Here is a 66,365-nt window from a genome sequence, read left to right on the forward strand (position 1 = left end):
GCAGAACCTCTCCATTTCTAAACTGCCTTCAAATATGAATAATGAATAAACTTACAAGTGAAGATCTAAACAGTGTTAATGACTATATACACAGAAGTGATTGTGAGACACAATGCTGTATGTTCAGAGACATAATTCTCCAAATTATTCTGCAGAGTTTAACATGTGTGGTATGTGGACACGAGAGAAAAAAATAATCCTAGTATTTTAACTAACCCAGCTGTTAGACAGCTGACTCTTACTAACACCAAAAGCCTTGTAAAAACAGGAGGTGAATGTGAACCTGGTCAGAAAAATCCTTGCATGTTGTTGTGAGTTATTGTATAGCAGTGTTGTAATGTAACAGAGTACAAATACTTTGTTACTGTACTTAAGTAGAAATTTCATGGATCACTTTTACTCCACTACATTTCCTAGATAAAATGTACACTTTTACTCCGTTATATTCCCACTAAGCATCTTCGTTACTCGTTACTACAAAATAAAATCAGAAGAAATGTGTGCGACTGCAATAAGGGAGGTTTGGCGAATCACTGCTCCTAGATTACATTACGTACGTACGCACGCTCTACGCTGGAGCACAGGCACGCGCGGCGTGCACGCGCAGTCAGAGCTGTAGGCATTTATCTACAACATTAATCGGCTGAAAGCTGCAAATACGACAACCAAAAGCAGTGAAATTTCACTATTCTTATTACCAGAGTTGTAGCACAAGCAAAATATTAATGCAAACAATCCATACAATACTAAATAACAATAACATTTATTGATTGTCTTTGTCTTGTGAATATTTGTTTATTAATGACTGTATTCATTGGACACACAGTTTGTACAGAATGCACACATACATGAACTGATTTGATTTAAGACTGGCATCATTACATCATGCATAAAATTTTGGTGTCCAGTTTTGCCATTTTAAATAATGCCATAACTTTTGGCTTACTATGTAGTCATATAATATATAATATACAACTCTTCTTGTTTTAAATTCTCACTGAGGACTAAAGATGAAACCCTAGAACCGCCCCTGCTCTTATGCCCACCAAAAATCACAGAAATTTTACTTTTTACTTTTACTTCAAATACTTAAGTACATTTAATATCAGAAAATGACTTTTGATACTTAAGTACAGTAAATATCGGATACTTTAAGACTTTTACTTGAGTAATATTCTAAAAGGTGACTTTCACTTCTACTAAAGTGTTTTTCTAGTACGATACTTGTACTTTTACTCAAGTATTGCTTTCTAGTACTTTATACAACACTGTTGTATAGTGATCGTTTATAGTTTGTCTGAATCAGATGCATGTTAACGGTTTCTATCTTGCCTTCCTTGATGGTTAGAGTGAGTGAAGTTTCTTTCTAAATCAGACAACAGACAAACAGACAGATAAGGACTGAATTGCATCATTTGCACAGGTTAGTTAGACACAATTGTGATGCTCTTGCTCTACATATGCGTAATGGAAAGTTATCATTTCTGTGCAAAAGTAGGTCACATCGTGAATTGTGTCATTGAAATGAGTACCAATGTGCACAGAATTACTAAATTCCTCACTAAAAAAAAAGAATTGAGTGCACAAACATCTGCTGCTCTGTCCTTTACTGGTTATAACTAGTTGACTAGCCTCAAAAAACAACTCATTGCAGCACTGCTGTGACAACAAGTGTTATTTGTAGTCAGGACTGAATTTGTATTGAAGCGTCTCTGAATTGCGTTACTGTTTGGACTTTACAAAAGGCAGTGGTGTCATGAGAGTCAAGTGACCATGTGAATAGATTGAAGTTCACTGCAACCATCTTTTTTATACAGTACATATTTGTGTCTGCATTGTGCACTGATTTATTCTATTTCTGCATGGGAGAATCATCAGAATTACATGACCATGACAGGGTATGTGTGCTGTTTACAGTAACAGTGTTCTTGAATCATGTGATGACTCCAACAGTTGTGTAAAGATTTTTTCAGTGTTCCTAGCTTCACCCAAATGTAGATGCTAATATTCCTGGTAATTTGGTAAGCAGGATATGGAATTTTTAATGAGTATACTAGACTATACTGTTGACAATCAATGTGTCTCCATAGAGTATTGTGCCTGAGAACCTGTCAAGTAATAGACAAATATACTAAAATACAGTGTTTTTGTTGTTGTAGTTTTGGTGAAGGACAAGTTTAGTTTTTACTGAAATTGCTATGCTAGCCCACACCTTTTTTATTTTACACTAAAAGCATTGATTACTCATTCACATTTTTGAGTTTGGGACCTATACAAGTAAAATCGCTTAGCCAGCAGGAAAATGTTAGGAGCATTTTTATTCTGTGGTCTATGGGGACATTATGAAGCACATCGGCAAGCTTTTAAGTACTTTGCATCCATATGTGCTGAGCATCACAGCAGATAATCAACAGATGGACTGTAATGCCATCATTCTGAACTAACCAGTCAATACTATCTGAAAAAGCATTCTAAACAGCATGAAGAGGAGCAATCCTACTTTAAGTACATATATAGTTTCAGATGGTAGATTGAAAAAGTTCTTCATTCTGTTTTATAATTGTTCATTAGGGTTCAACTAAGCATCCACCTTTTCTGATACTGAGCTACTGTAGCACTCTGTGTGGTTGAATGGTCAGGAGATGTGAGTTCTTTTTCAAAGACTGAAAATCACTGTGGTATAAAGTGAAATAACATTGTATAGACCATGTTGTTATTCAAAAAGAAATCCTTCAGCAAAGCCTGAAACAACCCTTTCCTTTTTACTACGCCTTCTACCCCCATCCATTATTACATTAGGCTTACTGTAGCTTTCTGGTATTCTTTAGTTTAAAAAAAATACAGCAAAATTGGTAATTTTTTGGACAGATATTGGATAATTGATTACAATAAAGAAGCAGAACAGATCTCGATAGTGCTTTCAACTTTTTTCGTTCACTTGTGTAATGGAAACGTAGAGCATCAAAATATGCTCTAAAAAGCTTCCCAGAAAATTTTAACCTTGTTAAGATCACGAGAATGATGAGGCCATGGAAAGTGTTTGACAACTTTCAGTTTCAAAGCACAATTTATGGGTTTAACACCATCCAGGACACAGAGCTTTTTTTTTTTTAATGACTCCCATCAGATCTCTGCAAACAGACATTGTGGGCTGAAGACACATTTTTGCTTACTCAAAATATAAAAGCATCCGGATATAAAAGATGAAAGGTGACTCATCAGGTCATGTTTCCTTCTTCCTCCATTGTTCAGGAACCAGTTTCCTTCCCTCATTCCAACCTACAGTTTATGTTAGAGTTTATCTAATTTTCTTTCACATTTGTTGGGTAATGCATTGATTGTACCAGCTCCAGCTAAAGTTGTGTTCCATGTCAGGAAGTTTTTGTACCTTCATTGAGTCACCTAAAGATGTATTAGCTCCAGTTAGGACTCGGCTTCATGAAATATTATACATTCTAAGAGGCGATGCCAACTACAGTACATGTGGTCTTTGAGAACAACAACCTCCTCATCAATACACAATTGTCAGACTGCATATATATATAATCACACCCTCCAGTGTCACCCAAATGAGGATGGGTTTCCTTTTGAGTCTGGATGCTTTCAAGGTTTCTTCCTTTTCCTCTCAGTCGCCTCAGTCACCTCAGGCTTGCTCACTGGGGATAAATACAAACACATTTAAATATAAGACTAATATTAATCTTAAACTTCTGTATTGTATTAATCTTTGTATTATATAATTTTTTTTTTGTTTTATGTTCTGTAAAGCTGCTTTGAGACAATGTCCATTGTTATAAAATTGAATTGAATGTATTATTTTGTGCTGTTAAAAGTCTAAATTAGTTTGTTTTTTGCCGCTGTGGTTCAAAGCTAATGCCTAATACCTGCTAATTATATTTAAAAAAAAGTGAATGTGTAATAAAATATATAGAGTTAAGAAAGTGATATTTTTTCAGAAATACTTATGTCTGTGTCACAGGCCCCGGTCATAAAGGCCAGAAGATTACTAACCCTGTTAAAAGAGGAGAAAAGAAAGAGATTGGAGAAACATGCCTGCGCTTCACAAAGTTCCCCAGCAGGTACAGTATAAGTTCAGCAGGCGCAGCATCGTTCATTTGCCCAGGATCTCCCAAAATCCTTTGAGAAGCGATAGTCAACTTTCATTCATTCATTCATTCATTCATTCATTCATTCATTCATTCATTTTCTACCGCTTATCTGAACTACTGTACCTCGGGTCACGGGGAGCCTGTGCCTATCTCAGGCATCATCGGGCATCAAGGCAGGATACACCCTGGACGGAGTGCCAACCCATCGCAGGGCACACACACTCTCATTCTCTCACACATTCACACACTACGGACAATTTTCCAGAGATGCCAATCAACCTACCATGCATGTCTTTGGACTGGGGGAGGAAACCCCCGAGGCACAGGGAGAACATGCAAACTCCACACACACAAAGCGGAGGCGGGAATCGAACCCCCAACCCTGGAGGTGTGAGGCAAAAATCCCACACAGTGACGATACCAATTCTTTTTTTTTAAAAATAAATCACAGCAAAATTTGTTGAAATTAAATAAATATGAAATCACTATGAAAATGAACACAGAACACGACACACAAAGTTTTGTCATTGTAATTCTTTCATATCTTTGCAAAGCATGATAGCTGGTATAAATGGGTTACTAAATAGAATATCTGCAATGAGCAAGCGTTTCTTTTAAAATGTTTTTTTTGTTCCTTACTTTTTTTTTTATTTCTGTCATCCACATCCATCCAAAACATGGATATACCTAGCTAGTTATCTGAACAACAGAGTGATAATCTGTGGTAAGTGAATACATTTACAGAACGGTATGAATCAGAGACTGGCACTGGGGCTTAAACTCTTTCACCTCCTACTGTACCTCCTGTATTTCTGTTTGCCTTTGAGCTCATACTGTGTGTCTGAGTCACAGTTAACCTTGTGTATAAATGTGTATACAACAGACTTGACTGTGGAAGGCACATAAATGCTGCAGTTAGAAATAGAATTCTCGTCGTATATATAACACACATAAGATACTGTATACATAGTACTCATTCGTTGTTTTCTTACAGTTCAGTGATGTTTACAGTCACACTTGTATACTGAAACACTTGCACATTTAGTTTTAAAATGCATCTTATGCTATTCATTCTACATGAAATCTCAACTTGTTTCTCTTACTTATGTGAGCTCTCTTCTAATGCTGTTGTGTTGTATGTTGTCTCTGTTCATTTGTTGTTTGCTACTAGCTGTAAGGGCAGGCCACTGCAGGAAAAGAATTTTGATGTATCTCTTACACTCAGTATTCTGGAAACATATGACAGTAAAGTGAACTTGAACTTGCACTTGAACTACGGCTGAATTGATTAATGCTTAAGAATCAGTGCTGGCTTTTGGCTTTTTCAATGAAAGAATACATTAGATGATGGAAAACAGAATTTTTCTACATAATCTCGCGGCTCTGTTTTTATGTATGATCTGATCTCAACAGATGAAAGTAGCACTATATGCAGGTAATTGCATGAATTATGGTATAATACTGGCAGACCTTTATACTTAGTGCACTGCAAGAATAAGTGATAAAATATTATATTAAAAGATAAATATTCACTGCTAGTAAACAATTCAACATCATTATATTGTTATTCATGTTTTATTGTTATTTTTTAGATATAGGTACCACAAGGGTTGGGAATTAGGATACACAGAATAATGGAGTCAGACAGTAAGGTGGCAAATACTCACAGTTATGTTTCTGTATTCAGGAGACATGTCTGGTGTATAAAAGAATGGAGCCATGTTTTTGTTGTTAAATGTACTGTACACACACACACACACACACTCACACACACACACACACACACACACACACACACACACACACACACACACACACACACACACACACACACACACACACACACACACACACACACACTCTACTGAGATAAATACAGAACTTATTTACCATTTACTATATAGTATATTATATAGTATATAGACACACTTCATAAAATTCTCCCAGATTCCCATTAGCACATGACCTTCCCCTGAGTTTTTTTCATACAGTATGATGTTTCCAACATCAGCATGAGTTCTAATTTTGCAATACGATTCTGTCTGCTGTAACAATCTCCGCTATGAGGACTGAGATTTCTCTCGTGTTGATTTCAGTTTTATCTTCTGTTAGACATAAACATGAGGATAAGCGTCTACACCCGTTTTAGAAGGTTTTTTATTAATTAAATAACATATAACACTATACCAATTGTATTTGCTGTTTTATGTGGAGCACTGCATCTGACTTCCTATCAGACAGGAATTTATTTGTGTAGCTGAGACCCTAACACTCAAGGCACCATCAGCACTCAAGGCTACATAGCCTAGAGTGCTGATGGTGCATTGAGTGTAACCTCACCTCTATTGTCATCCAGTGATTGTTCCATCAAACTGATAAAATTTGCAGACATCACAACCCTATTAGGCCCCATTAGACACAATGCTGAGCCTGTCAACAGGAGAGAAGTGCCCTGTCTGTGATCAGGGTGTACTGATAACAACCTGGAGCTCATTAGACAAGAGACTTCCGTGAAGGTTAGTGATAAGAACCCACCTCTCTATCTCCTCCTGAAACTCATCCACTGTGCAGTGAGTAAAGTCTAAAGAGTTGTTCAAATTCCTAGGCACCAACATCTGCAAAGATCTCGAACAGGAAATAAACATCATAACCATAATCAGAAATATCTCTTCAGTGAGGGTTTTTTTTCTACACAAGAGAACTCAATATCTCTTAAGCAGTCCTGTCTCAGTTCTTCAGCTCCCCCATCGAGTAGTTCTTAAACTTGTCTGCTTCAGCTTTACAGGTTTCTGCAGAAAGAGTCAACCATACTGTACGCACTACAGAAAGGCTAACTTATCAGCAACAGCTCTCGATATGATTGGCATGACATCAGGGCTAACAAGCAAGCTGAGAAAATCACCATGGCCCCATACACCCAGGGAACAATCCAGTTCAGAATCTCCCCTCGGGTAAATATCAGTACTATGACAATTATTTCTTCACACTCTTTTCACTTGACACTTCACTTTTCTCTACAGGCCATTTATAAGAAATAAGCAGAACTGATAGCACTCAATGTGGACTTTTGTGAATATACAGTATTATGTTTTATTGTGCTCCATGCAGCTATGTACAGTTTATTTCTTGTTGTTTTTGTTATCACCTTGGATTATTGCATATTATATTTTCTTAAGATGATATGTCTAGCACCGTTCCCAAATAAAGTGATTCTGATTCTGCTCATTGGCACATAACATCACAAAAGACCGAGGCACTGGTCCCATCTGGACTTCATCATATTGTATACAGATTCAGAAATTGCAAATGCTGCTATCTCTAGTGTCACCAGTGTAGATTACACCAGCAAATTGAGAAGAGTGTGAGAGGCACAGTTCTGCTATATATCTGTAAAATTGGGGTTATGGACTACTGTTCCCAATCGGTATGAAAAAAAAAAGAGAAAACACACACACACACACACACACACACACACACACACACACACACACACACACACACACACACACACACACACACACACACTCAAACACATATCCTGTCGTGTCTTCGTACATTCTCGTATTGTTTTCACCTCCTCTTCCTAGTTTGTTAATAGTTTATTAAAACTATTTTGATATTTATTTGTGTGATGAAAGTCTCTTTAAAATTCACTTTAGATACAGATACATGATGCATTTGCTTAAGCATCTCCCTCAAATCCTTATAATTTATGTTACTTACTAAAAATATAAGTATTTGTTATGTGTGTATGTGTGCATTTGTATACATAAGCCAAAGCTTAACCACACGAGTGAGTAAAACATAAACTGGCAATTAAATCCTGAGTAAAGTTCTCCTCAGTGTCATCTTGATCAATCCATGAAGTCACTCTTATTTTCCTTAATGGTTGTAGGCTAATGGCTGCAGTTTTGCTATTTGCTTGAAATTTTGAAAAAAATAACTTTCTAATATCAAAAAACTACTGTCTTTTCTACTACTTTGTTTCGTAAGAGCCCAGCACCATCAAACAGAAACCTGAATAAACCACAATATTATACAGTCACAGTCAGATCTTATTATGTGGGTAAATAAGTGTCATTTTCTCACACAAAATAGTGCTTAAATAAAAACCAGTTGTTTGTCAGAATATGCAAAACTTTTAGAATATTTCTGAAATAAATTCTGGTGTTTTGGGTTAAGACATATAACCATACTACATTTGTAGTTTTTAAAGTAATAAATTATATTTAACACATGATGACAGACTCGTACATCTAAGGCCTGAAACATAATTGATGCATCTACTTATAATATAAAACAATTTTACTCTTCAGGAACTGTAACAGCTACCAGCCATGTGAGGAAATACATCCTTTATTTATTTGTTTGTTTGTTTATTTATTTATTTAATAAAACTTACACAGGAATACACGAACATAACATCAAGACACATAACAATTGACAATAGTCAAGTAATCATCTCCAACCAAGATTACACACACAAACTCTGCACCCTGCACTAACAATTTCTCCTTTCTTTTTGGTCTGCCATTAGCTTTCATCAATCCTGACCATTGTCAGTGCTCACACAACACATAGTGTCTGATCTTCTAGATCATAACCCATTCTCTCAGTGTCTCGGTGTCTGCTCTGATGCAGAATTTTACATCAAAACATTATCTTAATATAAGATTCCAATGAATGTTGTTGTTAAATATCTAAATTTACAACACATATTAAAGCGGTTTCTTCTCTCACACGACTAAACACATGAACGCAGAGAGAAACTTTTTCTTCTTATGTAGTATATATTGGAATATTTGAGAAAGCGTTGGTAAACAATTACAAATACAATCATTAACATTTTACATTGTCCACAATGGTCAGCGTAACCTGGTTAAGTTAAATCACATTATTAAAACAATTTAATCTTGTTTTTTCATCTTAATCATATTCTATTCTGTTAAACATTAACACCATCAATAAAATGCAGTTTCCCCCAAAATAACACAATATGTAATAAAAGAGATTTTACAACATTGTACAACATTGTACAACAAGTTGAGAGGCTAAAATGCATGGACTATGAAGGAACATGAAATAATTAAGTCTCTATTAATACTTGAGATCCTACAGCTACATAGCTACAGAGAAATACTGGTTTATTAGTCAATTTTGTTTCTTTTCACCAAAGCGGTAATGACTGAGTTTTTCATTGTTGCTACAGAACTACTAGCTAATTGGGATTATTTTATGTGAACTAATGTACTAAAATGGTACCACCTCCAAACCATCAGTGTCTAAAACATCAATGTCTATTTTAATAATAAACAGATCTCGTTTGTTTTTATTTTGTTATCATCTTATTTACCCGGTAAAACTCTGACAAGAGAAATTAACACAAAAACCTATAAAAATATGAGGTTGTAATGCAGCAATGATCAGAATATTCTTTATTAATTAAACTCATATTTAAGTTGATCATTGTCCTGTTAGATAACATGCTTTCTGGTTTCTTGTGATCAGTGGAACAGATGTTTGGCCACTGAGGTCTATAAATGAGTAAACAGAAATAAAATTGAATGGAAGTATCTGGAAACCTATATTCTAGAGGTTTGCAGAGGTTTCTGCCAACTTTTCCAATATTCACTAGCTTTGTTATGTACTTGCTTAATCACGGGAGAGCAAGAGGCCATCTTAAGACACATTTATCCTCGTACAAGCTGCTAAACCAATGTCTCACTACCGAGATCTTCTAAAAAACTGTGATGAATCAATATTTTAATAGGTTTAGTCACAAATTAAAGTTGTGAATGAGAGTGATGCAGATTCAGCATCTTTCAGACAGAAACATTTGAATATTTGAATTTCCAAACATAGTGTTTAGAAGAATTATAGAATTATAGGGCAGGTGCTCTTTGCATGTGGTTACATTTGATTAACAAATTGAAATGTAATTTTATCTATATTTTGATCAGAGACATGCTATTAAATGACAATGAAGTGGTTTCCATAAGAGCTGAAACAGAATTCTGAAAACCACAGTGTGAAATTTCATTTTTAAGTTTTCCACAACATCACAAGAACTATATTGTATTGTATTTCTACATGTTATACATGCATGAATCCACTCAGACTTCAGTGAACTACAATAAAATTTGAACATGTAGCTACAAGCACATTAATCACCACTTGCCTATCACTCACCGCTTTGTTACAAATTGTAGGATGACATCATGCTCAGCATTGGGTGAGTGTTGCTGTCAAACATCGGGTGAAGTCATTCCAGGTGTGACTGAGTATTTAAACATGTCTAAAAAAGAATACCCTTGATAAAGCTGAAGGCAGTTTGGAATGAAATGGAAATGTCAACATTTTGATCCTATTCTGGAAACTTTGTTTAAGCTGATCTTATTTTCCAGACCAGACTGAGATGATAGTGAGTAAGCTTTAAAAACAGAGGTCTTTTCTAATTTTATTAGCTATAATCAGAGACTGGGGCCTAGGAAACTTTTTCTGGATGTGTTGTTTCCACTGTTCAGTATAAAACAGACCCAGACAGCAGATGCTCATTGATTAGCGAATTGTTTCAAATGAAGGAAAATAAACAAAGCTAGAGGATGAGTGGAAAATTAAGGGTGGGTTAGTAAGAGAGGTGACTGTAAACAACACTAATCTGGTAGATTCTGATCCATTCTTTTTTTTTTTACTTTTATTAGAAACCATGGTATAAATTATAGTGAGAACCTGACTTCATTTATCAGTACATTGTCAGACACAGTCCTTGGAAAGACCTTGTATAAGTGCCTGGAGTGCTAAGTATGTGGGTGAGTGAGAAACATATTGACTAAAGGAATCTTTATATAATAGAGGACATGCTACATTGACTCATGGTCAACATCTCAGCAACTAGGAACAATGTCCTTTAATTAGTTTTGTTTTGGCATGCCTTTAAGAGCTTGGTTGGTTTGTGTGTTTGTGTGTGTGTTTGTGTGTGTGTGTGTGTGTGTGTGTGTGTGTGTGTGTGTGTGTGTGTGTGTGTGTGTGTGTGTGTGTGTGTGTGTGTGTGTGTGTGGTGTGTGTGTGTGTGTGTGTGTGTGTGTGTGTGTGTGTGTGTGTGTGTGTGTGTGTGTGTGTGTGTGTGTGTGGACAGCTTGCGAAAAATAACAAAAATAAAAAAATAATGCAAAGATACACACAAAACACACAAAAACAGCCATAAATCGTCCTGTGGGCTTTCAAGCATCATAAAGTCCACCTGACCCAGAAATTCATAGCACAAGGTCACTGGCAGCATAGAGGAATCTCCACCAGTAAGAGTGTGTGCATGAAGGAAAACCCCAACCAGTGAGTGCAATCAAAGAAAAGCAAGAAAATATAGTATGATCGTATTATTCTTTCCAAAATTAGTTGCAGTTGCAATTAAAGCTGTACTGTGGTGTTTTTGTTTCATTTTCTATTATTGTACAACTGACAACTAGTCACATAATTAACAAGTATGTATCTGTAATATTTCATAATCATATTTGTTTCCAACCTTTACATCAGAATTTGTTCCATAGATCTAAATGCAGATGTCACTTAATCCGTGTTGCTATTAAGACAATCTTTGTTACTAAATCTCCTGCCCTGTGAGCCCCAATAATGAAACCAATTTCAAAGTCATGTAGATCTTTTCCTCTTATTATCTTGATGCAAAATCAATTCCATCCATGTGGGTCTGCTCAGTATTTTTTATACATGTCTACTAGTATAAAGATGTCTTGTCTACATACTACATGGCAGGTTTATAATTGTAACTACCACACAGTACGCTGGTCTAGAAATATTTCCACTCTTCATATTTCTCCACTCAAGAAGAACGTATTTACTTTACTATGTTACACATCTGTATATTTGTTTTAAATCAAAATCAATTATTTATCCCACCTACTGCTAAAAGGAACAAAACATCTCCACAACACAATACAGTAGGTCCTTAAAAACAGCATTAGGTTACTGTAAGTATAATAAAATACAGGTAACAATAAGCATATTATACATATTCAATAGTATATTCAATCAAAAATTGCAAAACAACAATAAGTGATGGATTAGCATGCTGATATTATTGTTAATACTACAGAATTAACTTGTCACAGCAGCACATTCTCAAATACTGCAAAGCCAACCTTAGGTTTATTCCACTTAAGGCAAGACATTTACCATTTAGTCTTCAACCAGTCCAAGGCAATGATCATCCACTGAACCGTCTCCATCCCTGTCTCCGTCTATCTTAGGTAGAAGGGTAAGATCAAGCCACCTCCCTTATTTGCTGGAAATTAGCATGGCCCCATTGTGCTGATGGTGGTGTAGTTAAACTTCGAAACAGATGCCCCAGTGGCAGTGACATCATCATCTCCCTCACTGAAGCTCCGTGGCCGGCATGAGTGGCAGCAGCAGGAGAAAGTAGTTATCAGAGCCTTGCGGAACCGCTTGTTCATGAAGCAGTAGATCATGGGATTGACGCAGGCTGAAGTGTAGGACAGGAGGTGAATGAAAGAGATTGGGGCTCCAGAGAGAACCCTGTGGGCAGAAGGTGGATGGAATGCCTTCCAGGTATTAACAGAGTACAGGGGCATCCAGCAGATGAAGAACATGGTTACAATGACAATCAGCATGCGGATCACACGCCTTTTGGCCATAAGCTTGGTCTCAGAGGCGTTGCTGCGAGGACGGTCCACCTTGGCAGAGGCAGCCAGGGTCAGAGTGGACATCTCCATGGAGCAAGGGCGCTTCAATACCTGAATGTAGCAGCCATCACCATGATCAATGCCAGATGAGAAGGTGGCAGTTGCACCATTCCTCGTTCCTGGGGAAGGTAAAATAATGAGGAATTAAACAGTGTTTCTGCAAGACATACTGTATACTAACAAACTACAATATTTCAACAGTAAAACAACTATATATTGTACAATATCTAAAGACTAAAGTTTGTTTTAAGAAGTCAAGCTCATTCTTTCTGAAGCAGAAGCAATCTGTTTCAGTATTTCACTCTCTTAAATAACAGATTCAGAAAATACCCACTAATAATATTTTATATCCAAATGTACCATACACTCTCACTAAGTAATATTAGCAAACATGTCAAAAGAAAATGACATTCAGGGAATCCACTTAATTGGTAATTGGACATTAAAAAGTAAGCCAGTGGCTCAGGATATGGTTGAGTAATTTTAGAAGATGGATTAAATGAGTCAAAAGGAAATTGAGGTTTATTTATAACTTTAACTGAACTGCACTGATTTATCTACTTTATTACTGTAGGCACAATCTAGGCAAACCAGCAACTACTAATGCTGCAGCAGTTCAAAAACATCGGTGGAGAGAGTTTATGGAAATTCAGTTCAATTATGATTCTATTGTGATACCTGATACTTTGCAAACATTCACATTTCCATATGTACTGAATATAACTGAATTCATCTGTGCAGTACATTAGGCAATATGTACTGAAGAACTAAATAAATATGAATTGAAAAACAGTCCAAAGTTTCCATGCCATTAGCTTCTGCTCATTAAAACATAAAAACATATGTGAAGGTTGAAATTGAAGAAGCGGGTCTCACCACTATGGCTTTTCTTCTGCGCCATCTCAAACTGTATTCCGCAATAAAGCTCTCGAGAGATGAGCCCATAAGCAATGGTCATCACCACTCCAGGTATAACAAAGAGAATAAGCAGCAACAGGATGCACCTGGAAGATGATCGAATCCAGAGAAGCATTAGTGCAGAACTTTCAGTAAAATAAATCTGAAATGTGTCTCCATTTGCATTTGGTTCTTTTGTGAAACTTTCACACAACCAAAAATACAGATGTTAAATGCATATAAACGTACATTTCTTTTACACACTCATCTGAGTTTGGGTTACATTCTTTAAGGTTTAAGGTCACACTGCCTAGACATACTGTAGACTGTATAATAGTACTGTATAAGTGGCTCAGCACCTTTTAGAATGGCAATCAAATATAAAATGAAAGAAAACAAATGAAGTATGTTCAGTTTCTTTTGCATTTATCTGTATCTTCTAGAAATGAGTAAACAAAGGGGTACAAATATTTACACATCTGAAAATACATGTGGATTAAAAGAAGTAACAGTGATATAGACAAAAACACAATTCCAACAAGAGTTAAAGGGTTGTTTTGTTCATGGTTCTGGACATATTCATATATATGGCATTATGTCAAGTCCTGGAAAAGTTTAGAGAAAAATCTCGCTCTGCTGAAAGGCTAAAGTTCTATCATCTTCTGCCAAGAATGGTCCAATTCATTTTCAATCCAGACGCTCCAATAAAAACCTCACAGAACACTAAAACATTTGGATTCTGCCCTAAGCTCATTAAAAACATATGGAGCAAACTGAAGTATAAAACACATCATTCTTTCATTTTCCTCGATCACCTTCCTACATCTTTTCCCTTATCAAGAAAACTTATCATTGTTGGAGTATAGTGATTTTTTTATTTTTTTTCTATTGAAATGGATAAACGGTTTAGTAAGTCTTATATATGTCCAATGTGTAGGTTCTTATGAAAAGGATAAAACAGGATGCAAAATTCACAACAGAACACTCTGTATAAAGCTTTGAATCAAATGCAGTAGATATATTTTTACTCACTTAGAGAGTCATGCGAGGCAATGCTTTGGAGGAAACACATTCACAGAAATGTAAATAATGCTGATTAACTCTCATGCATCTAAGGATGCTAACCCGGAGCTTAAAAGCTCATGAGAGTTCATTAATGTCCTGAGAATCCTTGCTAAAGTTAGTTCTAGTTATTTTGCTAAGTCTAGATGAAATATCCGATTGTACAGTAGGGGTTTGTGTAGAGTGGCTGGGAAGGCTCAAGGAGTAAATAAAAGTTTTCATGTTGTTGAACATCATCTAGGCCAATCTTGCCCAATATATAATGCTCTTTTAAAGGTAAAAATAGAATAGATTTGAAATAGAGGTTTTCTGGCAAGCCTGATTTCATTCTTCATCCAGACTTTGTTGCAAAATTCATGGAGAGCTCTAATTATTCTTTATGCTGCCTTCATGTGCTGACAGAATGATCCTACTTCCCACTCCTGAAAGGATAATTACGAGTATTTTGTGTTCACATGATTTGTGGTCAGAAAGAACATGAAACACAGATGATGCCAGGTTCATTCTTACTGTACATAGTTCTTTTTTCTTTTCTTTTACTGTATATTCACTTCATAACACGTATACTTCGTTAGCTAGATTGTTGAGGATAATAGAAGTTTGTTCACATACATGCTACTTTCCTGATGTAAAAATGTACAACATGCATAGAATGCTTACTGTTCTAAATAAATGAATAGGAACAAAACAACAAGCATTAAAAAATGAGCTGCATTTAGAAAAATGAACAAACACAAACACAGAACAGAAACTATACTCTATTCCAATATATCAAAAGTGTAGAATTCCTCACATCCTGAAACTTGGGTATCAAAAGTTTCCCACTTGTAATTAAGACTTGAGGAGTCATTCTTACTAGTTAGAGAACTCATAACTTCATCAAATTTATGAAAATTTTATTCATTTACATAAGTTGAAATACCACACAGTGAAATGACTCACCAAGCCTGCTTCACCTGGTCTTTGGGCCAATCATGGCGGCACATATGTGCGGTGATGTTGTTAGCTTTGGTGTAGCTTACAAGTGAGGAGAAGATTGGGTATGGGGTCATGAGAAGGAAAGACAGAGCCCAAGTCATAGTGATAACCTTGTATGCATGGGAGCGCGTCTGCCAGGCCCGTGACTTCAGAGGATTACAGATCGCACTGTATCTCTCGATTGCTATGGCCACAAGACTGAAGGTAGATATGCTGACAGAAATCCCTGTGGGAGACAGCAACAGATTGACATTTCAAAGAGGAAGCACATCATTTGCATGGATTTCAGGTTACTCAGATGTTTAAGTACTTGATTCACTGATGACTCATTCACATTAGCACACAATCACACTACCACTTTAGTTTGTGTGGAGTTTAATATCAAAGGACTAAATAAAACTAATTAATTCAAGTCTGTCATTTCATTTAGCATTTTATGACCATTTAGCATTCATTGCAAATTTAATTGAACAATTTACCTTGAGGAACTTAAAGACACAAAGACACTAAGACGGAAATTTCATGCGCTATCGGTATTTTATGATTCTTTCAAATGCTCTGATTTACTGAGCATTTATGTTCAAGGCTTTTACTCTGATACAGTATGCACTTTGAGCCAGGACATATTAATGTATGTTGTATATATCCCTTGTCCTGTTTTTCCTCTGAAAAATAGTGTGCAGGTGTGTGTGTGTGTGTGTGTGTGTGTGTGTGTGTGTGTGTGTGTGTGTGTGTGTGTGTGTGTGTGTGTGTGTGTGTGTGTGTGTGTGTGTGTGTGTGTGTGTGTGTGTGTGTGTGTGTGTGTGTGTGTGTGTGTGTGTGAGAGAGAGAGAGAGAGAGACAGAGAGAGAGAGAGAGAGAGAGAGAGAGAGAGAGAGAGAGAGAGAGAGAGAGAGAGAGAGAGAGAGAGAGAGAGAGAGGATTTGATTTACTGTGTAATTCATGTTGCTCTGTATCACTAAGCATACAATAAAAAAAGTCCACACTGGGTAGAACCAACTTCAAAGACCATCTAGGACTGTAATAATGGGATGATTTTCTTCCTTATGAAATAGTATGTTTCTAAATATCTTGTTTCTTATTATTGCTGTGCGATTTTGATATGTGAAGAAACCCATATAACTAGTACACATATTTCATCATGGTTGATTTTTCACTGCCAAAAATCTCATTGTTCTACCTTGTTCCTCACTGCTTATAAAAAAACAAGTGAATCAGTGGCTAGTATAAGATGACTGCATATACCCATGAGATATGCCACGATCTTGCACATGGCAGCTCCAAAGATGAAGTCCTCCAGCAGATTTGGGATGAAGGTGAAGGGCATGCAAAACACAGCCATCATCAGGTCACTGACAGCCAGAGAGAGAAGGAAGGAGTTGGTGACCGTCCGCATTCGCTTATTCACCACCAAAACCACAATGATGAGCAGGTTGCCAAAGACACTAAGCAGGAAAATCAGAGAGTACAGCAGAATCCGCACGGAGTCCATTTCTGAAATAAATCAGATGGCAGTAATAAATACGCAAGTTGGTTGGATCTCCTATGAGTAACAAAAAAGCAGTTCATTTTTATACCAACAAAAGCTCCGTTCCTAAAGTTAATTGTGTTTTTTTGTTTTGTTTTTTTTTTCATTTATAGTCCTGCATTCGGGACTTTCTACTTCCTGTAGAGCATTTCAAAATCAATAAATGCAGGTTAAAGCCAGAAGCTCTCAGCTCTCAGAAGCAGTGATCTGTTGCCGGATGCTATAATAAATAAAGTCTTTCAAATCATTTCCGTGTGCAATATAACATAGTAGCACTTACAGGATTTAAAACTGACTCATTATTTCCTTGAGACACTGAAATCCTTTGCTCAATATTTACATATAAATCATCTCTGATTTAGAAATTCGTTGACAAGTCAGTCATTTTTACACAGAACATAACAAAACACCACACAAAGTATAGAAGATTGAAAGGCCATATTGTGGTTGTGGTAGTATTAGTATTTTCATTATTAGTTATTTCATTTCATTACATCACCATTTATGTATGCAACTCCAGTCTAATGTAACAGTTTATATTTCTATGTAAATATAAACATTAAAAATGTTTTATGTTAAACGGTGTGAATATTAATTTTGCATATTGTTTCACACCTGGGAACTTAACTGCCATATGTTCTCAACTGAAGATGTTATTAATGTTATTCTATGTTCCATTTTAGTGGTTATGTTCTTCTGTGTATGTAAAGCAGTGCTTAATTAGAGCTTAGGCATCGTAGCGAGTTGCATACCATAATCATTCGTTTCCCTCCGGTTCTTAATCCCAGTGTAATTAGCTTTGATGTATGAGTAAATGCAGCCACTAATTAGTAGCCGTGGGAGGAGCCAGCACTTTAAACTACAGCTACGGCACGACAATAAAATTTAAACAGAATACTAAAGGTTAGCATTGTGTTAGCAGAAAGCTAAAAAATCAGTACTTAAATGGAGTAGGTGTAAAAACTTTATTTCGTGAGATTAAATTGAGGTTCGTATAAGATAAGGATCTGTTCAAATCTTTCGATGGAAATACATTTATAGTCATTTATAGATTACTGATTGAGGAATTAGATCACAAGCTTCAAAAGCTTGAACTATTACGGTTGAGCAATTCGTTATAAGGTGTTGAGGGCTTGATAAGAATTATGAAAAGAAAAATTACAACTCTTTTATTTAAACTGAAATACACTAAGCTTACATTTATGAATATAATAATTATAATATTGTAATTCTTAAATGCTTTTGTGTATTTTGATAGGAATATTTTTGCCGAGTTGATCTGATTTTAGTTTCTCCTGGCAGAGTAGCCTTGATTATAGCAATATTTGACTATTGATATATGTGACTGCAGAAGGCTGTGTTAATCAATTTGGGTAGGGAGGATTATGGGATACGAGTGACTCACTGAGTTATTGCAATCAATCCAGGACATCTTTACAGGAATACGTGAATGTGTTGGCTTTTAAATGAATCAGTATTTTGCTATTGCCTGGCTTTAAATTGGATATTGTCTATAGAAATAGAAAATGAAACCAAGATTAATCATGTCAGAACTTTTCCCCCCTCAATGTGAAATTACAATGTAAAAAAATCAATCAGGAACATTTAAGGGAAAAAAATAAGTGGGGGAAAAATATATAAATATATAAAAATTACATGTATATATATATATATCCCAGAAATATCAGATCATTTTAAAGAAGAACGTGATGCCCTCTTTTGACAAATTATACCTTGGTGATCATTGGATCTTTGGATCTTCCAGCAAGACAATGATCCCAAGCACACCTCCAAATCAACTAATTCTCGGTTGGGGAAAAGATGCTGGAGCATCCTGGAGTGGCCTTCTCAGTCACCAGATTTAAATCCAATTGAAAATCTTTGGTGGGATTTGAAGAAGGCAGTTGCAGCACAGAAGCCATCAAACATCACTGAGTTACAGAATTTTGCATGTGAAGAATGGGCAAAGATTCCAATCGAGAGGTGTAAGAAGCCTGTCAGCACTTATCGAAACCGTTTGTTAGAAGTTATAAAAAATAAAGGACACATCCTGTTGGTGTCATCTTACTGCTGAAGCCCTGGTCCACAAAGAGCTTACAAAGCATGTACACAATCTTACTGGTGAAATTTATCGATCAGGAGAGGCAGAAAAAAGAATTTTCAAAACATTAGATGGACTATCGTATGCACCACAAACAAACAGAGCAAAATGAGCATCAAGAACAATTTTTATGCATCATAATGTGATCAAAGCCTGCTATGTTAAGAGGGGTGTGTAAACTTTTTATTTCCATTGTACCTCACATTATATGGCTGCACTTTCTAAGAAACTGGTATGCATTTGTATCATATACAAAGATAAAGACATAATTTTAAAGCATTTCTGTAATACATTAATAAAGTTTTCTTTTGTGCCTGAGGAAGTATTCGTAAATCGAATCCAGCTGTGATACATGATGAAATGTGCTTTTACTCCAAGTCTGAACATCACTGGCAAACATCACGATTACAAGCTACAACGGATGTCTTGAAAGCCATGTAATTTACCAATACAAAGTTAAATTGTTTAAAAACAACTGAATATATAGAAATTTCAGAATCGTGGTCCTGAAGTCAGTGTACCTTACAACTGTTCCTTGAACAATCTGCTCTGAGATTGAATTTATTGAGTTCTTTGTTATAAGATCTTATTCCCTTTTCCCTGTCTCGCTTTGCTGTTTGTCATCTGTTACAGACACAAGAGAAGCCTTCAATATTATGATGCAGTCTGTAGCACTATTATCAGATACTAACCCTTCTACAGAAGAAAGATGAGATTAGTAAAAAGTTATTAAAGTGTGCAAAGGCAAAGTAACATACTGTTCTGGAAACTTTCCATTTGACATTTTTCCATCATCAAATCAAGTTAATTTACTTTATACAGCTGGTAGAGTACGCAGTGAAATGAGACAATGCTTCTCCGGGACCTTGGTGCTACACAAAAATATAAACAACTACACGAATCAACACAGAACCACATAAATAAATAAGACCTACAAAAGACTACATACTGTATAGCGCATGTGTGTAAACAACACAGCCCAAGCTCTGGTATTGAGGTGTCTGATTGCTTGTGGTAGGAAACTGCCAGATGGAAGGAGAGTCAGAAGTGGTCATATACAATGCTAGTGGCTTTACAGATGTCTATAATGGCGGAAAGAGAGATGATCTTCTCAGCTGTCCTCACTATCCATTGCAAACTCCATGCGATTCGAGGCAACAATGCAACTACTGTTGATAGGTGGAGATGAGCTTTTCTCAGCCTACACGGACAGTCGAGATGATCCTGGGCTTTCTTGGCTTTGGATCAAGAAAGGTTCTGGTACTAGGTGAACCCTGGGGAATTTGGTGCATTTGATGAACTCTATAATAGATTGTGGTTGTATATATAATGTGTTCTTGCAGAACGAGTAGTGGAGGCTTCTGATTTATGAAAACATATCACTGAAATATCTCTTTCTGCTTAGATTCTTTCTGCAAACAGTTTTGTTTGGGAATATGGAAATTAAATATAATAGAGTCACAGATGTAAGGAAAGAAAGGGATGGAGAAAATATGCTCCCTGTTAATCAAATATTGTGCCATTTCAATCAAAGCCAGTAAGATGTGCTGTTCTGTACTGTTCCTTTAGAGGATCCCTGAACATATTAGCTTTGTGAACCCCAGATCAGTGAGGATTATCTGGACTGTATACTAAGTATAAGTATACTAAGACTGTATACTATACATATTTTATTCAGTTAAAAAAAAAAAAGTCCACATGAACCAATATGATCCAATGCCACGTTTATGATAAAAATGCTAGTTAAGGAAACTTTCATACAGAGTGTTACTTACTGACATGAGTTTCAAGAATAATTATGGTAATTATTATATCCTGAGCTTATTGAATCCTGAGCTAATTAATGCAACAAAATCAAGTTAACATGATTACTGGCTCAGAAAACAATAAAAGTAAGCCCATGAAAATTTAACCTGGAATAAAACTGTTTTTATTTGCACATGGAAGCATTCATGAGTTATTTAAATAGGCTGGTTATCTGGAATGTTTTCTCTCGTGACTCTGTGATAATGATTAGACCTAGATCCATTATCATCATCATCGTGTTTATTCAAGCATCCAACTTCCACAAACTCCCTTAGGTTACCATTTGTAATTAGTTTAGAATTAATGCAACAACGGAAGAGCAACAAACTGTAATGTTTCCTGAGGAATCTTGTTAACTGTTGTCCACATGGTATGGAAATGTGTACTAAGTGATGAAGCATCTTTTTATAAAAGATAGACATGAAATTTACAAATAAATGAATGAATGAACTGAGCCTGCTCAGAAACTAACAAAGCATTGATTAATGAAGAGTCTACAGAAGTCTGCAAAGTCCTTTATTTGTGTGGTTTAAGAATTGACAGATGCTGAAATATGAAATCCAAACACTAATACATAATGTGATTATTTCAGGGCCAAATGTAGTTTCCATGCAAAATTTAGACGGCACGTTTTTCAGTGTAAGAATGAAGCAGGTTCTGTTTGGACAAGTAATAAGTCATTCACAATAATATTACATTCACAACAGACTGTAATAACAAATACAATTATCTGGAAGAGATTTATACTGACTATGAATGAAAAACATTATTGAGTCACAAAAACAAATGTGCTTACAGTCCCTTGATTTAGTTGAAACAAACATTTCACTGTGCCGAAGTGACTGTGGCATTATGTGTGTGTGTGTGTGTGTGTGTGTGTGTGTGTGTGTGTGTGTGTGTGTGTGTGTGTGTGTGTGTGTGTGTGTGTGTGTGTGTGTGTGTGAGAGAGAGAGAGAGAGAGAGAGAGAGAGAGAGAGAGAGAGAGAGAGAGAGAGAGAGAGGAGAAGAGTGATTGAGTACTTCTACCAAGAAAATGTGAAAATGTCTATGGGATAGAAAATGAGTCTATCAATCATTCATTCCATTAAAATGTTTAAAGACAAGGTCAGCTAAAAATCTCTTATATGCCTCTTATTCTTCCACAAAATTCGATATAGAGTAAATAATAATTGATATTAAGATACAGACAGCACGGCATTAGTTAAACTAAAACAATGAACTATGGTGTGAAGATAGTATGTGAAGTTCATGACAAGTACATGAGTTATAGAGTGCAACATGACAACAACCAACAATGTAAAACAGCAGCTAGACAAAAAACCGGGGTGCAAGATGTGACATGGTGGCAAATAGTCATCTGACGTGGCTCGGTAGCGTGTAGTGGCTGATGGGAAATGTGTAGTGTAATGTGTTGATCTCGGCATAAATGCTCTATATTTTATGATAATCTCAGTCTTATGTAATCCGTGTATAAACATTTCCTTACATGTATATAAAGTCATGCTTCATTAATCATTGCTTCGATTCTGTGGTTTTGTCAGATTTTTTGACATATTTTCCAAGTAATTTTTCTTACGTTAATTTTTATTTTAATCTAAATTTCTTTTTTATCCATTAATTATGTTTAATATGTTTGCCCAATATTCAGTAATTTTACTATATATCTCCCATTAAATAACAATATTTATTATGGTGAACCAAAATGAGGGTAATAATCTGACCTTGAAAAGGAAAAACTGAAAGAAATGAATCAGTTAATGCAGAAAAAAACACAAATGGCACGTCAGCTATACTGATCGAAGAGATTATACATAAATAATCTCAACATGACTGAATAGGGATTTATTCATGTAGTGGCTGTTATGATTTCCTCTGTTCCTCTAGCTCCTAAATTTCAGTCATGATATGTATGAGCCTGTATGGGGCACATTCTGAATGGCACTCTAACATTTCTTCAGAAGGCAATTATATAATTTCTCATTGTGAGACTCCCTTTCCTCATTGGCTCCTTTCTCAGTGGTCATTTCATCTTTCTAGCTCACCAGGGCTTAAATTCAGGATTTTCAAATTCCTTCCCTTCAGTCTTCAGTGAACAAACCTTCCAAAGAACTGTCAGGTTGATATACAGTATTATGTATACACCTTTTGAACATCTAATTCCAGATTTAAACCCCTTCCCGTTGTTTTAATAATTTCCACTGTTTTCGGACTTTACACTAGATGTTGGAACACAGCTGTGGCTATTTGCGTTCATTCAGTCATAAGAGCATTAGTTCAGCATTAGATAATGGGTGAGGTGGCCTTGTGTGTGGGGTTGACATCATGTGTTCATTGGGGTTGACCTTGATTTGTGCACAGGGGCATTGTCATGCTGGAACAGGTTTAGGTCTCTTAGTTATAATAAAGGAGAATTTTAATATTACAGCATACAAAGACGTCCTATGCAACTACGTGCCTTCAAATTTGTTTCAAAAGTTCCTGGATTTCTATAAAAATGTTGTACCAACTACTACTAGTGGTTTATACAATCATACAAGTATATACAGTACATGCTAAAGAAAATGGCATGATCTTTACTGGGTTTACTGAATAATCAACCTTAGAAAATTCCCGTCTTGCCTTTGTGACGATGTCTCAAGCAAATTTATGGTCTCATCAAACATCTGAACAATAGAATTATTTGACTTTCAGTGATAAAGTAAAATGTAGAAGCTACTTTTCAAACTGTTCTCTGTATTTAATCACCTGCATTCGGAGACATTGTTCTCCGTTACTGTGTTATATCCAGGCCATTTGGTCATCAATCCTAAAGTCACCCATTTGTTTTCCATTATATGTTTTCCTCTTCCGAGTCCATGCAGCTGTGATTCTCGAAACCAGCTGTGCTTCTGACGATACTGTAGCAAAGGTCCACACTGATTGTTGTCAGGTTGGAGGCACTGCAGACTGCCTTGTTTTCAAACTGATGTCGTACTCACCATTTATCATCTCAAAGCATTCAGAAATATTACTTTCAGTGCATACAGTATATCTGATTCAAATCCACCCACACAGTGACTTTTGTCTTTGTACTTAGAAAAAAGGATGGAAAAAGTATGCATTCAAAAGCAAAAATTAATGTAGGTTTAAAAAACGAAGGAAAAAAAAACATCATCAGTAAATTTGCCGTTGGTAATTACAGCTTTGTGATATCTATGGCAAAAATGCTCTTGGCAAATAAAGTTTCCACTGATTTAAATGCAATTTTAAAATCTTCCAACAATTTTAGTAGGATTTATTTTGGGTGCAAATTTGGGGTTGTCATATTGTACTGTAAATTCTTTCATTCATGTTTCTTTCAATGACATTTTAAGTGCCCCAGACCCAGCAGAAACATCATGATGCCCCCATCTCCAGTCCAAAGTATAATGCACATTTCTTTTTAATTTTAATTTTAAAATAGGATTTTTTTTATGTTTGGATGTAAAACAATAGAGCTTATTATTCTTTGACTAACTGTTATTACTGTTTTCAGATCATCCTGCAACTTTTTGAGTGATTGCTTTTCCTATCACCAGTCAACAGAATGTGTGTTAGGAAATTTGCAAGGCCTTTGCACCTGCATATTATAAAACTGACGGCTTTTTACACCTGCAGAACTTTAGGGAACACCTTCTCATTCACTGTAATTGCTACTGGTGCAATTTGTACAGGACCATTTTTGCAGAATTTAGTAAGATTTATATTGATGTATCCTTATAAACACTGTAAATATGACTTTTCCCCCAATCATATTTGATTTTAAAATGATTGTTTAAATTTATATTTAAAATTGACCAGTTGTCCAAAATTCCCTCCTGCCATTAAGTGTATTCAGAGGTTTTCAGCAAATTAAGTCATACACACTGCTACCAGACTGTCCATATGACTGCACCCTAGACATGCTTAGAACAAACCAATGGAAGACTAAATACCTGTCTATAAAAGGTATACACCTTTTTCCCCAACTGTCCCAGTCGTTGCAGATGTTATAACTGATTATAACCTTATATCCCAGTATAGTTTATGATTTTGCAATCTAACCAATTACATTATGTATAATTGTACAATAATTAGGTAAACCAATAAACAAAAAAGTAAATATTACATGTTACCCTCATTCTCTTACCATGCCTTAAGTATGTTCCATAGCAACTCTTTATCTGATCTGTCATTTAACATAGATGTTAATGGCATAAATGTTTTGCGTTAATTTATTTAATATATTTATTTGCAGTGCATCTGGGAACTTTGGGTCATGAGGTGTGAATACAGGCTAGGTAGCCAGGCAGTCATAGGCCACCTTTACTTTCTAAATAAATGTCTTCAGATACAACATCTTTAACATCTTATGCTTTTGTGGCAAAAAAAAAAAAAAAAAATCTTTTTCAGCATTTTAAAGATTTATACCTCTTGGTTGTTTTTCCCCCAGAATATAATTACACTAATCTGCTGGTTTCCATCACAGCGATGGAAGTATCTTCCACCCTATTATCACCATCCACATAATGCATCAATGGAAATCTCAGTAATTTCTATGTACAGTAGAATCAGTGGATTTTGACATTTGTTCAGCCGATGGTGAGTGGACATCCAGTGTGTGTTTGTCTGGATGGTTGTGTGTGAAACTGTGTGGATAAATCATCCTTTACTGATTAGCTTCTTCAATATCTTTATACACTCTAAATATAATGTGTTGGAATATTTCAGAACACAGTAACAAGGGGAGGGCATTTAAATGGCTTTGACTGCATATGACGAGAGCAAAATTTAACATCATACAAAAAAAAAAGTCCCGATACTAAACACACAGATTAACCCTAGGCAATATATAGCCTATTCTTTGATTATTTTATATGTAAAATTAAATACAAGTACTGGATTGATCTGCAATGGACACGCAAAAGAATATCACATTGATTGAAGATTGAAATTTCTTCAGCTGCTCGTGATGCCATGACATAGAGATATATACTGTACATTTCTAAATCAGGTGTAGAATTTACCACTCTATTGATCCATTTATGTGGTTTGTTTGCTTGTTTGTTTGATTTTTTGTTATTGTTTTAATATTTATTTTAAATCTCTTCCGGGCATGAGTAAATCTGCATGTTTCAGTCTGTTTTTCCATATCCAGCTATCCCATGATCATCTGCCATTTGAATAGTTCAGCACAATAGTAGCACATCAGCACAGGAACATAAAAAAATGCTTAGAAGCATGTAAATTATTCAAAATGCTTTGCCTGTGCTTAAAAGAGAAACCAATATGAACATCTTGTGTCTATCCAATGGCAATAGAATGCGTTTTTTCTTTACCTTATTAGAAAAACATTAGGGATTTGGTATTATAGGCTGTGTATAGTGCATCTTACCTTTAGCTCGTGCAGGTTGCTCTGGGGAAATAAAGCGCTCTTCTGCGCACGTGTCGTTATTGTCGCTCAGGTCCAGACTCCCGTTCAAAGTGCCATTTAAACACTCCAACAGTCTCTTCCAATGTTCTACCTCCATTTTTTAAAATTCTTTTAAAAATGCATGTTATTAATACATACACAGAGCCATTAATGGACAATGCAAAATTTTCTAGGTTGACATTACCAAAGCACCATTTTTACCAATATTTAATAACTTTTGTTTTGCACATAGGCTGATTCTTGAGTGCCCTGTGCTGCTGAAGGATCCTCAGTAATACACAGATGATGTGTGCGCGCTTGCATCCGTTTGCGCGGTGCTGGTTTAAAGCGCAGAGACGAGTGATCGAGACTTACCGACTACGCTGAGCAAAACGGTACAAAATTAGTATGCTGATTTGCATGGCGCGATGTGATTGGATGAAAAGTGCATTGCGTTATGTACGGAAAAAAATAAAGTCCAACTTCAGAAGCATCTTGAGAGAAACATTAAGAAATTATTTATGATTCCGAAACGGAAAATGTAGTTATATGGGCATTATAGCATGGAGAAAAAGCAGATCAGAAAATTGAATTTCAAAGCAGCAGAGATTCTGAATGAATGAGTGTCTGAATGAACAATTAAACGATCCTGTTCTTCGATGCTGCTAGCTATTTTTCATGTGACTTTTTCTTTTTGTCTCAATTAGTATACTATCTGTCCACCATATTATCCAAGAATTATTGTGTCCCAATATCATAGTATGTTGAAATGAGAATTTGGCTACATGCTCAAAAGTATGTATATTTAATTCAGAAATAGAATACATTTTAGTGGATACTATAAATAGGTAAATATGATACGAAACCTTTATTCGGATTTCTGTCAATATAGACAGATGTGATGTTAGACAATTCTGAAAATACAGCGACAAGTGCAAAAGTCGATAAGTACAGACACTAGACTATAGAATAAACTAAACAGTAAACACTAAATCCTTCAAATGCCAAAGGTTTATTGCACGGTGCTATTCTCGACAATATGAACTTCGTCGTCCTGAGCAACAGAAGGAGATCATCTCTGATGGAAAGTGATGGAGTGCAGTGATTTGAGGAGGTAATGAAGTATCACCAGAGAGAAGTGATATGTAATGAAATGTCTGTGCATTGTTGTTATGTATTTTTATACCTTCAACACAAATCTACAATACAAAAAATCTACAAATCTACAAAAAAAAAATAAAAAATCTGTTTTCAGTTCCATAATAAATTCTCAACTCTCAAACTGTGTTTATTAAACATGGTGCAATTGCTCTGCCATCTAGTGTTCAATTTTAAAACACATGGCTATATACAGATGCAAAATTTCACTGTTTCCACTTGGCATGTATTCTGCTGCAACTTATATTACAGATATGTGTATTATAACAGGGATCACATTCAAAACACTGATGCTTGCCTACAAAGCCAAAAATGGACCACCTCCAGCTTACCTCAAAGCCCTCACTACTCCTCGCACATCACTCCTCGCACTGGACCTCGCACCCTCAGATCTACCAGCAGTGCTCGACTGGTTCCACCATCACTCGGGGTAAGAGGTAAGTATACAGCAAGACTCTTTTCTGTTCTGGCACCGAGGTGGTGGACAGATGAGTCACTGGATATTTCCAAACGACGGTTGAAGACCTACTTATTCACGAAACACTTCAACTAGCACCTTCTTCCCTGTATATTGTATTTAAAAAAATAGTGATGACTTGAACAGTGATTTAGACTCATGGTATCTTAGGTCTGTAACCTTGTGAACCAGAGTTAATGTATTCAATGATAGAGGCTTAAAAGCACTTTTGTACGTCGCTCTGGATAAGGGTGTCTGCCAAATGCTGTAAATCTAGATATGATTTCTGTAACAGTCAGTGGAAAGGGAGAAAGCATCTGAAAAGATCTTAATTGTGATTATTTCTATCCATTATAACTGAGGTGCATGTCTTGTGAGAGAGGGTTTGTTCAGATTCAGGGTTTAGATCCATAAACATAACACAGATGCATTAAAAGGGGTTGTTAGGTGAATGAAGAGCAGGAATAATGTTTAAAAAGATAATAATGGTGCATGGTTTGAAGCAAAACACTGATTAGTGGGAAGCAGATGAGTCTGTATGAGCCAGTGAAGGCTCAGTGGTTAAGGTTCGGAGTTAATGATAACGGATCAAATTCCAGCACTGCCAGAGAGCCAATGTTGGGTCCTTGAGCAATAGCATTTATCTTTAGAACAAATTTAGATTGTAGATTTATTTATTTATTGATTTTTCTTCTTGGGTAAAGTGTCTTAGTATTGTAAAAGAAATGGGACAGTTTGAACTTATTTCTCAATAATACAATCTTCTCACATGAACAATTGAGAAACATCTTTTTGAGCAATCTCATTTAATCTCAACTAATCACTAATCACACAGAAATGAAAGATGACAAAGCAACAATATGCATTTATGTAACATAAAAAGCAGACATTTTTGCAGTATGTTGAAGCCATCTGTCGTCCATCGATTAAGATAAACAATATTTTTCTATCTGGTTTACTAATAAGGACAATTCTTACAAATCTAACCAGCATGTCTTATCTGCTAAGACAAATAAGAAAATATTCGGAGGAAATATTTTCTAAATGCCATGAAATACAGAACAATGGCAGCCATGCAGGAGCAGAGGATACCGAGCACACAAGCTGTACATTGTCAGTTTTTTCAGTTCCATGTATCACTGTCATTTCTGCTATAAACAGGTACAACTGCTTCAAGGTAACTGCAGTACATTCAGACCCCTGCTCAATAATTAAAGGGTATTGAAAAACCAGGCCATTGAGGCATGTTATTGCTTAAGTGTGCAGTATGCAGTGTGTGTGCATGGCTGTGTGTGTGTGTGTGTGTGTGTGTGCCTGTCTGTGTGTGTGTATGTGTGTTTGTGTGTGAGTGTGTGTGTGTTTTAGCTTAAAAATCATGAATCACTTCTGAATTTCCAATTATTCTATATAGATAAAAATGTCTACACCTACACACACACACACACACACACACACACACACACACACACACACACACACACACACACACACACACACACACACACACACACACACACACATACATGCACACACGCCTACACACACATGCCACACACACACACACACACACACACACACACACACACACACACAAGATGGAGTTACATGGAGGTCTATTGACCTAGCCTGCAAACATCTGGATACAGTAGGTCTCTAAAGTAAAAGAATAATTCTAGTAAAGAATAACTAATAAGTAATAATCTAATGTTGTAAGATATAGTAGACTGATGTGTGCTGTCCACACTGGGTACAGTATGTTCATGCTAAAATAAATTAATGCACTTACTACCATCTAGTCACTTCCCAGACAGGTGTAGTCTTCTAGTTCCCTTTCGAGGGAACAAGACGCTGCATCAAGGTTGATGCTAAGAGCCTCCTTGCGTTCTCAAGGAACCAGGTTACATACATAACCCGGTGTAGTTTTCTATAAAATACATTGGAAAACTTACTGGATTGTTCAGCATGCAGAACTGCTCCATCATAGCTGGTATACTGTACTCTCTCTCTCTCTCTCTCTCTCTCTCTCTCTCTCTCTCTCTCTCTCTCTCTCTCTCTCTCTGTGTGTGTGTGTGTGTGTGTGTGTGTGTGTGTGTGTGTGTGTGTGTGTGTGTGTGTGTGTGTGTGTGTGTGTGTGTGTGTCTTCTCCTACTGTATCTCACACCCAATGTTTCCATGACAGACTGTAGATCAATTGCAACTGTACCAATGATAAAACATTGTCTGAGAAAAAAAAAATGAAATGAAATGAGAAATAAAATATTCTTGATAAACTGAGTGAAGTATTTTTCTATTGCATGGAAACAGGCCGATTTCACATAAAGCTTCGGACATTAGTGGGAGGATCTCTTTCATGCAGTGTTGTAGCACAGCTGGAACCTTAGAGAGTTGCATTGCTCTAAACTGACTAAGCAAATGGAACTAAGCCAAACTTCCCACGTGAGCCAGATGTCCTCTCAGTGAGGATTTTATCCAGTAATGAATCACAGAGAAACAAACGTGATTCCACTGTTACTACACAAGCTGACTTTCATAGCCAGAAAGAAGATCAAAAGAAAAACATATATAAAGTTCCTCTTGTTTGTCATGCCCAAACTTTTATTGTTGCTTGAGGTTGTATGATCTGGAAAAAGAAAGAAGCAATGATTTTAGAAGGAAAGTCTTTTACTGATCCCTCACTGTCAGTAAAATGTGCTTGTACTTGAACTGTATATACTGAATCGGATATTGACTAATGTTATTTTAACATCTGTTGAAATGTAAATGTAGGTTTTTACCTCTGCATGATTGCTGCAGGTTGTAGGGTTTATTGTGGTTATGCACATTGTGGAACAGGCTTCAAGACATAAGATGTAGTTAAATACCTTACTATTTAAGTGAACCTTTGTTCTGTCAAAGTCCATTACACACTTGTGCATGGCTGAATAACACTTTGGAAAAAAAGATGTAAGCACCTCCTTTAGGCTGGGACATCAACGGGACAGGAACAGGTGAGTGGAATGTACAGTATGTATCCTGGACTTTTTCATATTATTTTAGATTTGTCTTAGAATTCAACCTGTGGAAAAGGTTTAAATAAAAGGAATCTGATCAGCCATTTGTGCTCAGTCTCTTAATAGAATGTTTTTATTTATATTTGTTCCTATTTTCTTCATCTACCTTTCGGTTTTCTAAATGTAGTTTAGCAAATGTGGATTAAAAGCAACATCTTGATCTACACTTGGTATTCAGAGCAAGCTAATGTTCATATCGTTGCATAAATACAGGACAGGGAAAAGCTTAATGCTGCTATTGATCATCAAAAACCATGATAGCTATGAGATCAAATGGAATAATAATAAAAAATTATACATCAAGGATGGACTGATGTATTTTTTTTTTGAGGATTGAGTAGTTCAAATATGAAGCCATATATGAGCTGACTTTCTCCTAATGGTACATTATGACAGATTTTGTTTATATCTAATGCTACATGCCTTAGAATATATGGTAGTGAATTAAAAAAAAATTGAATTTGGGGTTTTAAAAAAAGAACAAGAAATCCTGTCTTTGTGAGGTGCTGGAACACTTACACTGAACAAAATGGAGATACATATATAGAAATATAATAATCTATGTGCAATAAACACAGATACAAAACAGATTTGGTTGGCAGGGTTACAATGTTCACTCTTTATTATGGAGGCAAAGTGCAAATGTTCCAGCAAGAAGTGCACTTTGTCATAGCATGTCCGGCTTAACAATTAACACCTGATGAGGCTGATCACATTCTGACAATTTCAACACATTCTTAATCTTATTATTATTATTACTATTAATATTCATCTTAGTCACAGCATTAGTATAATTATTATTCTATTTATTTTGGTGGCTTTTACTAGATTACCTATCAGAATCCATTATCAGAAAACAAAACAGTCTAAATGCCCATAAGCGTATCCATAAAGTTATTGGGGAGACTCGAATGTTATATTCAGTTCGATTTTATTTAGAATGAACGTCACAAAGCTGCTTTAGAGAAAGCCAGATCTAGAGTTGGAATCCCTAATAAGCAAGCCAGAATATGACTGATGAGATAAATGTATAAATATCTGAAATTTAAATAAAATATAGTAGAATGACTAGAATTTGGGGGAATTTTACAAAACCACTACATCTACGTCTATTTACATTTTCTTACAAGTTCTTTTTACAATCTGATATTAAAGATGTGATGTAATAGATATAACGACTTTCACCACACCTCACTGATAAGCCCTGTGCGTTGTTAAAGCATGTTGCAAAACAATTAATCTGGCAATGATCGGTTTGCAAATTTGATAAGATTGTGAAAATAGTGTAACAACAGACTTCAGACCTAAGCTTGGTCAGTGACTGTATAAAACATTTTTCTATTAGGAGAATAATGGCTGGGCCAAAACCTCGAGTGATTGCACTTTCCAAGCGTGAGGGCCAGACCTATGGCTTTTACCTAAGGGCTGAAGAGGGGATAGAAGGACATTTGGTTCGGGCCTTGGAGATGGGTGGTTCTGCTGAACTAGCAGGTCTGAAGGATGGAGATCGCATTATCAGAGTCAATGGAATCTTTGTGGACAATCTGGAACACCTTCAGGTATAAACTAGATTTTAAGACTATAAACTAGACATTTTAACCTGTAGTAGATCTACAACAACAGATCTTTTTAGAATGGAAATGTGTTCTATTAATATAAAACATTTAGCAAGTTCCACGTTTTGGTTACTCACTCCGTGGGTTGGTTGGGTTTGGATAGAGGATGCAAGGCAATCCAGTCATAGCTGAAAAGGGCAAAGGAAAAGATGCAATCTATTTTTAACCATAAGTCTGGGTCTGTAATTCTTGACACTGTATGAAATCACTTCATATCTAAACAGCAGTCCAGCTATGAGTACTAAAAATCACAATTTGCTAAAGACGTGACATTTTCCAGTCAGCAGTTAATTACATATATAACATCATCTGTAGAAGGTGCCACAATCATTCAAAATAGGTTTTCACACAATCCCCTGCAACCACTTTGAGACCCCCTTGAGGGTCAGGACCCCCAGGCTAGGAACCACTGACCTATAAGGTTTTATAATGCCAAGTTAATGGTGATTATAAAGCAGTTATCAAGGACCTTAGTACTGCAACTTTGCTTTTTTACCTCATCAGGTTGCGGATCTGGTTAAGAAAAGTGGATTAACTGTCACATTTCATGTCCTGGGAGATGAAGCCTACCGGCATGCCAAAAGCAGTGGGATAAACCTCGCAGAACCACAGTCCCCTTCTGCTCAGAGTCAGCCCACCATGAACGGAGTCTCTGCACCAGGCCCTAAACTCAAACTCTGCTTTCTGCAGAAGTCCAGCAATGGCTTTGGCTTCTCAGTGAAATCCTTTAAAGGTGAAAAGATTATAGACTCTACAACATTATACTTGAAATCACCTTAGTGATCTACAATTCACTCATTTAAAGGGTTGTTCGGTTTTCTCTGAACTCTCAGGTGAAGAAGGAATATTCATGACCGATGTGATTGGGGGAGGCATCGCTGATAATGCAGGGGTTAAGGCACATGATCGTGTGGTGGAGATCAATGGAGAAAACGTAGAACGTGCTACACATGATCAAACTGTGGAAAAAGTAAGCAGTTTTTCAACACTACAAATGCTGAGAAGATTCTTCTGTTGGAGGTGGTGTGTTTGTTTTAGAATGAAAATAATACCAGGCTCTGCTTGTTAGGTCAAAGCTGCTGGAAAAAGTGTGATGTTATTACTTGTGGACGAGGACACGGACAAATACTACAAGAATAAAGGCATCGCACTCGGAGCTGGACTGGCCACAACAAAGTACCTACCGCTGAAGCCTCGCATAGCTGAACTCACCAAAGGAGCTGACGGTTATGGCTTCTTCCTCAAGGCAGACCGTGAAACTCCAGGTAGGCATGTATGAGGAGTATCTAAGAGTGGAACATACTCTGTTAGCATCTTAGATATTTACTAGTATTAAAATATAAAGCTGCTAATATCATCCATATGTGCAGCTTTATTTCTTACGTGGAGACCAGGAAGGGAAGGGAAGAGAGACAGACAGACAAACAGACAGACAAAGAGACAGATAGACAGACAGACAGACAGACACTAATTCAAGCATCCAGTAACAACATATAGATAAATAAGATTATCACAAACACAGTGAAACTAATGACACACCCCCTCCCCGATTTTGATCCATTACACTCTTATATACAATCCTATACACACTTATATAGTAATACATGTTAGCAAAATGCTATTATAAGCAATCATTCACGCTATATAGTCATTAATAATAATCATAAATATAAAACATCATAAATAATAATCATAAATGATCATTCACGCTCACAGTCAACAGATGGCTGCTGATAAAGACGCATTAAGTCTGAATACTTGTTGAGAACATAAGGCAATCGTTGAGCAGACAATTTTTATAGATTTTGTATTTAATTTTTTGTTATGTAAAGACAAAACAGGTTTGTGCTGACTTTATGTCTAACTACACACATTTCTATATATGGTGAGATTACAATATGTCCTTGTCTTTAAGGTCATTTTGTTGGAGAAATCGACCGTGAGAGTCCTGCAGAAAAAGGGGGACTGAAAGAGATGGACCAGCTGGTGGCTGTGGATGGAGAGGAGGTTATTCACTGTACCCATGATCAAGTGGTAGATAAAATACGTCAGTGTGGAAATCGATGCTGCCTCCTGGTGGTTGATGTTGAAACAGACAAGATGTACAAAATGGTGAGTGTTCTAATCCACAGTTTGCCCAAATCTGTGAAAATGATCTTCTAGGTTAAATAAAGTTCACTCAGGTGACCTCACCCTGTCATTTTTTGTTTCATACTGAAAGACAATAGTTAGGAGATTCAGCCTGTATTTCTGAGGTTTGAGTATGTGCTTGTCTGTGTTTTCATTTTTTCCCCCCAGGGTGGTATCTCTCCTTTACTTTACTGGGAGGAAACGAGGAGTTCCCCACCTCAGCAGAGCAATCCCGAGCCTGAACCTAATGTCGCCCCAGTTCCGGCCGTGCCTGATGCTGCAGAGAAAATATATAAACCCAAATTATGCCGCATGGAAAAGACCGCTGCTGGGTATGGATTCCACCTCAATGGCATCCAAGGAGTGCATGGACAATACATCAAAGAGGTGAGCAGAAGCTGAGAAATACATCTGAAGAAATACATCAGCAAGTCTCATTTACATACAGTATTTGGTTTTGGAGAGTTCTTGACCTATTCATGAACACTATGCCTGCCATACCGACAGGTGGTGAAAGGCGGAGCAGCAGATAGAGCCGGGCTGGAGGACGACGACATTCTGGTGGAGGTCAATGGGGTGAACACAGAGCAAAGCACACATGAAGAAGCTGTGAATCTGATCCGCAGCAGCGGAGACACATTGGTCCTGCTTGTAGCAGAGAAAGATGCCTATGATCACCTGAAAGCTAAGGGAATTGCAATTACCCCTAAACTGCTGGATACAGAGAACACACCAGCTGAGTCTCGTGAAAGGGTAAGCATCAGTTAACTTCGAAACTCAAATCCCATTCCAGTACTATTACTATACTAACACCACAGAAAGTGTGTTACGCTCAACTTTGACTATGAGCTCTGGTTCTCTGTTTCAGACACCCTCCGTTTCATCTGCATCGTCATCAGACAGCGATGATGAAAGGCTTTGAGAAAGACAATTTCCTGCTGCTGCTGGGTTTTATTTATATGGCGGCAAACTGAAATGCACAAAGAAATTAAAAGCTTTTAATGTAAGCAGTCAATAAGTGCGCTGCTGAAAAAGACAATGTTTTAAAAGGAAAGCAGTCATGTGCTCGGCCCTCTCAGACTACAGGAGATTACTAATCTACAGTTACTTTTGAAGTTGAATACATGTGTGACGTGAGGCCGATAATACAGGTCTTACATTTGAATACAGGACACAGATTGTCTTTAATCATGCCATGGTCACATGTGTGTTAATTATGTAAGACCCTCTCTGATGCCTTTCATATGCAAACTTATGTTTTTTGCACCATAATGCAGTTTGTACTAGCAGACACTCTGCACCGGCAGACACTCTGCACCATTTAACCTTTTTGCACCAGTCTATCTCTGCTTTCTTGCACACAAATACATTCCCTGAGTTAATATTTGAAGTCTAGATATTCAGCAGTGAGCTATTTACTCTGCTTAATATATATCACGAAGTAATAACATATATTCTCTCATAAATAAATAAAAATTGCATAATCGCTCTGTGGCATTTTGTTGTTATGTTCTCAAAAAAAAACCAAGATATTTATTTATTGCATGGAAATTTTCACATGGACAAATCTGATGTCTTTTGGGTCATATTATGATGCACAGAAACTGAATTATCAATGAATTAAAGTGAAAAACCCACCAGGACTGTGTTGCTAGCAATGCTGACTGTATGTCTGATCCAATAAACAAATACAAGGCAAAAAAAACAACAACAGAAAAAAACAAAAAAACAAAAAAAAAAACACTTTTTCGTCTTTTTTGTGAAAAACGTCTACTAAAATACCACCATGGACCATTAACTCCAATAGAATTTGACTAATCAACTAAATACCCATTGCCTTCAAACCAAACCATAAGCATTTAGTCTCTTCCTGATTCAGGAAATTCAGTCCTGCTGGTATTATAAAAAGAAACAGAGGGGAAAGCAGCGAAACACTTCAGTCCTTATCCCTCGGATAAGCTCACTCAGTAGGTCACATGGCCATGTGCTTCTCAGGTGCCTGCTTGTGTGCCAGGTAGAGGAAGAGGATGCTGGACAGAGCACTGACGAGGAAGATTACATCAAACCAGCGGTGGTAGAAATTGAACTGCAGCTCTCCGAGGACCTCTGTTACGATGGTGCGGTATTCCAGGGGCATACTCATGCGCATGAGCAACACAGAAGACACAAAATACATCCCCTATAAAACACACACAGCAAATTAGTAACACACTAATTATCTTTACACAAGAATGCATTCGGGATGATTTGATCATGTGAGGTGTTTTACCATGATCTGGGCCAGGACCAACACTATCACATTGGATGACTTGCTGCTAGAGATGGCATAGAAGAACTGGAAAAGAACAATGAGATCTAATTACATGGCTATTAAGTGGTAGACTCAATACAGCAATGATGGGAAGGCTTTTCTGACATTTTACATTGACATTATTTATTACATTTATTATATACACGGATCAGCCATAACATTAAAACCAATGACATTATAATAACATAACATTATGTCATTAACGTGTAACCTGTAAAGGGGTGGGGAATATTAGCCAGAGAATCAATTGTCAGTTCTTAGAGTTAATATTTTGGAAGCGAGGATAAATATCTGACTGACTTGGACTTGTGATTGCTAAATAAGTGACCTGGAGCATCTCCAAAACAGAGAGGCCAAAACCTGCCACACTACAAAAACTGTTCAGAAATGGTTTGATGAACATGGCAAAAGGTTCAACTGTTCAACTGGCTCTAATTTCCCCAGATTTGATCAAGCATCTATGGTATGTACTGACCAAATATGTGCCAACTCACAGCTTATAGGAATTAAAGAGTCAGCTCAGAAAGGCTTGGTGTAATGTCACAGCAATTTTGTGCACTGAAGTCCATGCCATGAAGAGTAAATATTTTCTGTCACAATGAGGACCTAGTATATATTAACCAGGTAGTTTTAATGTTATGGCTGATTGGTGTACAACTGAAGAGTTGGCCTTGCTCAACGGTGGCCCTGGGATTTAAACACACAACAGCCTGCATCTTATAAGATCAAATAACACTTAGTCAGTTGATGATAAAATTCTGAACGAATGCCCCTTAATTTACCTTAGTGAGAGTGATTAAAAGGCCTCGGATGGAGGTGACGATGATGATTCCGACCAGGATAAAAGAAATGTGCTGAGACCAGAATTTGACCTGTAATCAAAATGTAAAACCTGAGAAGCTCTTAACAATAACATGCTTTGGGGATTATAAAAGGTAATGGTAAAGGAAGACGTTCTCAGGGCAGAAAAACACAACAATTAGACATACTAAGCGTTATCATTGGGGAAATACTGCATAAACCTGGTGGAGTAAGTGACGTGAAAGTGAAAAGTGACGTGACATACGGCTAAGTAAGGTGACATATACTCAGAATTCATTTTCTGCATTTAACCCATCCAAAGTGCACACACACAGCAGTGAACACACACACCGTGAACACACAACCGGAGCAATGGGCAGCCATTTATGCTGCGGCGCCCGGGGAGCAGTTGGGGGGGATTCGGTGCCTTGCTCAAGGGCACCTCAATTGTGGCCGGCCCGAGACTCGAACCCACATCCTTAGGATTACGAGTCAGACTCTCTAACCATTAGGCCACGACTTGCCCCAGATGACAGTGGAGGCTTAATCAGGTTAAAGACTGATTAATGAGTAACCGGAACAGAGACAGTTACCTAGCTCACCTTTGTTCTCAGGTTCTTACATATGACAACATCTCACAGCACGTAGTTATACTTTGGTGTGTGTGTGTGTGTGTGTTTGTGTGTGTGATTGTGTGTCTCACATCAAACTGAATTCCCAAGTAGTTGACAGTGATCTCAATCCCTCTCGTCACTGGGTCAGTCTTCCCCACACGGTCAAAGACTATGTTGATGGTGGCCTAAAGCAATCGCACTGAGTTAATGTATAAAACACACACATATTCTGTTTGGATGTATTAACACGTCTACAACACTGACAACTATAAACACTCACCATGAATATCTTCCACACACAATAAATAGAGAAGAAGTAGCCCAAAAAGTTGAAGTACTTTCCTTGAAACGTCTTTGAGTATTCTATCCGCTCCTGATGACATAAAGACAAGACAATTTGCAAACATCATGCCCTCGGTCACCTTCTTTGTCTGAGGTCTAGTGGTTAAAGTAGATTAAAACCTTAAGTATGAACCACACAGTGGACGGTACATACTTAATCAGTAGTAACGTTATATCTTTAGGATGTGATTCACAGTGGATTTTATATTGATCTTTGTCATTTTTACCTTGGTAGCCTGCAGGTCTACTGTCTCCAGGAAGAGCTGTCTACTGAGCTCCTCTAGAGCATCTACCTCATGCTGGATCTGAGACAGATCTGTAGTTCTTCTATCAAGGAGCATCAATTACAATTCACACCACAGAATTCATTATTAATCTTGGGTAATCTATTAAAAGAATATAATCCCATATTGAAATGATCAGTAATAAGGGTATGAGCAAACAAACACACTGATGGAAGACACAAGCTTTTTTTATATGATCAAGAAGTACTTATAGGAAAACGTTATTGAACTGAAATGAGGCCAAACAAGTTACAGAATGTTTAATCACAAAGAAAATGCTATATATATATATATATATATATATATATATATATATATATATATATATATATATATATATATATATATATATATATAAAATACAGAAGCCATCTCATATGCACCCATATGCTAAGACTGCATCCTTCTGAAGCATTTGGCCAGAGAATTGCATAAAAATCACACACTCTGTGGACTGCAAGCTAAGCATCTAAGGCTTAGGCTGTGTTAAAAGGATACTCTCACTGCCTGAAGGAGAGGAAGTGACACTCTTGAGCATCCCCCAGAACCCAGTCTGTTTGTTTTGGTCCTCTCCTCTATGGTACATCTGCCTCCTCGTCATGGCAATTCTACAAATAGGAGAGTGTCAGCTGAAAGTCTGCATTACTGTTTCTAAAGAAAATACTCTAGATACAGATTTTGAGTATACAGACATAACATCAAAATTAAATCCATGGTCTGCCTCTTGCCCTGTCTCCATAACTTACCTTTTCTTTTTACTGACAATCATGTCCATGGTCTGAAGCAGCCTTCTCTCCAGGGCCAGAATGTCACTGTCTGTTACATTTCTATACACAAACAATATAAATCTATAAATTACGCTCTCAATTTTAGCAGTATGCACTATTAGATCTTCACAGTTACCTCAGAAAATAGGACATGTATGTGTAGGGGCAGTTCACAGCACCAAATCCGGACAGCAGAGCCATCAGTGTTACCCCAATTACCCCGACACGGCTGATGAGCTGCTCTATAGACAGAATGCCTGAGAAAGAAAATGTGCTATAATGTTAAAAGGAATTCTTGAATGCTTTACCTTAAGTGAGTACATCAGGCTTTCTGAAATGAAAACAGGTTCCTTCTTACCATGTTTTGGACTTAATATGGGAAAAGGGTCTCCAAGTTTCCAGAAAAAATACATGAACGTGAACCAAACAACACACGCAAATAACAACCTCTGTCTGTGCACTGTGAAATACAAGATCAGTTTGTTATTTTGTACATTTTACCAATATCGAAAGATCATTGTTGTATATACTTTTTTGTAAATGCCTATGTACAATCGGATGAATACAGCATTCCGATCCACTTACACAAACGTATATTGCTGACCACAAAGTAGCCAATGTAGAAAGGCACTACAAAGATTAGAACCAGCAGTATAACATACAAATTCAGCTTCCAGTGAAAATATCTGGACCTGCAAAAGAAAACAAATGCAACATCATTGGAAACTTACAACGTGTTGTATGTAACCTAAGTGATCGATGACGGTCGAGAAACTTACGTGCTACTTAATGCTCCAAGGATTTCAAAGATAATGAGTTCAAACATTGTGCAGGAGAATGCAAACGTAACCGAGAAAACCACCTGCACCACATACTGTCGCACCTAGGAAAAAGATGCAAGAAACCTCTCATGATAAACGTTATACTAGACGCCAACCGTGATGATAAACTACTGATAAAATAAAACATGGATATCGTACAGTAACATACAAAAAAAGGACATTTAGTCACAAAACAAACAAAAAACATTTAATAGTTTGTTTATAATTTGCTTTTAAGCCATTCAATGAAATTTGCACATGTTAGTGTTTACAATGCTTGATTTCTCACTCGTCAAACTGAAGGATTGTATGAAATGTTGGTTTTTATTATCATTACAGGAGCTGTGACTTCTTGGGAATGGAATAGAAAAGGTTTGTTATTGGACACAACACTAGATCAGATCTAACTTGTGCCGTGAGTCTATGCAGCACTTCATAATCTATAAGGTGTATGTTGTATACAATATATTAGAGTTATTATTATTATTATTTATACTGCAGTGCATCAGTACCTCATAATCTTTAAATAACTGCCGCATAAAAAACAGCCAACCAAATCCGAAAAACAGCAGCTGCAAAGAGAACAGAGAACAGAGTGAGCTGAGCTTCCTGAGGGTTTAGTTATAACTGTACACAACAACACTGACCTGGGAAGTGAACATGATTACAGAGTCTACAAAGAAAGACATGTTGACATATATGTCCGATTTTGACGAATGCAACGTCACTCGGGAAGCCGATAAAGTGTAACGATAAACATTGTGTGCCGGTATCGGTTTAATAATGTATTACGCCTACAGAACGAATGCACTTTTTTTCCGGCGCAAATTGATGACATCATGAACCGCGCGTTGTCTAGGAGGATAAATATTGAATGTATCTGTAAATCCACCGCTAGATGGCGCTCTCTCGTTACTTTACGGTTCTGACCCACGCTGCCCGACACACTAAATAGTATGTTCAAATAATATTTATACAGAGGTGGTATTATGGTATTTCACATAATGTTCAGTACAGCACCATATTATTTACATTGTCTGTCTGACTGCCTGACTGTTTGTCTGTCTGTCTGTCTGACTGTCTGACTGTCTGACTGTCTTTCTGTCTGTCTATCTGTCTGTCTGTCTGTCTGACTGCCTGACTGTCTTTCTGTCTGTCTGCCTGACTGCCTGACTGTCTTTCTGTCTGTCTGTCTGACTGTCTGCCTGACTGACTGCCTGTCTGTCTGTCTGCCTGCCTGCCAGCCTGTCTGTCGTCTGTCTGTCTGTCTGTCTGTCTGTCTGTCTGTCGGTCTGTCTGTCTGACTGCCTGCCTGTCTGTCGTCTGACTGACTGCCTGTCTGTCATCTGTCTGTCTGACTGACTGCCTGTCTGTCGTCTGTCTGTCTGTCTGTCTGACTGTCTGACTGCCTGTCTGTCTGACTGACTGCCTGTCTGTCGTCTGTCTGTTTGTTTGTCTGTTTGTTTGTCTGGCTGGCTGGCTGCCTTGTCTGTTTGTTTGTCTGTTTGTCTGTCTGGCTCTGGCTGTCTGACTGTTTGTTGTCTGTCTGACTGCCTGTCTGTTTGTCTGTCATCTTTCTCTCTGACTGTTTACTGTCTGTCTGACTGACTGACTGTCTGTTTGTTTGTTTGTCTGACTGCCTGCCTGCCTGTATGTCTGTCTGTCTGTCTGTCTGTTTGTCTGTCTGTCTGTCATTTCTTCATTTCTAATTAAATCACAGTTCCCGCATTTCTAAGTGTTATCTGTGAACAGCTGTTAGATTATACAATCAAACAGCAGATATATTATGATGTTTAAGGATATTGCCTCTATGCCTATGTGGCCAGATTTACTCACTGTAGGAGATATTTTAAGCCTTTGTGCTTGCATGTGTTGATTTAGAAAATTACAGTTTAGTAAAAAAAAAAAAAAGTACAGTTTCAGAGCCTGGTTATAACGGCAGTATTCCATTACAGACAAAAATATTCATTTAGTGTTCTTTCTCTTTATACTATAATTACCTGTATATATGGTATTGTATATAATTTACAAGGAACTCCTGAACCTCCTCATTTTCCAACCCTTATTTTTGCATTCATGCTCAATATTAACCCTTAGTAGCTAGTGTTTGAGAAAAATGTTCATTCCTTAAACTAAACATGCTCTAAACAATCTACTTACTCTTTATTAGAAGCCATTGCTTGTTTAAAAAACGTTGTATCAGTACAATAAATCTGGCATACGTTGTGTTAGGAGCACTGTGTTTGTATTAGAATAGTTTTAGATACGTGTACTTTACTCACAACTGAAGTGTGTAGTTCTGCAACTGTATAAATAGTCACTGGCTTTTACAAGGAATTTGGGAAGTTAGTTAATTCTTCTAACTAATTCTTAATCTATATCTTCTAAATATAATAAAACTATTATGACCGTGCTTCACATAGAAGTGCTCACATTGATCGGCATGGTGGCATTTAGAAAAAAAAAAGAAAACACAAGAGCTCATAATTGCTATGTGGGTAGATAAAGGTCTATTGTGTGCATTATAAAACTAAGGAAAAGTGCTAGTTTAGTGTTCTATTAAAAGAGGAAATCTTATCTGACTGAAAACGCACAAGGCACAGAAAGTCAGCAGATGTGAATAAAACCATCGAGAGCTGTCCTCATGCATTAGTCCCCAAGCTGTAAGTGTCCCTATATTTATCATCCAATCTGGAAACGGATTCAGATCCTTGATGAAGTACATCTCTGACACAAATAGGCCAATGTTTTACAAAAACCTTTAAAAGAATATTCTAACTTATATGGTTTAATTTGCACTAAATTTTAAACTTGCCCTTAATGACCATGTCAATTCTAATGTAATTTAAAACTATTTTTGATTGAGGATTCTTTCATTCTGTAATTTATCTTCAGCTCCTGCTTTATTTTGGTCACGGTTGTGGTGGATCTGGATCTAATTCATACCGGGGTCAATTTAGCAATGCCAGTGCACTGACTGGCATATTTTAGGAAGGTGGGAGGAAAATGGAAGAAACCCACACATACATGAACAAATCAAACACAGGAAGTTACCTACACTAAGGATCTCACCACAGACCCAGGGGATACAAGACTGTAACACTAGCCACTGCACCACTGTGAATTGGGACAGATAAAATTCCAAGTACTAATCATTTATTCCTTAGCTTATCTTCATGTGTAAATCATGCTTCCTTTTTTGTCTGAAAAACCAACCAGAACATTTCTCCTGGGTTTTCAGATCTCACTGCTGTCTGCTAACGTGACTGCGTTTCATACAGTACACCATTCTGTGATACCTAGAGAGTGTAAATTGATGTGTCTGTCTGGGAGGCTTCCAATAAGTAGTGAGAGAACTGTAAGAGTGGAGCGACTATTTTTTTTAGTACTGTAGGTGTCTAGGTGTTTTTTTTTTTCGAGTAGGTGTCTAGGGAGACTTGCTCAGTGTGTGTGTTTGTGTTGGCAAAATGGCTGTGCCTAACAGTAAAGAGTAGGGGAAATATTTTTCTGTGGAACACTTACTTGTCACTGATTCATATCCTTTCAAGCTTAGATTGCTAACATGGGTCTCATGCAAGCTGCATCTCATGGGACAATATGTAGGCTGATCAATATGCTATGGAAGGTTCAATACAAGGCTTTTTGGATTGGTGTATAAATGTTTGTATTTGTTCTCTTTATGCCAGTGTTGAGTTATGTGTGTTAAGTCAATACCAAAGTTGAGCATGTTATTCCATCCTCAGCTATTTGGAGAGTTACACAGGATTTGTGTGGGTGGAATTTGCCAAAAACAGTGCTGTGTATCAGATACATTCTGATTTTGAACACAATGAATACAATACATTTTTGAACAATGGATACAAAGCAATTTTCTTCAGCTTAAGTCCTACAGTAATGAGTGATGGTTTGATGGTACCACAATGTCATCATAGTGTATATGAATTGGGCTAAATATGTCATTTAAAACTATAAACATAAAAGTAGCAGTGAATTAATATTATTTTGTTGTTGTTGATTTTTTTTTTATAAAAAAAAAAAGAAAAGAAAAAAGCAGTTTTTATTGCTATTGCAGTTAGAAATAGGGTTTGCTGGATCAAGTGCTATTATAATAGTGACATACTGTATGTTAATTTGAACCAAATTTGCAGTGATGCTTTTAATTTGTCTTTTTGAACATATTTAACTTTTAGTTGTTTAATTTTACACTGTCTCTTTCTTTTATGGTACATCATATTACATATGGTGACAACAACAACAAAGTTATTTCCTGCTTTAGTCTGCATTGCCTATGATTTACTTTTCCAGGCTTAAGCACAAGCGCTCGTGCTCTAAGGTGGTGATCCTGACTTTACTGAAAAACTGCTTCCATGACATTCTACTCAAGAAAAAAACAACATCTTAAAAGTAAGTAAACCAACACAAAGGTCATTTTAACCATTTGCCTGAGTCTTATATTGGTAGAAGGATGTTGGAGATGGAGCTGCCAGGTAATAGGTCAAGAGGAAGGCCAAAGTGGAGATATATGGATGTGTTAAAAAAAGAACATGAAGGTAATTGGTGCGAGAGTAGAGGATGCTGAGGATAGAGTTACTGTAGGTGGAAACAGATGATTCGCTGTGGTGACCCCTAACAGGAAAAACCGAAAGAAGAAGAAGAAGAAGAAGAAGATGATGATGATGATGATGATGATGATGATGATGATGATGATGATGATGATGATCCGAATCTGAATACAAATATCCACTGACATAACTTTTGGACATTCGTCTCCAATGCTGGATATGGACCTAAATTTATACTGTATTTATGCTTCAGGCTAAAAAATACAATCTTCCCCAGTGCTGCCTGTTAGAGTTCAGTGAATCTGTGCATCTATTGTGCATGGTTTCAAGACTGTGTGTCTGTGAGATACATAAAGAGAGGGATTCTGAATGCATGTTGCTACCCATGTGTTTTTGTGTGTGTAGGAGGTAAAAGCTGCCACAACTAATCTCAGTCAGAATCCACTTGTGAAAGCTAAATGAAGCCTCCCCCAAATGAGCTCTCTTCAAAGGCACCTCCAAAAGAGCAGACTTTCAAATGAGAACATTTACATATCTTGCTCTTAACAAACAAGGGATGTTTAGTTGTTTGTTCTATTGGCTGAACATTTTTTTTAGAACATTATAACTTTATGTATATAAAAGAAATAATAAAAGGCAAAAAATAAAAATATGTTGTGCAATTATTCAGGTCACAGACTAGTACTTTGGATACGTATCAACACTTTTTTATTCAAAACAGTTCATAGCATAACGGTTTTTGATTACCTGCTGCATTAATGTTTAGTAAAACCATAAAATGCTTGAAGGGATGGTGATGATTAAGAGCAAACTTGCTAGATCCGTCTGCTGTCTTAAATCCCCCAGAAAGTGAATAAAATGACTTCTGCCTTAATTAAAAAGTGAACTTCATGCAGTGCTGGAAGAACTGCAGCAATCTCATTTCCTCTTCACTGCAATGTCAGATGTTTACCACACAAGATTGTTTTTGTTGTGTGTTCTTTTGCAAAAATCTGTATTTAAACATGATATAAATATGATTAAAACATTTGAAAAACCCATAAAAGTACACAAGGTAAGATTCATGCCTGGAAATAAATGCAGCAAAAGACTGAAGTGATATATGTGCATGAAAGCCTTTAAACAGCAAGAAACTAAGTATGAAATCCAGTCACACATGGTCACTGCAGGTGCGTTTATAATGCCAGTTATGCAGCAGCTACACAGCTCAGCTGTCCAGTCCCACTGGGGCACATGCTATCAGGGGCCAGGTATGGTCAGGATCTGTTTGTGCATAAATCCAAATCAACACATGCTTATTTTCGGTGAAAATAATGTAATATATGCTCATACTTATCATACTCTCTCTCTCTCTGTCTCTGTCTCTGTCTCTGTCTCTTTCTCTCTCTCTCTCTCTCTCTCTCTCTCTCTCTCTCTCTCTCTCTCTCTCTCTCTCTCTCTGTCTCTCTCTCTCACCCTCTCACTCTCTCTGCCTCTGCCAGTCTCAGAAAAACAGAAAAACTACCCAACAAAAAAAAAGCCATTTATTCTAGAACGCGTGACTCACATCTGCACATATTGAAATAAATTAAATGCTGTCTCTCTGTCACACGGTTCAACACATGGTCAAAAACTGGCCATTCATTTAAATTTGAAAATCACTTTTGAATCAAAACAGAGGTGGAATCTTTACACTTATTTATTTCTTTTATGTGTTGAAGAATTCAGCCAATCTAAATTGAGGAACCTCACTTTATTTTATAGTGTATTTTGCTCGTCATTTTACTTTTAACCTGCATTAGCTCTCTCTTTCCTCCCTCTCTCTCTCTCTCTCTCTCTCTCTCTCTCTCTCTCTCTCTCTCTCTCTCTCTCTCTCTCTCTCTCACACACACACACACACACACACACACACACACACACACACACACACACACACACACACACACACACACACACACACACACATTCATTATAACTACCGCTATCATATCCCAGTCCCATATACTGTCACTGTAGGCATACTGAACACTCCAAATCCGTGCTTTTGTTTATAGATATACAAATCAGATACACATTTTAGTGCAGTAATAAGCACATCCTAAAATATGCTGATGATACAGTTACAGTATTTTCAGTTTGCTGATCTCACATTTTTGGAGCAATGTGATTGTCTTGATTGAGTTAAGCAAACTCCAACACAGAGAAACTTTTGACTGGCATTTATTACAGTTTATAATTTAGACCATTTAACCTTATCATTCATGGATCAAGAACTTGGATCAAATACAGAAAACCAATGAGCAGTAGGCACTGAAACTTGTGCTTGGTGTGTGGTTTTCCAGTCAGACTGTAGACTGTCTTCCTTGCCCGGTTTCAGTTCCTGTACTCATTAATGTCATTGTGGTTGAATGGGCACGCTCCAGAATTTAGTGGAAAGCCTTCCTGAAATCAGAACGGGATGTTTAACAAGCACATATGGGTGTGACGGCCATGTAGAGTATGTAATCATTGGGTAGGACAAATATAAAAAGTATAGTCAAATATTATATATATAATATATATATATAATATATATTTTTATATTTGACTATTGGGTATAGTCAAATATAAAAAGACATACCATGACAAGCTACAAAATATAGAGTTTTGTGTTTTGCTAGTTTTCACAACTCAAATACTCAACAGACAAAATGAGTGAAACATTTCCTATCATCTGACTCCATGTGGCTGATCTACTCTGTTGTCTCAGCTGTCCTCTATCACACAGCTTATGTTTTCTTTCTTGTGTTTCGGTTTCGTGTGTTGCAGGAGGCCTCGGTATGCTGTAGTGAAGTTAGAAGATAAAAGTTTATTGAATTGCTCAACCAGCGCTACGTTATTATTAAAACCTGATTTATTCTCAATATGCAGAATTCACACTGAGATTAAATTCTCACTTAAATTCTCTTTTCTCACACAACATTTATTTTGTCAAGCTAAACCTTTAAGATTGTAATATAATGCTACTATAATAGAATGTGTCTTCTGTATAATCAGAATCTGCCTCACATCTTTATTTACTCTAAAATTTCATAAATGGTTTGTGAATTGCCAGATTGCAAGTTCTCCAGAATGTGTTGGTTCCCTCTGTTAAAAAGTTAAAAAAATGTTCAGGAGTCACACAAGCTACAAAGAATAAAGCTTTATTTTTCTGAACTCCACTCAAAGTTAAATATCTGTGGAATCATTATACAGATAAAGGGGAAGTTTTGCTATGATGTCATACGTTAAACAGCAGCCACAAGCGGTCACAATATTCTGCAATTTGCTTAGGCTTTCTTTTCTCCTTCTTTTCAAATGGGGTAAATAGAGCATTGTGTACTTTTAGAGTACTAATTTTAATGTACATCATGCCTCCTCTTTCTATTTTTTTTTCATTCTTAAATGCCTCTTCCCCCTCGCTTTTCTCAACTCCAGATGTTGTGAGATTAAGAGTTCCCAAATGTGCACTCAATTCCCCTTTGCCAGCATATGGACCAGACTTACACATACTAAACCACGTAAGCTAATTGGACAAACAAAACCAAATTCAGATAATTTCTTCCAGGAAAATAATAAACATCCAACAGTATGCACTGCATACTTCTTATTTTGCTAAACGTTTAATTGAATATAATAATCATCCTTTTGCCCATAAACAGAATTAAACGTCATTAGAATTCAGAGTCTCTCTTCAGACTTGCTGTTCAATCACTCTACACGCCCTCTCTCTATCTTTTACCCCTGAAGTGATTGGAGTAGGTTGATGTCACTATCACATTATTACCGTCATTCCTGGGATGAGCTGTCTCAGAGGCCTTGATGAGAGAGTACACTTCGACTGATTACAGGAAGTTAAAAATATCCTCTTACAAGGAGCATCTTCATCTCCCCTTGGTCCTTTTCTAATCACCTAGCTGATCTTAAAATTAAGGCGGAAAGAGCTTGCCGAAAGTGCTCTTCCCGTGCAGGCATCCCCCCTCTGATTACATTTCCAAACAGCTAAAAAATGCACCGTTAAATTGGAACTACTGGCAAATCTGCAGTACATCTATATCTTGTCTGCTGGCATATATGATGCAGAAAACATGCTTAGTGCTAGAGAGATTAGATTTAAAACACAACATTGAAAAATGTGTACATCTGTGAGAAGATCCTGTAGAGAAGCTGTACCTGTATAGTTTTTACCAAAACCTTGAATACTCCAGCAGTCTTGTAAATATGATCTAAATAAGTTTGATTACACAAATATGAATTACAAAGACAAAAATGGTCATGTTTGGTTCAACATATATATATATATAAATAAATAAAGTGTGTGTGTGGGTGTGTGTTTATGCAGTTGCAGACCTGACTGGGTGTGTACAGACACAATGTAGTTAGTTTTAAATTGATCAGTGGAAAGTATGTTGGAAATCTAAGTCTAATACATAGCTACTTTACGTGAGGGAGCTTTATGCTAAAGCAAGAGGCATTTCAAATCAAATTAATTCAATTTATTTGTACAGCACTTTTAACAATTCACATTGTCTAGAAAGAAAGAAAGAAAGAAAGAAAGAAAGAAAGAAAGAAAGAAAGAAAGAAAGAAAGAAAGAAAGAAAGAAAGAAAGAAAGAAAATAAATTTAAAGATTCAAATTAAGTTACTATATACAGTATCTCTAACATCTATCCCTAATGACAACCTGAGGTAATGGTGGAAAGGAAAAACTCCCTGAGATGATACAAGGAAGAAACCTGAGAGGAACCAGACTCAGAAGGGAACCCATCCTCATGTGGGTGACACTGGACAGTAAATAATGTGAATGTAAATAATGTCCTTCCTACAACAGTGTGTAGTTGAGTAAACGAATAGGTCAGCGTGAGTTCATCACAGGCCCAACACTAATTATGGGTGGACATGGGTGATACTGTATATACTAATGCATGGAAGCAGGAAAGCATGTGGAATTTTCCTGCAGAATGCATGTGACATGCACTATGATGTTATGTATTATATCTTTTGATTCACTGGAGCTTTGGGGGGGGGGGGAATCATATTCTCTTCTAGAATTATTTAAAGTAATTATAATTAGCTTTATTAAATATCTGGTACTGTACCTAATTGACTTAAGCACTGTACATCTGTACATCAAGTATAAATGCCATTGTCAAGATGATCTGGAAAACTATGAATAAAACATAAAAGAACATTTTTGAATCACTGACATAAAACCACAATAACTAACAAACTAAACAAACAAAATACTCCATTATGAAGTGTGTTCCCTCTTTTTATTTATCTATGTTTGTATATTGTTGGTATTATTTTAGTACTTGCAGCTGTTGGTAAAGGAATCCTGAAAGCTGCCACATCCCACTTCCTGTGTCCCTGACCAAAACGCTTGTTTTTTTTTTTTGCTATTTGCTTTGTACAGTGCCTTTGGTTTCTACTAACTCCTACTTAGGAAAGGAACCATCTGTCATATAAATCCCTTTTTTCATACTTTTTTCTTTTGAATGTTCTGTAAAGTAACCTCAAGTTTTTGAAAGGCAATACATAAATAAAACGTATTATTATTATTATTATTATTATTATTATTATTATTATTATTATTATTAATCTCCTGAACACTTGTATATGCATGGAGATGAGTAACTAAATTGACCTTTTAATGGCTGTGGAATATGAGTAGCACTCAGGATATGATGACAGAAGCTGTGTTGGATCTGATTGCAAAGTCTTCAGGAATGGCAGTGTCACTCTTCTAACCCCGTATTAGCCTCATTGCTCTCAAAGATTGGTGGTGACATATGGGGACCATGTAGGGAGGCATACATAGAATTACACAGATATAAACACACACATACACCCATGTGGCTGCATTATGCATTATAAGCATTATAAGCAAAAGCAGCTGTAGAACTGAAGTGGAAACTGAAGTGTTTCTGTGTGTGTGTGTGTGTGTGTGTGTGTGTGTGTGTGTGTGTGTGTGTGTGTGTGTGTGTGTGTGTGTGTGTGTGTGTGTGTGTGTTGCAGAAAAGGAAAAATTATCAGTTCAATTAGAGCAGCAAACATATTTAATGAAAAAAAACTGATCATTATGTTTTCAAATGAGAGAGAGACAATTAAATTTTTAATGTTGTCTCTCAAACAACAATCTACACCTTTATTTATCATATGCTGTACTGTTTGAATATTAATCGACAATTAATCATGAGTCTATTTACATTTAACATCATGTAAATTGTAATGTGTCTGTCTGTGTTTTCCCCTTGTTTCTGTCTGCCGTCTTTCCCCGATGTTAATTGTTGACCCCGCCCACCTATCTGTTACCATGGACACTAATTACATTCATTCTCTTCCCCAGGTGTTTTGTCTTAGTCCTTGTCTGTCTCTGTTTTGTGATTGGTTCTCGTTCACCATATATACTCTGTCTGTTCACTTCAATGTTGTTGGTCGTTGTTGGTGTTGGTATGTTGTGTGTTTCTGTTTGATGTTCCCATTGCCTGTTCGTTCTGTGTTCTGCCTTGTGTTGCCTGCCTGACTGTTTTTCTGTTTCGTGTATTGGCCGATTAAAACTCTAAAAACTGCATTTGGATCCTCACTCGCCTGTTGTCTCACCGTGTCACTTCGTGACAGAACGACCAACCCCCAATGGATCCAGCAGAACTCCTGTTTTGCCTACGTCAGGAGGACGCCCCAGTTGAGGAGTACACGGAGGTATTCTTGGACCTGTGCAGCGAGGTAAACTTCGATGAGAAGGCGCTCAAAGACATTTTTAAGCACGGACTAAGGGAGATCCTGCGGTATTTGATGCCGTCTACCAGGGAAATAAAGACATTCTCGGAGTTCGTCAACTTGGCGTTGCTCCTGGACGGGTCCACGCTGAGCGTGAGCACCGTAGAGACGGAAGCCGGCCGTAAGTATTTTTTGGGGGGGGGCAGCAAGCATCGGGATCCGTGGGACGGACGCCCGAATGCTCCACAGTGCCTCCGCCCAGACCAGTCCCGTGCACATCCGTGATTGAGCCAGTTCCCATGGCTACCGTACCGGCGAGCTCGGCTGAGGTCCGTGCTAACCGGCTGGTCTCCAAACTGGCGGATACCCCGATGAGGTCGGCTCGGGCGGCCGGCATCCCTAAGCCGCCAGCTGGACCAGCCGGGTTGCCGGAACCAGCCGGGTCGCCAGAACCGACCGGGTCGATGGAACCGGCCGAACCGACCGGGTCGACGGAACCTGCCGAACCGACCGGGTCGACGGAACTGACCGGGTCGACGGAACCTGCCGGGTCGATGGAACCTGCCGAACCGACCGGGTCGCCGGAACCGACCGGGTCGACGGAACCGACCGGGTCGATGGAACCTGCCGAACCGACCGGGTCGACAGAACTGACCGGGTCGATGGAACCTGCCGAACCGACCGGGTCGACGGAACCAGCCGGGTCGCCGGAACCGACCGGGTCGATGGAACCTGCCGAGCCGACCGGGTCGACGGAACCGACCGGGTCGACGGAACCTGCTGAACCGACCGGGTCGACGGATCCTGCATGGTCGACGGAACCTGCAGGGTCGACAGAACCTGCCGAACCGACCGGGTCGACAGAACTGACCGGGTCGATGGAACCTGCCGAACCGACCGGGTCGACGGAACCAGCCGGGTCGCCGGAACCGACCGGGTCGATGGAATCTGCCGAACCGACCGGGTCGACGGAACCGACCGGGTCGACGGAACCTGCCGAACCGACCGGGTCGACGGAACCGACCGGGTCGACGGAACCTGCCGAACCGTCCGGGTCGACGGAACCTGCCGGGTCGATGGAACCTACCGGACCGACCGGGTCGACGGAACCGACCGGGTCGACGGAACCTGCCGAACCGTCCGGGTCGACGGAACCTGCCGGGTCGATGGAACCTACCGGACCGACCGGGTCGACGGAACCGACCGGGTCGAAGGAACCTGCAGAACCGTCCGGGTCGACGGAACCGACCGGGTCGATGGAACCTGCTGAACCTGCCGAGCCGACCGGGTCGACGGAACCGACCGGGTCGATGGAACCTGCCGTACCTACCGGGTCGACGGAACCGACCGGGTCGACGGAACCTGCCGGACCGACCGGGTCGACGGAACCGACCGGGTCGACGGAACCTGCCGGGTCGATGGAACCTGCCGGACCGACCGGACCGACCGGGTCGACGGAACCGACCGGGTCGAAGGAACCTGCAGGACCGACCGGGTCGACGGAACCGACCGGGTCGAAGGAACCTGCAGAACCGTCCGGGTCGACGGAACCGACCGGGCCGAAGGAACCTGCCGAACCGACCGGGTCGACGGAACCGGCCGAGCTGACGGAACCAGCCGAATCGGCCGGGTCGACCGAAATGACTGAGTCAGAGGACGCCATCATGACACCCAAACTACCTGAACTCTCTGCCTGGCCTGAACCTATGCATGTTTCTGTTTTCCTGTGTTTTGCTTCGCTGGACTTGCCAGCCCTTCTACCTCCTGTCCCTGTTCATAGGCCCAAAGCACCACCCTGGCTGCCAACTCCGTTCCGGTCTCTGGCTCCGCCTCCAGCACCACCCTGGTCCCCGGTCCTGCTCTGGTCTCTGGCTCCGCCTCCAGCACCACCCTGGTCTCCGGTCCTACTCTGGTCTCTGGCTCCGCCTCCAGCACCACCCTGGTCTCTGGTCCTGCTCTGGTCTCTGGCTCTGCCTCCGGCGCCGCCCTGGCCTCCTGTTCTCCCGGCGCCGCCCTGGCCTCCTGCTCTGCCGGCGCCGCCCTGGCCTCCTGCTCTGCCGGCGCCGCCCTGGCCTCCGGCTCGGCTGGCGCAACCCCGGCCTCCTGCTCGGCGGGCGCCACCACTACACGAACCCGACCCGCCCTCCCACCCTGGTTGCGCCTTCGCTCCACCTGCCTGAACTGGGTTTTGTGGACTTGGGAGCGTCTGGAAGCCGCTCGTAGGGGGGGGGCTCTGTAATGTGTCTGTCTGTGTTTTCCCCTTGTTTCTGTCTGCCGTCTTTCCCCGATGTTAATTGTTGACCCCGCCCACCTATCTGTTACCATGGACACTAATTACATTCATTCTCTTCCCCAGGTGTTTTGTCTTAGTCCTTGTCTGTCTCTGTTTTGTGATTGGTTCTCGTTCACCATATATACTCTGTCTGTTCACTTCAATGTTGTTGGTCGTTGTTGGTGTTGGTATGTTGTGTGTTTCTGTTTGATGTTCCCATTGCCTGTTCGTTCTGTGTTCTGCCTTGTGTTGCCTGCCTGACTGTTTTTCTGTTTCGTGTATTGGCCGATTAAAACTCTAAAAACTGCATTTGGATCCTCACTCGCCTGTTGTCTCACCGTGTCACTTCGTGACATAAATAGACACATGATTAATCAATCTAGAGCAATAAGTCAACAAATGTAATATTCAACTAAGCTTTGAGAACTGTGCATACACTCTGTAGGTAAATAGTCAATTTCTTTTGTGCGGATGACCTATGCAACATTTCAGCATTTTTTCTTGATTATTAGCTAAATGTTAGACCATGAATTTCCATGAATTATTATTCATTCATTCATTCATTTTCTACCGCTTTATCCGAACTACCTCGGGTCACGGGGAGCCTGTGCCTATCTCAGGCGTCTTCGGGCATCAAGGCAGGATACACCCTGGACAGAGTGCCAACCCATCGCAGGGCACACACACACTCTCATGAATTATTATTATTATTATTATTATTATTATTATTATTATTAATCTCCTGAACACTTGCGCAGAAATGATGCAAATATGCATGGAGATGAGTAACTAAATTGATTTTTTAAAGGCTGTGGAATATAAGTAGCACTCAGGATATGATGACAGAAGCTGTGTTGGATCTGATTGCAAACTCTTCAAGAAGTGCAGTGACATGAAAAACATGATTTTACAGTTGGAATAGGAAAGATAGAATTTTAGAGATTTAAAAGGGGAAAGCTATCATGGTTTTAAGCTTTTTTTGAGCTATTAAGCTATGGGGATGTGGTAGCCTAGTGGTTAAAGTGTTGGATTACTGATCAAGGCGCTTAACCCCCATTCACTCAGTTGTAAAAAATGAGATAAAAATGTAAGTCACTTTGCATAAAAGCATCTGCCAAATGCAGTAAATGTAATTCCATATTAAATTTGCTTTACTAAGCAGTTTTTCTTACATGTTTGTTCATCAATGTCATTTAAAGTTTTACCAAACACTTCTGGAATAATAGTTACATCTGAAAAACAGAAATAGTCACATGTTTGATAAGGAGTTATAGAGGTTACCTTGAAGCAAGAATGAACAGATACATTCTCAATAGCACTGTCTAACTCTTTTGCTCTATATTTCCTTTCTGCTTTCTGTCCAAACAAAACTCCTGTTCAGAATGCAGGCTGAAAGTCAGCACACAGTGGCAATAGGGCATCAGAGATCAAGCATGCCGTCTACAGTCAGTGCTCCACAAAACCACCTCTCAGCATATTTTCCTGTGAAATGGTTTTCACTAATGCGATTTCAGTAATAATTTCAGTTACTCACTTCTATTTCCCCTTTAGACTTGTTGTGATATGCCCTGATGAGTTCAGTATACCTAGTGTTGTAAAAATAGCAGAAAGAGGTATGCGATGCAAATGAAGCTCTAACGCTCATGCGTTTTTTTGGTTGAGGACACACACACACACACACACACACACACACACACACACACACACACACACACACACACACACACACACACACACACACATACACACACACACACACACACATGTGGCTGCATTATGCATTATAAGCATTATAAGCAAAAGCAGCTGTAGAACTGAAGTGGAAACTAAAGTGTGTGTGTGTGTGTGTGTGTGTGTGTGTGTGTGTGTGTGTGTGTGTGTGTGTGTGTGTGTGTGTGTGTGTTGCAGAAAAGGAAAAATTATCAGTTCAATTAGAGGTTTTTCTATCATAACCATTTAAGCAAAAGCAGCAAGCATATTTAATGAAAACAATTATGATCATTGTGTTTTCAAATGAGAGAGAGAACATTAAATTTGTAATGTTGTCTCTCAAACAATCTACACCTTTATTTATTATAGGCTGAACTGTTTGAAACGAGAGGTTGTTAAAATCATACAGGATGTTAAATATAAATAGACACTTGATTAATCAATCTTGAGCAATAAGTCAACCAATAAGTCAACAACTATGCTTTAAGAACGGTGTATACACTGTGCATTTTTTGTGCGGATGACCTATGCAACATTTCAGCATATTTTCTTGATTAGTAACTAAATGTTAGACCATGAATTTCAGTGTGTTTGTTAGCTCTTAATATGTAAACACAGCACTGCAATTCACTCCAAAATAAGTGAAATATTAATTTACCTGTTACAAAGTCACACATGATTCTATTGTCTAAATTTTTTTTTACCCATTTTTTATTTTTATTCTGATTGCATGGTTATGTTTCCTTACTTTTATATTCATTTATGTATGCAGATTTTCCCCAACTGCATGTTTCTCATGTGTGGAATAAAGAAAATAAAGCTTTTTACTCGGTTAAAATGTATACTTATATTGGTATTCTATTTTGTTATAATTGTTGTCATAAATGCAGAAGTAACAATGCAATGATGAAAACATATATAGTGGGACTTGCCGAGACGAAGGCACCACAATTGTACAGCAAAGCATGCTGGCGATTTACTTGGACAACCTAATTTGCAATCGACCTTCACGCTCAGACATCTCACTGGAACCCGTCAAGACAGATCCGAGCGAGCCCATGCAAATTGTATGGTTCTTTCCACTGTGGAGTGGCAACCAATCCTCTGCCAGCAGCTGTGTTTTTACTGTGGGCAAACGGGTCCCAGGTGTGCTTCATATCCTGAGATGTCTAACCTCCAAGTTACCAAGATCCCCTGTGATCACCTGTATAGTTAACAATTGCCTGCATTGATTGCCAAACAACTGGAAATCCCTGGTGCTTTCCATGGCTTAATGGAGGTGTTCAGTAAGAAACGGGCCACTCAGCTTCCCCCATCGCCCAGGCGATTGCGCCATTAAACTTCTCCACTCTGTAAACAAAGACCAAGATTTGGGGCATAATTTGTCAAAACTGAACACCATTACAGTCAGATATACATATCCGCTGTCTATAATTCCCCGGGCTGCTGAACAACTCACTCGAATCTTCACAAATTTGAATTGAGTGAAAAACTGCCTCTCTCAGCTGTAGGGGGCAGTATGAATATCTTGTTATGTCAGGACTCAGCCCGGACTGTGCTTTTGTTTATGTTTTGTGTCACGTGTCTGCCCCGCCCTTGTCTCTTCCTCCCCGCATCTGTACACCTGTTCCTCATGTGTCATTGAGAGCTCAGATAGAAAGAGCTGAGGCTTTATATGACGCCTGATGAATCGACGCGGAAAAGCAATCCATCTTGCCCGGGAGGACGAGCTTGGGTGGGGCAAGCAGCCCGCCCTGAGATGGGTTAAGGTGTCTGGCGATGGAAGGCTCGATCATGGGGGGATTGCCCATGCCCAGACCCACCATATCCTTCACCTCAAGCCCCGCAAGACCCCAGCAATATCTCATGTGTTTCGCACATGCAGGGAGGAGGGGCAGAAGCTGCTTTCTTGGGGCGGTAGGAGGCCCCAGAAGCTTACCGTCATATACATCTCTCTCCTGATCCGAAGCATTCAGGAGAGCCGGCCATTTGATGTTGAGCCGCGCAGCAGCGAATTCACAAAGCTCAAACAGTACCGATTGAGGCGAGGAGGAGGGAGCCTGAGGGACTGCGGAAGACGGGATGGCTTCCTCGTCATCCGAGCCATCGAGGGAAACGATCGTCGGCCAGTAGCAAATCCTCAAACGGGGAAGGACACATGTCGGCCCAGTCAGAGGAAGTTGCACCACGGGAGGCCTCTGGGAGTGCAGCGGCGTTGCCTTTTTCCCACTCCGAGTTGGACAGCTTGAAGTCAACACACTGGGAAGTGGCCGTTTTGAGCCTGCGACGCAGGAGCTTTTTTGGGAGCGCCAGGCAATGGCTACAGTTCTCCAGGAGGTCAATAGCTTCTTGTGCATGCTTGAGACCCGTGCACACAACGCAGAAGGGATGGGAATCCTTCGCAGCAATGAGCGCACCGCACGCGGCCGGGCTGGCTTGCAATAGGTTGTCCACCAGCATAGCCGGTGCAGCTTTAGAAAGCACCATAGAGAAAAAAAGAAAAAAGTGGCAAAAAAGCAGGCGGGCAGCCTACAGAAAAAAGGGGGGGGGTGAGCATGGGCGGCTCGCAAAGCTAACCTGGCTGAGGACGGGCACATCTGGTGGAGGCTGATCAAACAATATGTCCTCCTGAAGACAAAAGGTGCAGTCCCAAAAAAACCAGGGAGCTGTGAGGTAGGAGCAGAAGTCGCGAGAAGCGAATGTTAACTGAGGAAAGGTAGCGCGTGCAGGTGCATTATGCACTCGGGTAAGGGGAGTTACCTTACCTGCCTTTGGCACGCGCTCCTGTCTGTCAAGCCAGACTTCAGGTCAGAAACGGATGCCCTTCCCATAGGTGGATCTCGAGCACGAGATGATGAAAGAGAACCACAGAGATTTTAATGGACGGAGGCAAGTAAGGTGAATGCTGTCTATGAAACGTTGTTTTACAAGGTTTTTGAAATTATGACATTCCCAAGGACATAGTATCAGATAGGGGGGTACAATTCACCTCATGAGTTAGGATGGCAGTCTGTGCCAAACTAGGTATAAATGTGAGTCTCTCCTCCAGTTACAGTATGACCCCCAATCCAGTGTACAGGTGGAGTGACTTAACTAAGATTTGGGGCGTAATCTGCGGACTTATTGCAGCCACAACCAGCAGCAATGGAGAGAATTCCTCCCGTGGGGTGAATATGCCCAGAATTCTCTCACCCGCACAGCCACCTGCCTCACACCATTTCAGTGCGTTCTGGGTTGTTGCCTCTGTTCTCATGGTCTGGAGAACCATCAAACTCCCTCACCATAGATAACTGGTTTTGTCAAAGCCAAGAGGTTTGAAAGACCACACATGGGAGATGCCCGCATCCATGTTATCAACACAGACAATGGGTCTGGCTAGCCACAAAGAACCTATGATTAAACCTATGATTGCCGCAAATTCAATCACAGGTACATTGGCTCATTCAAGATTCTAAAACAAATAAACCTGATGACACCACCTACAACTTTATGCCAGCTTTTGCATAACCCCATCATTTCAAACCTCTCTCCATAAGCGCACCTACTTAAGAAGCCCCAATAACAATCACCCGCCACCTCCACCTCCACCACCCATAAAAGTTGATGGTTCTCAGATATTCTTAGTTCATGAAATCCTTGATTCCCGGAGACATAGGGGAATCACCACCACCACCACCGCATTAAAGGGAACCCTTGCTGGAATATTAGACTTCCACTTCCGGGTTTACGGACATTTAAGCGCAACACATGTGGCTTTCCCATTTGTTGAATACCTATTTGCCTGTTTGCTGACTCTGTTTTTGCTACATTTTGGATTTTTCTGCCTGGATTTTTATTGTGCTCATTAAACACATTATGGATTCCACTTCCAATTCATTACACATTTATAGCATTGTAGCAGATGTTCTTCACCAAATCAACATCTTTTTTCTAGTATGTAGACTCTATCAAATAATCTCATGATATTTTATTAGGGCAGAAACAAAAAAAAAACATACAACTAAAAGTCCATGTTAAATAGGTTAGCACAGCATGCATATAAACAGGTGGTTCAGTTTTCTTCTTCATTTATACCTGCATTTACTTTTACAAAATTTGACAGACATTCTTATCCAGAACAATGTACAGAAGTGTTAAGTCTCAATGAATCAATGAATACACTTTTATACTGGTTCACTCAGAATAGGGTTTATGAATACCATCAATCCACAAATTCTTTGAATCACTCATAATCATTCTTAACTATTTAATCTGAGATCGGACATATGATCAAGCAGTGTTTGCAAAAGTAACGTCGTTACTCATACTGCATAACACAAAACCAGCATGTCTGTACTAGTACACATTACTGTTGTCCTCGCCCATCTTCTCCTCGTTCCTGCTTGCCCTCTGAATCCTATGACTTAGGGATCTTATTGTACTATAACACTCAGAATACTTTCTTGACCGTTTAATAAGGCTATTAAGCTTGGTTTGGGAAACTGTTCTTTAAATCCAGCAGGACGTTCCTTGAAATAGTCGCTCAGTTCTCTTCCACCATAAACATGAATGAGCAGAAATGCACCCAAAGTAATAGGCAAGTCAGTGGAGTGTGTGCTGTGGGCTCAAGAGACATGCAGTGCATACAAACTCTAAATTGCTCCCAGTGGAGCATGGGCTACTTGGAGAGTGGTTATAGGTTCAGATTTGCAAAATTTTGCTTTAATTCATTTACTGGTTTAATTTACCCATTACAATATTCATGGTAATGTTATACAAACAAAAACAACATTTGAATCAAAAGCAGAAAGCTGATGTGATTTTTATAAAATGGGGGAAGGAAAAATAAGGTATTGTTATATTCCTGAAAAGAATATACCTTATAAAACAACAACAAAAAAAAGAGATACTCAAGATTACATCTAACATTTTGTTCAGTAATTACAATATACATTCTTATTTGGTCCTTTTATGATGTCTTTATATGTTGTATTATTAAGATTTCCCTTCATGGAATAAAGTGACAGAGCTTAAACTTGCTTAAACATGCCCCTGTGCACACAGCAAAGTTTATGAAGACATGGTTTGAAGTTGGTGTGGAAGAACTTGAGTGGCTGCAGAGAGCCATGACCTCAAAACTACTGGAATGACGGTGATCCAGGCCTTCTCATACAACATCAGCTCCCAACCTCACGAATGATCTTATGGCTGAATGAGCACATCACTTTAGTTATGTTCCAGAATCTAGAAGAATGAGCAAAACATTTTATTCATACAAACATTTTTTTTATGTCGTTGCTTTCTTAAAACAGTGCTATTGGTTGTATATATAATATATAATATAATATAAAAGTGTAAATGTTCACATTTGTAACGTGCGTAAATGTCAAGTAAATATCCAAGCTTGCTTCAAAATACTTCTGTCCAGTTTGCTGTATTGCTGTTTGTAGGTTTGTAGGTGTATGAGATAAAACAAGAGTCTGCACACTATTGTGCGATTACAGTATATATTAACAAGCGGTCCGAATGGTACTCGGATGAGGTATACCTCTGTTTTTCTCTCTGCTGGAGACAGATGGTCTGGATATCCTCTGGTTAATTTAGCAGACAGGTTGAGAATTATATTAATCACAATAGTACCCCAACCCTTTATTTGTTGAAAGAATGAAGCACAGGGTGGGTGATCATTTTCCAATAATATCTCATCTTGATGAATGTAGAGTACTTCATTCTCATATACTTATACTCATCAATATGGTGAGTCATATCATAGCAGCAAAAAGTTGGCAGCCAATCAGAGCCGTGCTAAACACACTGCACCTTCCTGGAATCCCGATATTCCAGAAGATACCAAAGAAGACAACACTCTCTGAGCCTGTCATATGCCGTCAGCCTCCTGGGTCGCCTTCTTGCACTGTACAGAAGGACCACTGCCCAAGCTGCCCTCAAAACAATGTAAGACCATTGGGCTCAAAGGTACCAAACACTTCCAAATTTATGTTAGAGGCCTTAGAAAGTATCCTTGCGGTCTCTACCTTACTGTTTCTGTAGCCATCATCTGTGGAGACTGTTTTCAAGGTCCCCCGTCCCACAACCAAGAAGCAGAGGCAGGGTGGTAATAACAGACTTCTCTTCTATAGCCTTCTATAGCCTTCATATTTATGCAAATAAATAGTGCAACAACTCATCTTGACTAAAGGAAGATGAGTTGTTGCACTATTTATTTGCATAAATCAACTCATTCTGCTCTTCCTGTGTCTGTGTTCTGCCCCTCGCAGAAGAACTCATGAAGATTTTATCCCTTTCATTGTGATAATGACCCTCTCCTTAGATTGTCATTATCACAATGAAAGGGATAAAATCTTCATGAGTTCTGCATCAGTAGTAATGTATCCTTAGTGCTGCCACCTTTCTGGAGTGCTCTTGAATATTTTTAAATTTTTAAAGACTAACATGTTTTGTACATTTGTTCCATTCTTAGACCTAGGAATAATATGACATTTCTTGATTTCTAAGAAATTGTAAGTCTGAGCAGAGTCCAACCCATATCTCGCCCTCTTTTCATCTCTGTAGTGTAGAGTGACAGTCAGGGGATTTACAGGCTTAACCTATAAGGCTCTTTTCTGAGAGAGCAGAAACATTACATTTCAGGTTTATAATCACATCTTGAAGTACTACAGATTTTCTATTCATCAAACACTGCTTCTATTCATCTCACTGTCAGGGAAATTCAGATTGACTTTGATACACTGGAATGTTAAGATGTAGAAAACTACATAATAAAGCCCTTTCATAATAAATTGCAAGCATGTCTGCTGGGTGCACATCGCACACATACTTTCTTGCCATGGCTGAGCACAATGAGGCTATTATCTTCCATATTCACAATCAGGAACATTTTTGTGTCTTAATAGTGCAACAATCTAAGAGATTTTCTACTCCCTTTCACTTCTATCACTAGTAGACTGTCTGTGCTGTTGTGGATGCTGTGTGTCTGAATAGTGAATCAACTAGGAAAAAACATCTTGTCTGAGTTTGTCTGGCTACTGCAAACATTAGAGGATAGTAGGGTTAATGATTGGTGCATGCATATTTCATGACTATACACATGCATACTTGCTCAGAGATGGCTCTGAGATGTTCTCTCTCTCTCTCTCTCTCTCTCTCTCTCTCTCTCTCTCTTTGTGTGTCTCTCTCTGTCTGTCTCTATGCTTAACATTCATTGTTACCACTGATGAATTCACTCAGGCAGCAGGAAAGCAACCACTGGCCCACACACAGGTTCAGATCAATACTATGCTACTTCACTTGATATGGCTGGTTCCATGCTATGTAAGCAAATCTGCAGGAACTTACAGGAGATGATCCAGCCTTAAAATATCAAATACACTCTCAGTAACTGGACTATTCTATTTCCAATCATGCAAAGCCAGCCTGCTTTCATTCTTGCCACAGAAGTGTTTTACAATAAAATATTAAGTTAAACAGTTTAATGAAGGGCGTGTGCTGGCAGAGGTTAAGGGATGTTAAGATACTTCACATATAATTGCAGACAAAAGACTACTCTGACAAGAACCAACGACACCTCAAATGTGTATTCATACCACTGCTATGCGGAAGCTACTCAACACATAATCTCCTTTCCTCCCTCAGACACTCATATTTCCACTTAGATCCTAGCATGTCTAGCAGACATTTCATCATGGATGACAGCTCATCAGCCAAAATTTAATCCTAGGAAAAACAGAACTGCTGTTCATCCCAGATGATTCATTACCACATCAGGATCTTGTGATTTCCCTCGACATCTCCCACTTGTGATTCTCAACTATAGTCAATGCACGCAACCTTAAGGTAACTATGCACAATCACCTCCTCTCATGCTGCTAAATCAGTGTCAGAAAAATCTGTCAATATCTCTCCATATAAAACATTCAGGAGCTTTTTTAATCTTTTGTAATTCCAAGAATGCATTACTGCACCTCACTCCTGGCAACTCTTTTTTTTTCTTAGTTGTCTTCACCCCGTTTGACCTCTACAACTTATCCTAAATGCAGCTGCATGATTTGTTTTCAACCTTCCTAACATTTACAACAGTGCCGCATTGCTACATTCCCTCCACTTGCTACATGTATCTGTCCATATCAGATGTAAAAACTGATACTTGCCTACAAAGGAAAGGCATGAACCTAGGATTCAAACTCAGGAGAAAGAAAATGGACAGAACTAATGAAATAAAATGAAAAAAAAAACAAAGGTATATTAGGAGTATGTTGAACTACTCAATAACACAAGGAGTCGCAGATGCCCTCTAGTCCATTCACTAGTACCGCTATACTGTAGGTACTCCTATATATATATAGACATTAGTCTAGACATTAATTCTGTATATATGTATATCTATAGTCTAACCTGGACTAATATAAAAGGCAACCAAATGATCGTTGTGCTACATAAATTTCATTTCCTTATAACAGATTATAACAGATAACAGTTACAACCAGCCCATGACGTTACCCCTCCACACCAGGACTCTTCTGAACAGCCAATTTCCTTTCCACTTTTCCACTTTCTCATTTCACATATATGAGTTCAGATGTACGGGAAACATTGTGAAATCATCCTAGTTTCCAGTAATGTAGGTTCTGTGCATTGTAATTCCCGAATTAACCCTATGTCAAATTTATTGACTGGTTGAATCATCCTCAGTGACTGGCTTTGGACCCTTACCTGCCCTACTGTTTTGGATTTTGGATTGTTTCAATACTGTTGTTTCAATAAAACTGCCCTGCAAACCTTTTCCCAACCTCACAATAGCAACAATAGCAGATTCTTTATATCTTCAGAGTTATGAATAGGAGTACATCTCAAACCAGAGGTGTCCTGATTCCTCATTAATGTGAATTTCCTTGGCTCACAGTCATGGTGTTAATCTGCATAGTGACAAAGGACATAACACAACGCTCTTCCACAAGAATGTTCTACTGCAAATAGATTGCAATAGCATTGCAGTGAGATAAATATCACATCTTGCATTTCTAAATTGCTGATGTGCATAGACATAATTTAGATAAAAATATTTTGCATAATTGTACTGCAAAAATCTAAAAATGTAACACAACAAATAGGAGCTACTCTTCTCACACACATTTTAGCCTTCTTCTCTTGCACTGCTCATTGGCATTCCAGTCTGAGAATCTCTCTGTTGGACCAGCGCACTTCACACACACACACACACACACACACACACACACACACACACACACACACACACACACACACACACACACACACACACACACATGCTGATGTCAGTCACTTCTTCTGTTACCATGGATACAACCTAGTTCAGGGCGGTTATGGGCTGTCTCTTCTGATAGTAGAGGACTAAAGCAAGTGAAACAGCTCTAGAAAGGAGGGAGTTCATTGAAATGACTGTCACCATCTCGCTGTTCAAAATCCTGCATAGATACGTCACTGCAAAGATACATAGCACAGCTTGATGCACATTTATTTATCGGTTATTTCCTTGCATTATTTTCTACTTGCATGGTTGCAATGTGTCACACCAGTAAGCTACTGCTGAACGTAAGCAGATTGTTTTGGGGATTTTTGAATATAACAAAAACTACATGCATGTACTAAAATACACTGTTGTTCTGTTAATATTGCCTAAAACAGGGACCTCCTGTAAAAAAAAATATGCCACGGATAATAATACAATAATATTTGTTTATTTATTGGTGTATTCTTTTTTATTCTTGTGATGTTTATGATGATAATGATGGGTGTATTTTGTCATAATTATGCTGATCTTATTATAACATATGACCTTATTTCCAGACATTCATATCAACTTACAGTAAGCTACACATTATACAGTACACAATACCTTTATTCATAAGCTGGCATGCAGAGATAGGGACGCTAGTGTAAGGATTCATTCAGTCCTACGTAGATAGAATCACACAAAAAGAAGATTTGAATTGGGTTCCTCAACCATAAGCTCCAAATGAACAACAGCTGCCAGTTCTAAATGCACAGTCATTTGCAATTTTTCTCAATTACTCATGTAATGTGCAGGAAATAAAGGCTCTCTTCTCCACATTGGATGTAACCCATGAATAGAACAATAGAAGAGAAGCTGTGAAGGTCTATTGTGCTATTTAA

General features: G+C 38.4%; 3 protein-coding genes and 1 long non-coding RNA gene across 6 annotated transcripts; 2 read left to right on the forward strand and 2 right to left on the reverse strand.

Annotated features, from left to right (window-relative positions):
• Positions 1-11,186: 11,186 nt before the first annotated feature.
• On the reverse strand, positions 11,187-26,960 carry LOC113654216 (cholecystokinin receptor). The gene is made up of 5 exons (XM_027164229.2): positions 26,588-26,960; positions 17,006-17,254; positions 15,725-15,986; positions 13,700-13,827; positions 11,187-12,942 (listed from the first exon to the last, which is right to left on the reverse strand). Exons 1-5 carry the CDS (start codon positions 26,721-26,723, stop codon positions 12,413-12,415), a joined length of 1,305 nt encoding a protein of 434 aa, XP_027020030.2. The 5' UTR covers positions 26,724-26,960; the 3' UTR covers positions 11,187-12,412.
• A 4,090-nt stretch (positions 26,961-31,050) lies between these two features.
• Positions 31,051-36,026, forward strand: pdzk1 (PDZ domain containing 1). 3 transcript variants are annotated; one of them, XM_027164789.2, is made up of 9 exons: positions 31,051-31,207; positions 32,616-32,829; positions 33,391-33,619; positions 33,720-33,856; positions 33,956-34,151; positions 34,802-34,998; positions 35,185-35,403; positions 35,524-35,769; positions 35,885-36,026. In XM_027164789.2, the coding sequence occupies exons 2-9, from the start codon at positions 32,623-32,625 to the stop codon at positions 35,936-35,938; spliced, it is 1,485 nt and encodes a 494-aa protein (XP_027020590.1). In that variant the 5' UTR covers positions 31,051-31,207; positions 32,616-32,622; the 3' UTR covers positions 35,939-36,026. The 3 variants fall into 3 exon arrangements, with proteins under 3 accessions (XP_027020590.1, XP_047671215.1, XP_027020591.1); XM_047815259.1 differs by having other exon boundaries at positions 31,069-31,218; XM_027164790.2 differs by having other exon boundaries at positions 31,101-31,223.
• On the reverse strand, positions 35,948-41,787 carry si:ch73-390b10.2 (Golgi pH regulator). The gene is made up of 14 exons (XM_027164791.2): positions 41,604-41,787; positions 41,469-41,528; positions 40,915-41,018; positions 40,721-40,827; positions 40,494-40,595; positions 40,272-40,392; positions 40,115-40,195; positions 39,867-39,976; positions 39,312-39,400; positions 39,023-39,115; positions 38,832-38,927; positions 38,110-38,199; positions 37,286-37,351; positions 35,948-37,195 (listed from the first exon to the last, which is right to left on the reverse strand). Exons 1-14 carry the CDS (start codon positions 41,643-41,645, stop codon positions 36,989-36,991), a joined length of 1,368 nt encoding a protein of 455 aa, XP_027020592.1. The 5' UTR covers positions 41,646-41,787; the 3' UTR covers positions 35,948-36,988.
• Positions 41,788-41,800: 13 nt separating this feature from the next.
• On the forward strand, positions 41,801-46,148 carry LOC113654567. Its single transcript, XR_003443424.2, has 3 exons — positions 41,801-41,910; positions 45,262-45,360; positions 45,924-46,148. It is a non-coding gene; the product is annotated as an uncharacterized LOC113654567 (long non-coding RNA).
• Positions 46,149-66,365: the final 20,217 nt, after the last annotated feature.

The sequence above is a fragment of the Tachysurus fulvidraco genome, chromosome 6 (assembly GCF_022655615.1).
Source record: "Tachysurus fulvidraco isolate hzauxx_2018 chromosome 6, HZAU_PFXX_2.0, whole genome shotgun sequence".
NCBI classification, from domain to species: Eukaryota; Metazoa; Chordata; class Actinopteri; order Siluriformes; family Bagridae; genus Tachysurus; species Tachysurus fulvidraco.

What these genes read in the sequence shown, in the direction of transcription:
- LOC113654216 (XM_027164229.2), bottom strand. Translation starts at nt 26,723, where the DNA reads ATGGAGGTAGAACATTGGAAGAGACTGTTGGAGTGTTTAAATGGCACT. An exon ending in GCAACCTGCACGAGCTAAAG is followed by an intron (nt 17,255 to 26,587) that starts GTAAGATGCACT and finishes GATTTATTTCAG; the next exon opens with AAATGGACTCCGTGCGGATT. An exon ending in GCAGAAGAAAAGCCATAGTG is followed by an intron (nt 12,943 to 13,699) that starts GTGAGACCCGCT and finishes TACCTTCCCCAG; the next exon opens with GAACGAGGAATGGTGCAACT.
- pdzk1 (XM_047815259.1), top strand. An exon ending in CTCAGTGAAATCCTTTAAAG is followed by an intron (nt 33,620 to 33,719) that starts GTGAAAAGATTA and finishes CTGAACTCTCAG; the next exon opens with GTGAAGAAGGAATATTCATG. An exon ending in ATGGACAATACATCAAAGAG is followed by an intron (nt 35,404 to 35,523) that starts GTGAGCAGAAGC and finishes CCATACCGACAG; the next exon opens with GTGGTGAAAGGCGGAGCAGC.
- si:ch73-390b10.2 (XM_027164791.2), bottom strand. Translation starts at nt 41,645, where the DNA reads ATGTCTTTCTTTGTAGACTCTGTAATCATGTTCACTTCCCAG. An exon ending in AGTTATTTAAAGATTATGAG is followed by an intron (nt 41,019 to 41,468) that starts GTACTGATGCAC and finishes TCTTTTTCCTAG; the next exon opens with GTGCGACAGTATGTGGTGCA. An exon ending in ACTTGGGAATTCAGTTTGAT is followed by an intron (nt 38,200 to 38,831) that starts GTGAGACACACA and finishes TTTTGATTACAG; the next exon opens with GTCAAATTCTGGTCTCAGCA.